The following is a 69823-nucleotide window of genomic DNA, read 5'->3' on the forward strand; positions in this document are numbered from 1 at the left end:
GCAAAGACAGAATTACTTGTTGTCTCAACCAACCCAGCACTTAATCAAAATTTCTCCATTCAGCTCGGTTCATCAACCATAACTCCATCCAGGTCAGCCAGGAACCTTGGAGTTGTGATAGATGACCATTTAAACTTCACTGACCACATTACTGCAACAGCCCGGTCCTGCAGATTTGCCTTATACAACATTAGAAAGATTAGACCCTTCCTATCAGAACAGGCTACACAACTCCTGGTCCAAGCTCTTGTTCTCTCCAGACTGGACTATTGTAATGCTCTTCTAGCTGGCCTTCCAGCATGCACTATCAAACCCTTGCAGCTGATCCAGAATGCAGTGGCGAGAGTGGTCTTTAACGAGCCGAAGAGAGCGCATGTCACGCCTCTCCTCATCAGACTGCACTGGTTGCCAATGGCCGCTCGCATCAAATTCAAGGCACTGGTTATTGCCTACAAAGCAACGACTGGCTCTGCACCAATATACCTAGACTCGCCTGCTCAGACTTACACACCCTCCAGAAGCTTGCGTTCTGCGAGTGAACGGCGCCTCATGGTTCCATCCCAAAGGGGCACGAAATCGCTCAGACATTTTCCTGGACCGTTCCCACCTGGTGGAATGACCTGCCGATCTCTATTCGTGCTGCAAAGTCATTTAAAAAAAAAAATCTTAAGACACATCTTTTCCAATTGCACCTGACCAATAAAGACTAGCACTTAACTATCCAATTAAATTGAATTAAATCTGAAGGACAGGGAATGTTTTCCCTCATTCCTAGCACTGATGACCACGTCCACTGTCTTATTTCCATTCATTGCCAATGAAAAATTCCTATACAGAGTCCCCATTAGTTCTAGCGCGTCACAGTCAAGCTGCCATCAACTGACTACACCTACCTATAAGAATACGATGCCTAGCAGAGCATTCATATACAACCTCCTTCAGCATTGTCTGCCACAATTACATTTCTCCAGAGCCAATTAGCCCAATGTGGTTGTCTGAGGAAGGGCATCAGATCATGCTGGTTGCTTAAGGCTTTGATATCAGCAGCACACTTATGGCTTTCATGACATGTGCTTGGAGAGCTCTTACCTACAATGCACAGGGAGTTCTTGCCTGGAACAGAACCATACCACCAAGCTAAACTATATGCTAAATATAGAGGATAACTGAGGGTAATCCCTGTCACTAATTTGAAGTGTTCCACAAGTGGACAGGGGAGGGTTATATGGACAGACCCTTGACTCATTATGACAGGATGAGACTACACATGTACTTAGGACTTTCTAAGTCAACCCATTTCAAATAAAATCTGGTTTAGATTAGTGACCCAATAAAGCAAACCCAATGGCATCAGAAAGCAAGACCAAAGAGACACTGCTGTTGAGTTTCATGTTTATTAAGACCATTAAAGTCACATGACCAGGGTAACTTCTCCACTAGACACCACAGCTTGTCCAATGGAGACGGTCTTGACATCAGCATCTCTTCCTGGAAAAGAAATTGCAGAATGGTGAGGGGCATTTAAAAACCAAATTCTCATGGTTCCTGAAGTCAGTTTACAGCAAGCACTCACTTTTCCTAGCACAGCTTTGCTCACAGGAGCCAGAAGAGGGATGGCACACTGCTGTACTACAGTGGATGAAGATCTAGCAGAGATGGAAAAGGGTCAAGCCACTATTTAAAAAAAAAAAAAAAAAAAAAAAAAAAAACCTAATATCAAGGGTTCAGGCAAGGCTGTGGAGCTTACGGTTTCCTGCAGAGGAGCCAGTGGTGCTGGATCCACAAATGTGAACATCTTCACAACAAAGCGCTTGTAGTGGGTTGGGAACTGAAGACCAGAATATCCAGCCACTGGAACCAGTGTGGTCAGGTAACGGTCATCCCGGTAAGGGCATCTGAAAGGCAAAGGGGCAGTCAGAAAGACCTTACAGCACACTATATGGATGAAGACCAGCCTTACTCACCCATCGACCAGAAGGTCCCACTGGGGTAGACTGAGTGGACTGGGGGTTGATGTTGCCCAGCAACGTCCCAGCATCAGGACAATGTTGGGGTCAGTCCTCTCCAACATGCGCACCTCAACAAACACAGGCTCCCGCAGGACTTTTGTGATCGGATAATCAGCATCACTGTAGTAGGACGTGTACGCCTCATCCCCTGAGGAAGAACACAGCGTTTAAACAGAAACTGGAGTTGTAGAAAATCATCCATACTTGGACAGACACTTGCCTTCTGCACAGCCTTTGGTGACACATTGACCATTTGCCAGTCTAAGCTCCACCCTGAGGGGTCCAGAAGCAGATACTGGTGGAGGTGCAGGAACAGTGTTGACCTCCACAACCAGAGCTTCCACAGAAGTACCAGAGTACCTACACTGGAAGAGAAGCCTGGACAACAAACAGAGCTTGTAGCATTTGTAAAGGATTAACATGCATGCTAGACAATAAGTCACCTACTCAAAATGGCTGTCCCTTGTGATGGAACCAAGTGGTCCGACACCCACTTCATACGAGGAGGTCATTCGGTTTTCATACACCACATATCCACTGTCCTCCTGCAAATAGTAACTGTTGGCATCCAGTCCATTCCAAGCAGAACAGAAGCACAAGCAGCTACTCACCATCATGCTCGTGCCACATGCAGTGACAGGGAACTGGTATATAGCAAAGGAAGGTGTGGATCCCACAGGACTGCAAGGTGGGTCGTTTCCACCCAGGAGACGGACTGAATCCAGGCTCAATCGAGGCAGTGTGACATCTCTAGCCACCACTACCACAAACTGACCATCTCTTATACACTGGACAGTCACTGGAACAAAGAGAGCAGGTTATTGCTGAAGAGAAGTTTAACATGAACCCCTTTAAATTGACTCAACACTCTTACCTGCCTTCCCATAGTAACACTGCTGTCCGTTAAAGCAGCAGTTGAGCGCTCCACAGTCAGCAGCACTGATACCATCTGGGCCACATTGGATCTGCTCATAATCAGCTACAGCACATTTGTCAAGGGGCTCTGCCTGCACCACTGGCTGCTTAGACTGAACCTGCTGAGGAACCTGCTGTTGAATCTGTTGACTAGCTTGTTGCTGAACCCACTGAGGAGACTGTTGACTAGCTTGTTTCTGAACCTGCTGATTAGCTTGTGTCTGAACCCACTGAGAAGACTGTTGACTAGCTTGTTTTTGAACCTGCTGATTAGCTTGTTGTTGAACCCACTGAGACGACTGTTGACTAGCTTGTTTCTGAACCTGCTGATTAGCTTGTTGTTGAACCCACTGAGGAAACTGTTGACCAACTTGCTTCTGAAGCCGCTGGTCAGTTTGCTGTAACATCAGAGCTTGAGGATTCTGGGGCAGATTACTCCACTGTGGAACAGCATGACAGAAAGCACAAAACCACACACAAAGTGCCAGAGACTGCACTGCACACCAACTTCCTGCCATTGTTCAACAGCTAGTCACACTGTTGAAATGCTGCCCTTTGGTCTTTTTGTATTCTACAGATTTTGGCTAATTAACGATAATCCCTTCCCTCTTCATTAACAGTCACGATTCTCCAGACTTGCCCAAATGGGAGCTTATGCTACCAGAAGATTCTCATTGGTTCTTAAAATTATACACGTGTGATATTTCTTGATTCCAATTGGCCAGATTTGTCATATTGAAGACAAGTAAAAAGGTTCATGCACAGGTTTGCTACTAGAGCTTGCCCAAAATACATTGGGTAGATGTTTGGTGCATTCTGCTTTGCTTGTAGACATGTTGAAATATTAACTAGCATTATATACCTATTTTAAAACAGAGAAATCTAAATATCTAAAGAGCAAGTAAAATCAAATATTTCTGATATAATATTATCATTAAATTATGTGAGGTAATACAGCCCAAATACTCAGGAAAAAAAATGGCAGAAATAGACTTCATACAATCAGACACCTAAAAGTTATTTGTAAAGCAATTTAAGAGTATGTGAGATAAAATAAAGTTAATGTCTTTTTGTTTTACTCCTGGGCACTGCAAATTTCCTCCGCTGCCGTACCGATGGAAAAGTTTTGCTAAAAACGTGTGATTCTTATATGTTCCAACAGAATACTATACGGATCATATATGCTGCAAAAACCACATATACAAATTGCACAATATTAATATATTTTCAATCATATATGTACTACACTGTAAAAAAATATATATGCTGGATTGTGTTAAATACAACCCCTGCAAAACAGTGAGATTTTACTTTAGTAAATTATTTAGCAAGAAAAACGAACAAAAATGGGTAACCCTAACGCAAAGAAAATATTTCCTTATATATGTGAATGATAAATATATTAAATTATTTAACTACATATTAAAAATATACAGGATAAATGGCTCGGTTTGACGTTAATAAGAGCGGAAGGTCCTTGTATGGGCCGTACGGGCTCTTCTCCCGGTAGGGTGCGCGTGCGCGCGCGTGACTAGAGCGAGAGAGGAAATGCACGGCCATAAACACTCGCTCAAATGCAGATCCAGTCGTCCGTGAACACTTATGACGCGCCGCGCTCCACTTTATTCCTATGGGTGACGTCAAGCGACTTCAACGCTTCAGCACAGCATTCTGGGAAGGCAGCGCTGCATTTGAACCGATTTGAACGCAGAAATGACGGGAAGCTTCACAACATTGCAGATTTCCACGGTCACTGCTGTTACAGGACATCCGCCAATCATACCAAAGAAGTGTGTTTTTGACGGAGCGGTCCCAGCGATAAAGGTTCGGTCCTGCTTTGGAAGCAGCCGGTGAGTAAAACTGCTTCAAATGTCTGTGCTGTCGGCTATCGTCACGTGAGTAAACATCAGTAAACGACACGATCGCGTGCTTCGTCATTCAAATGGGCTAACGGTTACTCCATTGTTGTTCTATGTATAACGTTACACTACTCTGACGTGCAAAACCGTTTTGCTTGCTACTGCTAAGGTTTAGTCGCATACAATAGTCCATAAACCTGTGACTGTGACGTATGTCAACAAAGTACCGCGAGAGCGATTCGAGAGTAGCCGGCTGATGCAGCCGCTGCAGATTCTCAAGGGGAACTGCAGGAGGCTGCTCGAGCGCTGATGCTGACACAGCTGATCCACGATTGGCCGATTCGCCATATGACAGTGATCACATGCGTTTCGTGTTTATTCTAAAAACTTATGTCACGCTAATGCTCACAAATCATTTATTTATAACAATAAAACCTCTTTTCATGTAGTCGCGATGTTATATTGTCATGTTTATCAAACTAAAACTGATAAAAACCGTTGACAACACTTCATTCATAGTGTAGGTTTATATGTTGAACTTTAATCTTGTCCAAATAGACGCTTTATTAAACAGTATATAAATTATTGGATGAAAATATCATTTGAAACATCTGTGTATTTGAGAAATATTGCATTTATTTAACTTCAGCTGTGATAAAGACGCAAACGCAGTGCAAGCGTCACCGTGGGAAGCAGAAAGTGTCCGACTTCACGTCTTCGTTTGCAGCTCCTCCCCGCCTGCACTCGGCTACTCTCGCCGATGTCGAACACACCTTATGTCATCCTTGGCACCTCGCAGAGCTGAGCAAGTTGAACAATTAAGGTTAAAAAAGTATATTCATTTTTTTAAATGATCATTTGACTAGATAAGACCATATTCCTCATCTGGGATCACGCAGAGGCTATGAAGCCCTTTGAAACTGCATTGATTTGGACCTTCAACATTTTGTTTGCAATTGAAAAGCATCATATGATGAACAATCCTGGAATGTTTTCTTCAAGAAACTTACTTTCTTTTCCACTGAAGAAAGAAAGACATGAACATCTTGGATGAGATGGGGGTGAGTAAATTATCAGTCAATTTTCATTTTGGGGTGAACTAATCCGTTAATTATCTTTGATTGATGGCCATGACACTGTGTTAAATGTATTTTGTTGTTGTTTTTTGGGTTTTGTTTTTTTCCTGAGCAAAGTTCAGTTTGCTATCAAGTTGGAATTGTAAATTACTCATGTGGAGTATAATTTGAGTGTTTTATTTTTTGTTGAAATAAAAGTGTTTCCATCACAAATGTGTGTATGTCATTGATTGAAATCATTTATGTTTAGTATATGCAGAGATGTTGTACTATTGACTGAAAACATGTATGATTATATGTAGTTTATATGTATATTATATAAACTTGAAGAGCTGACCCACCATTTCCCTATTAAAAAATATGAAATTTGTATGAAAAGGATATAAAAAAAATGACAAAATGTAAATAAATCCTATTTGACTTTAATTTGACTAGCATATGATTCAGTATAAGAACTTTGTATGATTTGTATATGAATATCAGGTATTTTCTACTAATACCATATACCATTGCATACTGTTTACATGTAAAACTCATATTTTTGCAGTATTCATACATAACCCAAAAATCCCCTACAAGTTTTCTGTGTGCTCTTTAGTATGAAATGGGCCATAAACGGTCTGATTTTGTGTATGACATATATGGGACTTACATTAAACATATAAGATAATTCTGACTGATTTAAGTAAGGAAGATATATGGTTGCCATATATGAACCATATAGTTTTTTTTCTTCATATGGTTGTAGTAGATAACTAAGTGTTGGATTGTCCTTAATTTAGTAAAAATACGTAAGGTGGCTTCGTCACGTCTCACTCCGCGATGGGAGTGTTGATGTCAGAATACATTTTATCCAGCTGTTTTTGATCCTTCTCTAACTCATCAAGCTTGGAACATACTCTGCAAGAATAAGACATTTGTTTGTTTTTTCGAGGTGGCAAGAACAGGAACAAAGTTCATTCTGGTCAGTACATTCTCTAACTCTACTGACCTTACCTTGTATCAGTCTCTTCTTTCTCTACAAATGTCTCCACGGCTAAAACGACATACTACCACAACAAAATCAACAATTGCTCTGCACTCTTTAAAACATTCTCCTCCCTCCATTGTCCTTCTCCTCCCCCTCCTTCATCAACTCTTACAGCTGATGACTTTGCATCATATTTCACAAACAAAACCTCTCTCATCAGCAACCAGCTCTCCTCACCACAAACTGACACGCACATCTCAACAACTAACGCGAACATGCTTCCATCCTTCTCTCCGCTCTCCGAGGCAGATATTTCTAAACTCATCCTTTCCAATCACCCTACTACCTGTCCACTTGATCCTATACCCACTCACCTCCTTCAGGCCATTTCTTCTTCAATCACTCCTGCGCTCACTCACATTGTCAACACTTCTATTCACACGGGAACCTTTCCCACAGCATTTAAGCAGGCTCGGGTAACCCCACTGCTTAAGAAACCCTCTCTGAATCCAGCACTTTTAGAAAACTACAGACCGGTATCCCTTCTGCCTTTCATTGCAAAGACACTTGAGCGAGTTGTGTTCAATCAACTCTCTATGTTTCTTGAACAGAACAACCTCCTGGACAACAAACAATCCGGCTTCAAAAGCGGCCACTCGACTGAGACTGCCTTGCTCTCGGCAATTGAGGCACTGAGACTGGCAAAAGCAGCTTCCAAATCGTCAGTGCTCATCCTGCTGGATCTGTCTGCGGCTTTTGACACAGTTAACCACCAGATCCTCCTGTCAACACTTAAGAAGACGGGGATCTCAGGAACTGCTCTCCAGTGGTTCAGGTCTTACCTCTCAGGTAGGTCCTACAGGGTGTCATGGAGAGGTGAAGTGTCTAAGTCACATCATCTAGCTACTGGGCTGGGGCTCCCCAGGGCTCAGTGCTTGGACCACTTCTCTTCTCCATCTACATGTCATCATTAGGCTCTGTCATTCAGAAACACGGCTTCTCCTATCACCACTATGCTAATGACACTCAACTCTACTTCAACCATATAATCCTACAGTCAGTGTTCGTATCGCTACCTGTCTGACAGACATTTCTGACTGGATGAAGGAGCATCACCTTCAAATCAATCTTGCAAAGACAGAATTACTTGTTGTCTCAACCAACCCAGCACTTCATCAAAATTTCTCCATTCAGCTCGGTTCATCAACCATAACTCCATCCAGGACAGCCAGGAACCTTGGAGTTGTGATAGATGACCATTTAAACTTCACTGACCACATTACTGCAACAGCCCGGTCCTGCAGATTTGCCTTATATAACATTAGAAAGATTAGACCCTTCCTATCAGAACAGGCTACACAACTCCTGGTCCATGCTCTTGTTCTCTCCAGACTGGACTATTGTAATGCTCTTCTAGCTGGCCTTCCAGCACGCACTATCAAACCCTTGCAGCTGATCCAGAATGCAGCGGCGAGAGTGGTCTTTAACGAGCCGAAGAGAGCGCATGTCACGCCTCTCCTCATCAGACTGCACTGGTTGCCAATGGCCGCTCGCATCAAATTCAAGGCACTGGTTATTGCCTACAAAGCAACGACTGGCTCTGCACCAATATACCTAGACTCGCTTGCTCAGACTTACACACCCTCCAGAAGCTTGCGTTCTGCGAGTGAACGGCGCCTCATGGTTCCATCCCAAAGGGGCACGAAATCGCTCAGACATTTTCCTGGACCGTTCCCACCTGGTGGAATGACCTGCCGATCTCTATTCATGCTGCAAAGTCATTTAAAAAAAAAAAAAATCTTAAGACACATCTTTTCCAATTGCACCTGACCAATAAAGACTAGCACTTAACTATCCAATTAAATTGAATTAAATCTGAAGGACAGGGAATGTTTTCCCTCATTCCTAGCACTGATGACCATGTCCACTGTCTTATTTCCATTCATTGCCAATGAAAAATTCCTATACAGAGTCCCCATTAGTTCTAGCGCGTCACAGTCAAGCTGCCATCAGCTGACTACACCTACCTATAAGAATACGATGCCTAGCAGAGCATTCATATACAACCTCCTTCAGCATTGCTCTTACCTACAATGCACAGGGAGTTCTTGCCTGGAACAGAACCATACCACCAAGCTAAACTATATGCTAAATATAGAGGATAACTGAGGGTAATCCCTGTCACCAATTTGAAGTGTTCCACAAGTGGACAGGGGAGGTTTATATGGACAGACCCTTGACTCATTATGACAGGATGAGACTACACATGTACTTGGGACTTTCTAAGTCAACAAATAAAATCTGGTTTAGATTAGTGACCCAATAAAGCAAACCCAACGGCATCAGAAAGCAAGACCAAAGAGACACTGCTGTTGAGTTTCATGTTTATTAAGACCATTAAAGTCACATGACCAGGGTAACTTCTCCACTAGACACCACAGTTTGTCCAATGGAGACGGTCTTGACATCAGCATCTCTTCCTGGAAAAAAAATTGCAGAATTGTGAGGGGCATTTAAAAACCAAATTCTCATGGTTCCTGAAGTCAGTTTACAGCAAGCACTCACTTTTCCTAGCACAGCTTTGCTCACAGGAGCCAGAAGAGGGATGGCACACCGCTGTACTACAGTGGATGAAGATCTAGCAGAGAGGGAAAAAGGGTCAAGCCACAGAAGCCACCATTTAAAAAAAAAAAAAAAACTAATATCAAGGGTTCAGGCAAGGCTGTGGAGCTTACGGTTTCCTGCAGAGGAGCCAGTGATGCTGGATCCACAAATGTGAACATCTTCACAACAAACCGCTTGTAGTGGGTTGGGAACTGAAGACCAGAAAATCCAGCCACCGGAACCAGTGTGGTCAGGTAACGGTCATCCCGGTAAGGGCATCTGAAAGGCAAAGGGGCAGTCAGAAAGGCCTTACAGCACACTAGATGGATGAAGACCAGCCTTACTCACCCATCGACCAGAAGGTCCCACTGGGGTAGACTGAGTGGACTGGGGGTTGATGTTGCCCAGCAACGTCCCAGCATCAGGACAATGTTGGGGTCAGTCCTCTCCAACATGCGCACCTCAACAAACACAGGCTCCCGCAGGACTTTTGTGATCGGATAATCAGCATCACTGTAGTAGGATGTGTACGCCTCATCCCCTGAGGAAGAACACAGCGTTTAAACAGAAACCGGAGTTGTAGAAAATCATCCATACTTGGACAGACACTTGCCTTCTGCACAGCCTTTGGTGACACATTGACCATTTGCCAGTCTAAGCTCCACCCTGAGGGGTCCAGAAGCAGCTACTGGTGGAGGTGCAGGAACAGTGTTGACCTCCACAACCAGAGCTTCCACAGAAGTACCAGAGTACCTACACTGGAAGAGAAGCCTGGACAACAAACAGAGAGCTTGTAGCATTTGTAAAGGATTAACATGCATGCTAGACAATAAGTCACCTACTCAAAATGGCTGTCCCTTGTGATGGAACCAAGTGGTCCGACACCCACTTCATACGAGGAGGTCATTCGGTTCTCATACACCACATATCCACTGTCCTCCTGCAAATAGTAACTGTTGGCATCCAGTCCATTCCAAGCAGAACAGAAGCACAAGCAGCTACTCACCATCATGCTCGTGCCACATGCAGTGACAGGGAACTGGTATATAGCAAAGGAAGGTGTGGATCCCACAGGACTGCAAGGTGGGTCGTTTCCACCCAGGAGACGGACTGAATCCAGGCTCAATCGAGGCAGTGTGACATCTCTAGCCACCACTACCACAAACTGACCATCTCTTATACACTGGACAGTCACTGGAACAAAGAGAGCAGGTTATTGCTGAAGAGAAGTTTAACATGAACCCCTTTAAATTGACTCAACACTCTTACCTGCCTTCCCATAGTAACACTGCTGTCCGTTAAAGCAGCAGTTGAGCGCTCCACAGTCAGCAGCACTGATACCATCTGGGCCACATTGGATCTGCTCATAATCAGCTACAGCACATTTGTCAAGGGGCTCTGCCTGCACCACTGGCTGCTTAGACTGAACCTGCTGTTGAATCTGTTGACTAGCTTGTTGTTGAACCCATTGAGGAGACTGTTGACTAGCTTGTTTCTGAACCTGCTGATTAGCTTGTGTCTGAACCCACTGAGGAGACTGTTGACTAGCTTGTTTCTGAACCTGCTGATTAGCTTGTGTCTGAACCCACTGAGAAGACTGTTGACTAGCTTGTTTCTGAACCTGCTGATTAGCTTGTTGTTGAACCCACTGAGGAAACTGTTGACCAACTTGCTTCTGAAGCCGCTGGTCAGTTTGCTGTAACATCAGAGCTTGAGGATTCTGGGGCAGATTACTCCACTGTGGAACAGCATGACAGAAAGCACAAAACCACACACAAAGTGCCAGAGACTGCACTGCACACCGACTTCCTGCCATTGTTCAACAGCTAGTCACACTGTTGAAATGCTGCCCTTTGGTCTTTTTGTATTCTACAGATTTTGGCTAATTAACGATAATCCCTTCCCTCTTCATTAACAGTCACGATTCTCCAGACTTGCCCAAATGGGAGCTTATGCTACCAGAAGATTCTCATTGGTTCTTAAAATTATACACGTGTGATATTTCTTGATTCCAATTGGCCAGATTTGTCATATTGAAGACAAGTAAAAAGGTTCATGCACAGGTTTGCTACTAGAGCTTGCCCAAAATACTTTGGGTAGATGTTTGGTGCATTCTGCTTTGCTTGTAGACATGTTGAAATATTAACTAGCATTATATACCTATTTTAAAACAGAGAAATCTAAATATCTAAAGAGCAAGTAAAATCAAATATTTCTGATATAATATTATCATTAAATTATGTGAGGTAATACAGCCCAAATACTCAGGAAAAAAAATGGCAGAAATAGACTTCATACAATCAGACACCTAAAAGTTATTTGTAAAGCAATTTAAGAGTATGTGAGATAAAATAAAGTTAATGTCTTTTTGTTTTACTCCTGGGCACTGCAAATTTCCTCCGCTGCCATCCCATATGGAAAAGTTTTGCTAAAAACATGTGTGATTCTTATATGTTCCAACAGAATACTATACGGATCATATATGCTGCAAAAACCACATATACAAATTGCACAATATTAATATATTTTCAATCATATATGTCCTACACTGTAAAAAAATATATATGCTGGATTGTGTTAAATACAACCCCTGCAAAACAGTGAGATTTTACTTTAGTAAATTATTTAGCAAGAAAAACGAACAAAAATGGGTAACCCTAACGCAAAGAAAATATTTCCTTATATATGTGAATGATAAATATATTAAATTATTTAACTACATATTAAAAATATACAGGATAAATGGCTCGGTTTGACGTTAATAAGAGCGGAAGGTCCTTGTATGGGCCGTACGGGCTCTTCTCCCGGTAAGGTGCGCGCGCGCGCGTGACTAGAGCGAGAGAGGAAATGCACGGCCATAAACAATCGCTCAGCTGCAGATCCAGTCGTCCGTGAACACTTATGACGCGCCGCGCTCCACTTTATTCCTATGGGTGACGTCAAGCGACTTCAACGCTTCAGCTCAGCATTCTGGGAAGGCAGCGCTGCATTTGAACCGATTTGAACGCAGAAATGACGGGAAGCTTCACAACATTGCAGATTTCCACGGTCACTGCTGTTACAGGACATCTGCCAATCATACCAAAGAAGTGTGTTTTTGACGGAGCGGTTCCAGCGATAAAGGTTCGGTCCTGCTTTGGAAGCAGCCGGTGAGTAAAACTGCTTCAAATGTCTGTGCTGTCGGCTATCGTCACGTGAGTAAACATCAGTAAACGACACGATCGCGTGCTTCGTCATTCAAATGCGCTAACGGTTACTCCATTGTTGTTCTATGTATAACGTTACACTACTCTGACGTGCAAAACCGTTTTGCTTGCTACTGATAAGGTTTAGTCGCATACAATAGTCCATAAACCTGTGACTGTGACGTATGTCAACAAAGTACCGCGAGAGCGATTCGAGAGTAGCCGGCTGATGCAGCCGCTGCAGATTCTCAAGGGGGACTGCAGGAGGCTGCTCGAGCGCTGATGCCGACACAGCTGATCCACGATTGGCCGATTCGCCATATGACAGTGATCACATGCGTTTCGTGTTTATTCTAAAAACTTATGTCACGCTAATGCTCACAAATCATTTATTTATAACAATAAAACCTCTTTTCATGTAGTCGCGATGTTATATTGTCATGTTTATCAAACTAAAACTGATAAAAACCGTTGACAACACTTCATTGATAGTGTAGGTTTATATGTTGAACTTTAATCTTGTCCAAATAGACGCTTTATTAAACAGTATATAAATTATTGGATGAAATTATCATTTGAAACATCTGTGTATTTGAGAAATATTGCATTTATTTAACTTCAGCTGTGATAAAGACGCAAACGCAGTGCAAGCGTCACCGTGGGAAGCAGAAAGTGTCCGACTTCACGTCTTCGTTTGCAGCTCCTCCCCGCCTGCACTCGGCTACTTTCGCCGATGTCGAACACACCTTATGTCATCCTTGGCATCTCGCAGAGCTGAGCAAGTTGAACAATTAAGGTTAAAAAAGTATATTCATTTTTTAAATGATCATTTGACTAGATAAGACCATATTCCTCATCTGGGATCACGCAGAGGCTATGAAGCCCTTAGAAACTGCATTGATTTGGACCTTCAACATTTTGTTTGCAATTGAAAAGCATCATATGATGAACAATCCTGGAATGTTTTCTTCAAGAAACGTACTTTCTTTTCCACTGAAGAAAGAAAGACATGAACATCTTGGATGAGATGGGGGTGAGTAAATTATCAGTCAATTTTCATTTTGGGGTGAACTAATCCGTTAATTATCTTTGATTGATGGCCATGACACTGTGTTCAATGTATTTTGTTGTTGTTTTTTGGGTTTTGTTTTTTTCCTGAGCAAAGTTCAGTTTGCTATCAAGTTGGAATTGTAAATTACTCATGTGGAGTATAATTTGAGTGTTTCATTTTGTGTTGAAATAAAAGTGTTTCCATCACAAATGTGTGTATGTCATTGATTGAAATCATATATGTTTAGTATATGCAGAGATGTTGTACTATTGACTGAAAACATGTATGATTATTATATGTAGTTTATATGTATATTATATAAACTTGAAGAGCTAACCCACCATTTCCCTATTAAAAAATATGAAATTTGTATGAAAAGGATATAAAAAAAATGACAAAATGTAAATAAATCCTATATGACTTTAATTTGACTAGCAAAAGATTCAGTATAAGAACTTTGTATGATTTGTATATGAATATCAGGTATTTTCTACTAATACCATATACCATTGCATACTGTTTACATGTAAAACTCATATTTTTGCAGTATTCATACATGACCCAAAAATCCCATACAAGTTTTCTGTGTGCTCTTTAGTATGAAATGGGCCATAAACGGTCTGATTTTGTGTATGACATATATGGCACTTACATTAAACATATAAGATAATTCTGACTGATTTAAGTAAGGAAGATATATGGTTGCCATATATGAACCACATAGTTTTTTTTTCTTCATATGGTTGTAGTAGATAACTAAGTGTTGGATTGTCCTTAATTTAGTAAAAATACGTAAGGTGGCTTCGTCACGTCTCACTCCGCGATGGGAGTGTTGATGTCAGAATACATTTTATCCAGCTGTTTTTGATCCTTCTCTAACTCATCAAGCTTGGAACATACTCTGCAAGAATAAGACATTTGTTTGTTTTTTCGAGGTGGCAAGAACAGGAACAAAGTTCATTCTGGTCAGTACATTCTCTAACTCTACTGACCTTACCTTGTATCAGTCTCTTCTTTCTCTACAAATGTCTCCACGGCTAAAACGACATACTACCACAACAAAATCAACAATTGCTCTGCACTCTTTAAAACATTCTCCTCCCTCCATTGTCCTTCTCCTCCCCCTCCTTCATCAACTCTTACAGCTGATGACTTTGCATCATATTTCACAAACAAAACCTCTCTCATCAGCAACCAGCTCTCCTCACCACAAACTGACACGCACATCTCAACAACTAACGCGAACATGCTTCCATCCTTCTCTCCGCTCTCCGAGGCAGATATTTCTAAACTCATCCATTCCAATCACCCTACTACCTGTCCACTTGATCCTATACCCACTCACCTCCTTCAGGCCATTTCTTCTTCAATCACTCCTGCGCTCACTCACATTGTCAACACTTCTATTCACACGGGAACCTTTCCCACAGCATTTAAGCAGGCTCGGGTAACCCCACTGCTTAAGAAACCCTCTCTGAATCCAGCACTTTTAGAAAACTACAGACCGGTATCCCTTCTGCCTTTCATTGCAAAGACACTTGAGCGAGTTGTGTTCAATCAACTCTCTATGTTTCTTGAACAGAACAACCTCCTGGACAACAAACAATCCGGCTTCAAAAGCGGCCACTCGACTGAGACTGCCTTGCTCTCGGCAATTGAGGCACTGAGACTGGCAAAAGCAGCTTCCAAATCGTCAGTGCTCATCCTGCTGGATCTGTCTGCGGCTTTTGACACAGTTAACCACCAGATCCTCCTGTCAACACTTAAGAAGACAGGGATCTCAGGAACTGCTCTCCAGTGGTTCAGGTCTTACCTCTCAGGTAGGTCCTACTGGGTGTCATGGAGAGGTGAAGTGTCTAAGTCACATCATCTAGCGACTGGGGTTCCCCAGGGCTCAGTGCTTGGACCACTTCTCTTCTCCATCTACATGTCATCATTAGGCTCTGTCATTCAGAAACATGGCTTCTCCTATCACTGCTATGCTAATGACACTCAACTCTACATCTCATTTCAACCATATGATCCTACAGTCAGTGTTCGTATCGCTGCCTGTCTGACAGACATTTCTGACTGGATGAAGGAGCATCACCTTCAACTCAATCTTGCAAAGACAGAATTACTTGTCGTCTCAACCAACCCAGCACTTCATCAAAATTTCTCCATTCAGCTCGGTTCATCAACCATAACTCCATCCAGGACAGCCAGGAACCTTGGAGTTGTGATAGATGACCATTTAAACTTCACTGACCACATTACTGCAACAGCCCGGTCCTGCAGATTTGCCTTATATAACATTAGAAAGATTAGACCCTTCCTATCAGAACAGGCTACACAACTCCTGGTCCAAGCTCTTGTTCTCTCCAGACTGGATTATTGTAATGCTCTTCTAGCTGGCCTTCCAGCACGCACTATCAAACCCTTGCAGCTGATCCAGAATGCAGCGGCGAGAGTGGTCTTTAACGAGCCGAAGAGAGCGCATGTCACGCCTCTCCTCATCAGACTGCACTGGTTGCCAATGGCCGCTCGCATCAAATTCAAGGCACTGGTTATTGCCTACAAAGCAACGACTGGCTCTGCACCAATATACCTAGACTCGCTTGCTCAGACTTACACACCCTCCAGAAGCTTGCGTTCTGCGAGTGAACGGCGCCTCATGGTTCCATCCCAAAGGGGCACGAAATCGCTCAGACATTTTCCTGGACCGTTCCCACCTGGTGGAATGACCTGCCGATCTCTATTCATGCTGCAAAGTCATTTAAAAAAAAAAAAAATCTTAAGACACATCTTTTCCAATTGCACCTGACCAATAAAGACTAGCACTTAACTATCCAATTAAATTGAATTAAATCTGAAGGACAGGGAATGTTTTCCCTCATTCCTAGCACTGATGACCATGTCCACTGTCTTATTTCCATTCATTGCCAATGAAAAATTCCTATACAGAGTCCCCATTAGTTCTAGCGCGTCACAGTCAAGCTGCCATCAGCTGACTACACCTACCTATAAGAATACGATGCCTAGCAGAGCATTCATATACAACCTCCTTCAGCATTGCTCTTACCTACAATGCACAGGGAGTTCTTGCCTGGAACAGAACCATACCACCAAGCTAAACTATATGCTAAATATAGAGGATAACTGAGGGTAATCCCTGTCACCAATTTGAAGTGTTCCACAAGTGGACAGGGGAGGTTTATATGGACAGACCCTTGACTCATTATGACAGGATGAGACTACACATGTACTTGGGACTTTCTAAGTCAACAAATAAAATCTGGTTTAGATTAGTGACCCAATAAAGCAAACCCAACGGCATCAGAAAGCAAGACCAAAGAGACACTGCTGTTGAGTTTCATGTTTATTAAGACCATTAAAGTCACATGACCAGGGTAACTTCTCCACTAGACACCACAGTTTGTCCAATGGAGACGGTCTTGACATCAGCATCTCTTCCTGGAAAAAAAAATTGCAGAATTGTGAGGGGCATTTAAAAACCAAATTCTCATGGTTCCTGAAGTCAGTTTACAGCAAGCACTCACTTTTCCTAGCACAGCTTTGCTCACAGGAGCCAGAAGAGGGATGGCACACCGCTGTACTACAGTGGATGAAGATCTAGCAGAGAGGGAAAAAGGGTCAAGCCACAGAAGCCACCATTTAAAAAAAAAAAAAAAAACTAATATCAAGGGTTCAGGCAAGGCTGTGGAGCTTACGGTTTCCTGCAGAGGAGCCAGTGATGCTGGATCCACAAATGTGAACATCTTCACAACAAACCGCTTGTAGTGGGTTGGGAACTGAAGACCAGAAAATCCAGCCACCGGAACCAGTGTGGTCAGGTAACGGTCATCCCGGTAAGGGCATCTGAAAGGCAAAGGGGCAGTCAGAAAGGCCTTACAGCACACTAGATGGATGAAGACCAGCCTTACTCACCCATCGACCAGAAGGTCCCACTGGGGTAGACTGAGTGGACTGGGGGTTGATGTTGCCCAGCAACGTCCCAGCATCAGGACAATGTTGGGGTCAGTCCTCTCCAACATGCGCACCTCAACAAACACAGGCTCCCGCAGGACTTTTGTGATCGGATAATCAGCATCACTGTAGTAGGATGTGTACGCCTCATCCCCTGAGGAAGAACACAGCGTTTAAACAGAAACCGGAGTTGTAGAAAATCATCCATACTTGGACAGACACTTGCCTTCTGCACAGCCTTTGGTGACACATTGACCATTTGCCAGTCTAAGCTCCACCCTGAGGGGTCCAGAAGCAGCTACTGGTGGAGGTGCAGGAACAGTGTTGACCTCCACAACCAGAGCTTCCACAGAAGTACCAGAGTACCTACACTGGAAGAGAAGCCTGGACAACAAACAGAGAGCTTGTAGCATTTGTAAAGGATTAACATGCATGCTAGACAATAAGTCACCTACTCAAAATGGCTGTCCCTTGTGATGGAACCAAGTGGTCCGACACCCACTTCATACGAGGAGGTCATTCGGTTCTCATACACCACATATCCACTGTCCTCCTGCAAATAGTAACTGTTGGCATCCAGTCCATTCCAAGCAGAACAGAAGCACAAGCAGCTACTCACCATCATGCTCGTGCCACATGCAGTGACAGGGAACTGGTATATAGCAAAGGAAGGTGTGGATCCCACAGGACTGCAAGGTGGGTCGTTTCCACCCAGGAGACGGACTGAATCCAGGCTCAATCGAGGCAGTGTGACATCTCTAGCCACCACTACCACAAACTGACCATCTCTTATACACTGGACAGTCACTGGAACAAAGAGAGCAGGTTATTGCTGAAGAGAAGTTTAACATGAACCCCTTTAAATTGACTCAACACTCTTACCTGCCTTCCCATAGTAACACTGCTGTCCGTTAAAGCAGCAGTTGAGCGCTCCACAGTCAGCAGCACTGATACCATCTGGGCCACATTGGATCTGCTCATAATCAGCTACAGCACATTTGTCAAGGGGCTCTGCCTGCACCACTGGCTGCTTAGACTGAACCTGCTGTTGAATCTGTTGACTAGCTTGTTGTTGAACCCATTGAGGAGACTGTTGACTAGCTTGTTTCTGAACCTGCTGATTAGCTTGTGTCTGAACCCACTGAGGAGACTGTTGACTAGCTTGTTTCTGAACCTGCTGATTAGCTTGTGTCTGAACCCACTGAGAAGACTGTTGACTAGCTTGTTTCTGAACCTGCTGATTAGCTTGTTGTTGAACCCACTGAGGAAACTGTTGACCAACTTGCTTCTGAAGCCGCTGGTCAGTTTGCTGTAACATCAGAGCTTGAGGATTCTGGGGCAGATTACTCCACTGTGGAACAGCATGACAGAAAGCACAAAACCACACACAAAGTGCCAGAGACTGCACTGCACACCGACTTCCTGCCATTGTTCAACAGCTAGTCACACTGTTGAAATGCTGCCCTTTGGTCTTTTTGTATTCTACAGATTTTGGCTAATTAACGATAATCCCTTCCCTCTTCATTAACAGTCACGATTCTCCAGACTTGCCCAAATGGGAGCTTATGCTACCAGAAGATTCTCATTGGTTCTTAAAATTATACACGTGTGATATTTCTTGATTCCAATTGGCCAGATTTGTCATATTGAAGACAAGTAAAAAGGTTCATGCACAGGTTTGCTACTAGAGCTTGCCCAAAATACTTTGGGTAGATGTTTGGTGCATTCTGCTTTGCTTGTAGACATGTTGAAATATTAACTAGCATTATATACCTATTTTAAAACAGAGAAATCTAAATATCTAAAGAGCAAGTAAAATCAAATATTTCTGATATAATATTATCATTAAATTATGTGAGGTAATACAGCCCAAATACTCAGGAAAAAAAATGGCAGAAATAGACTTCATACAATCAGACACCTAAAAGTTATTTGTAAAGCAATTTAAGAGTATGTGAGATAAAATAAAGTTAATGTCTTTTTGTTTTACTCCTGGGCACTGCAAATTTCCTCCGCTGCCGTCCCATATGGAAAAGTTTTGCTAAAAACATGTGTGATTCTTATATGTTCCAACAGAATACTATACGGATCATATATGCTGCAAAAACCACATATACAAATTGCACAATATTAATATATTTTCAATCATATATGTCCTACACTGTAAAAAAATATATATGCTGGATTGTGTTAAATACAACCCCTGCAAAACAGTGAGATTTTACTTTAGTAAATTATTTAGCAAGAAAAACGAACAAAAATGGGTAACCCTAACGCAAAGAAAATATTTCCTTATATATGTGAATGATAAATATATTAAATTATTTAACTACATATTAAAAATATACAGGATAAATGGCTCGGTTTGACGTTAATAAGAGCGGAAGGTCCTTGTATGGGCCGTACGGGCTCTTCTCCCGGTAAGGTGCGCGCGCGCGCGTGACTAGAGCGAGAGAGGAAATGCACGGCCATAAACAATCGCTCAGCTGCAGATCCAGTCGTCCGTGAACACTTATGACGCGCCGCGCTCCACTTTATTCCTATGGGTGACGTCAAGCGACTTCAACGCTTCAGCTCAGCATTCTGGGAAGGCAGCGCTGCATTTGAACCGATTTGAACGCAGAAATGACGGGAAGCTTCACAACATTGCAGATTTCCACGGTCACTGCTGTTACAGGACATCTGCCAATCATACCAAAGAAGTGTGTTTTTGACGGAGCGGTTCCAGCGATAAAGGTTCGGTCCTGCTTTGGAAGCAGCCGGTGAGTAAAACTGCTTCAAATGTCTGTGCTGTCGGCTATCGTCACGTGAGTAAACATCAGTAAACGACACGATCGCGTGCTTCGTCATTCAAATGCGCTAACGGTTACTCCATTGTTGTTCTATGTATAACGTTACACTACTCTGACGTGCAAAACCGTTTTGCTTGCTACTGATAAGGTTTAGTCGCATACAATAGTCCATAAACCTGTGACTGTGACGTATGTCAACAAAGTACCGCGAGAGCGATTCGAGAGTAGCCGGCTGATGCAGCCGCTGCAGATTCTCAAGGGGGACTGCAGGAGGCTGCTCGAGCGCTGATGCCGACACAGCTGATCCACGATTGGCCGATTCGCCATATGACAGTGATCACATGCGTTTCGTGTTTATTCTAAAAACTTATGTCACGCTAATGCTCACAAATCATTTATTTATAACAATAAAACCTCTTTTCATGTAGTCGCGATGTTATATTGTCATGTTTATCAAACTAAAACTGATAAAAACCGTTGACAACACTTCATTGATAGTGTAGGTTTATATGTTGAACTTTAATCTTGTCCAAATAGACGCTTTATTAAACAGTATATAAATTATTGGATGAAATTATCATTTGAAACATCTGTGTATTTGAGAAATATTGCATTTATTTAACTTCAGCTGTGATAAAGACGCAAACGCAGTGCAAGCGTCACCGTGGGAAGCAGAAAGTGTCCGACTTCACGTCTTCGTTTGCAGCTCCTCCCCGCCTGCACTCGGCTACTTTCGCCGATGTCGAACACACCTTATGTCATCCTTGGCATCTCGCAGAGCTGAGCAAGTTGAACAATTAAGGTTAAAAAAGTATATTCATTTTTTAAATGATCATTTGACTAGATAAGACCATATTCCTCATCTGGGATCACGCAGAGGCTATGAAGCCCTTAGAAACTGCATTGATTTGGACCTTCAACATTTTGTTTGCAATTGAAAAGCATCATATGATGAACAATCCTGGAATGTTTTCTTCAAGAAACGTACTTTCTTTTCCACTGAAGAAAGAAAGACATGAACATCTTGGATGAGATGGGGGTGAGTAAATTATCAGTCAATTTTCATTTTGGGGTGAACTAATCCGTTAATTATCTTTGATTGATGGCCATGACACTGTGTTCAATGTATTTTGTTGTTGTTTTTTGGGTTTTGTTTTTTTCCTGAGCAAAGTTCAGTTTGCTATCAAGTTGGAATTGTAAATTACTCATGTGGAGTATAATTTGAGTGTTTCATTTTGTGTTGAAATAAAAGTGTTTCCATCACAAATGTGTGTATGTCATTGATTGAAATCATATATGTTTAGTATATGCAGAGATGTTGTACTATTGACTGAAAACATGTATGATTATTATATGTAGTTTATATGTATATTATATAAACTTGAAGAGCTAACCCACCATTTCCCTATTAAAAAATATGAAATTTGTATGAAAAGGATATAAAAAAAATGACAAAATGTAAATAAATCCTATATGACTTTAATTTGACTAGCAAAAGATTCAGTATAAGAACTTTGTATGATTTGTATATGAATATCAGGTATTTTCTACTAATACCATATACCATTGCATACTGTTTACATGTAAAACTCATATTTTTGCAGTATTCATACATGACCCAAAAATCCCATACAAGTTTTCTGTGTGCTCTTTAGTATGAAATGGGCCATAAACGGTCTGATTTTGTGTATGACATATATGGCACTTACATTAAACATATAAGATAATTCTGACTGATTTAAGTAAGGAAGATATATGGTTGCCATAAATGAACCACATAGTTTTTTTTTCTTCATATGGTTGTAGTAGATAACTAAGTGTTGGATTGTCCTTAATTTAGTAAAAATACGTAAGGTGGCTTCGTCACGTCTCACTCCGCGATGGGAGTGTTGATGTCAGAATACATTTTATCCAGCTGTTTTTGATCCTTCTCTAACTCATCAAGCTTGGAACATACTCTGCAAGAATAAGACATTTGTTTGTTTTTTCGAGGTGGCAAGAACAGGAACAAAGTTCATTCTGGTCAGTACATTCTCTAACTCTACTGACCTTACCTTGTATCAGTCTCTTCTTTCTCTACAAATGTCTCCACGGCTAAAACGACATACTACCACAACAAAATCAACAATTGCTCTGCACTCTTTAAAACATTCTCCTCCCTCCATTGTCCTTCTCCTCCCCCTCCTTCATCAACTCTTACAGCTGATGACTTTGCATCATATTTCACAAACAAAACCTCTCTCATCAGCAACCAGCTCTCCTCACCACAAACTGACACGCACATCTCAACAACTAACGCGAACATGCTTCCATCCTTCTCTCCGCTCTCCGAGGCAGATATTTCTAAACTCATCCATTCCAATCACCCTACTACCTGTCCACTTGATCCTATACCCACTCACCTCCTTCAGGCCATTTCTTCTTCAATCACTCCTGCGCTCACTCACATTGTCAACACTTCTATTCACACGGGAACCTTTCCCACAGCATTTAAGCAGGCTCGGGTAACCCCACTGCTTAAGAAACCCTCTCTGAATCCAGCACTTTTAGAAAACTACAGACCGGTATCCCTTCTGCCTTTCATTGCAAAGACACTTGAGCGAGTTGTGTTCAATCAACTCTCTATGTTTCTTGAACAGAACAACCTCCTGGACAACAAACAATCCGGCTTCAAAAGCGGCCACTCGACTGAGACTGCCTTGCTCTCGGCAATTGAGGCACTGAGACTGGCAAAAGCAGCTTCCAAATCGTCAGTGCTCATCCTGCTGGATCTGTCTGCGGCTTTTGACACAGTTAACCACCAGATCCTCCTGTCAACACTTAAGAAGACAGGGATCTCAGGAACTGCTCTCCAGTGGTTCAGGTCTTACCTCTCAGGTAGGTCCTACTGGGTGTCATGGAGAGGTGAAGTGTCTAAGTCACATCATCTAGCGACTGGGGTTCCCCAGGGCTCAGTGCTTGGACCACTTCTCTTCTCCATCTACATGTCATCATTAGGCTCTGTCATTCAGAAACATGGCTTCTCCTATCACTGCTATGCTAATGACACTCAACTCTACATCTCATTTCAACCATATGATCCTACAGTCAGTGTTCGTATCGCTGCCTGTCTGACAGACATTTCTGACTGGATGAAGGAGCATCACCTTCAACTCAATCTTGCAAAGACAGAATTACTTGTCGTCTCAACCAACCCAGCACTTCATCAAAATTTCTCCATTCAGCTCGGTTCATCAACCATAACTCCATCCAGGACAGCCAGGAACCTTGGAGTTGTGATAGATGACCATTTAAACTTCACTGACCACATTACTGCAACAGCCCGGTCCTGCAGATTTGCCTTATACAACATTAGAAAGATTAGACCCTTCCTATCAGAACAGGCTACAAAACTCCTGATCCAAGCTCTTGTTCTCTCCAGACTGGACTATTGTAATGCTCTTCTAGCTGGCCTTCCAGCATGCACTATCAAACCCTTGCAGCTGATCCAGAATGCAGCGGCGAGAGTGGTCTTTAACGAGCCGAAGAAAGCGCATGTCACGCCTCTCCTCATCAGACTGCACTGGTTGCCAATGGCCGCTCGCATCAAATTCAAGGCACTGGTTATTGCCTACAAAGCAACGACTGGCTCGGCACCAATATACCTAGACTCGCCTGTTCAGACTTGCACACCCTCCAGAAGCTTGCGTTCTGCGAGTGAACGGCGCCTCATGGTTCCATCCCAAAGGGACACGAAATCGCTCAGACATTTTCCTGGACCGTTCCCACCTGGTGGAATGACCTGCCGATCTCTATTAGTGCAGCAAAGGCATTTAAAAAAAAAATCTTAAGACACATCTTTTCCAATTGCACCTGACCAATAAAGGCTAGCACTTAACTAACCAATTAAATTGAATTAATTCTGAAGGACAGGGAATGTTTTCCTCATTCCTAGCACTGATGACCATGTCCACTGTCTTATTTCCATTCATTGCCAATGAAAAATTCCTATACAGAGTCCCCATTAGTTCTAGCGGGTCACATTAGTCAAGCTGGCATGAGCTGACTACACCTACCTATAAGAATACGATGCCTAGCAGAGCATTCATATACAACCTCCTTCAGCATTGTCTGCCACAATCACATTTCTCCAGAGCCAATTAGTCCAATGTGGTTGTCTGAGGAAGGGCATCAGATCATGCTGGTTGCTTAAGGCTTTGATATCAGCAGCACACTTATGGCTTTCATGACATGTGCTTGGAGAGCTCTTACCTACAATGCACAGGGAGTTCTTGCCTGGAACAGAACCATACCACCAAGCTAAACTATATGCTAAATATAGAGGATAATCCCTGCCACCAATTTGAAGTGTTCCACAAATGGACAGGGGAGGGTTATAAGGACAGACCCTTGACTCATTATGACAGGATGAGACTACACATGTACTTAGGACTTTCTAAGTCAACCCATTTCAAATAAAATCCGGTTTAGATTAGTGACCCAATAAAGCAAACCCAACGGCATCAGAAAGCAAGACCAAAGAGACACTGCTGTTGAGTTTCATGTTTATTAAGACCATTAAAGTCACATGACCAGGGTAACTTCTCCACTAGACACCACAGTTTGTCCAATGGAGACGGTCTTGACATCAGCATCTCTTCCTGGAAGAGAAATTGCAGAATTGTGAGGGGCATTTAAAAACCAAATTCTCATGGTTCCTGAAGTCAGTACACAGCAAGAACTCACTTTTCCTAGCGCAGCTTTGCTCACAGGAGCCAGAAGAGGGATGGCACACCGCTGTACTACAGTGGATGAAGATCTAGCAAAGAGGGAAAAGGGTCAAGCCACAGAAGCCACCGTTTAAAAAAAAAAAAAAGACTAATATCAAGGGTTCAGGCAAGGCTGTGGAGCTTACGGTTTCCTGCAGAGGAGCCAGTGATGCTGGATCCACAAATGTGAACATTTTCACAACAAAGCGCTTGTAGTGGGTTGGGAACTGAAGACCAGAAAATCCAGCCACAGGAACCAGTGTGGTCAGGTAACGGTCATCCCGGTAAGGGCATCTGAAAGGCAAAGGGGCAGTCAGAAAGGCCTTTCGGCACACTAGATGGATGAAGACCAGCCTCACTCACCCATCGACCAGAAGGTCCCACTGGGGTAGACTGAGTGGACTGGGGGTTGATGTTGCCCAGCAACGTCCCAGCATCAGGACAATGTTGGGGTCAGTCCTCTCCAACATGCGCACCTCAACAAACACAGGCTCCCGCAGGACTTTTGTGATCGGATAATCAGCATCACTGTAGTAGGACGTGTACGCCTCATCCCCTGAGGAAGAACACAGCGTTTAAACAGAAACTGGAGTTGTAGAAAATCATCCATACTTGGACAGACACTTGCCTTCTGCACAGCCTTTGGTGACACATTGACCATTTGCCAGTCTAAGCTCCACCCTGAGGGGTCCAGAAGCAGCTACTGGTGGAGGTGCAGGAACAGTGTTGACCTCCACAACCAGAGCTTCCACAGAAGTACCAGAGTACCTACACTGGAAGAGAAGCCTGGACAACAAACAGAGAGCTTGTAGCATTTGTAAAGGATTAACATGCATGCTAGACAATAAGTCACCTACTCAAAATGGCTGTCCCTTGTGATGGAACCAAGTGGTCCGACACCCACTTCATACGAGGAGGTCATTCTGTTTTCATACACCACATATCCACTGTCCTCCTGCAAATAGTAACTGTTGGCATCCAGTCCATTCCAAGCAGAACAGAAGCACAAGCAGCTACTCACCATCATGCTCGTGCCACATGCAGTGACAGGGAACTGGTATATAGCAAAGGAAGGTGTGGATCCCACAGGACTGCAAGGTGGGTCGCTTCCACCCAGGAGACGGACTGAATCCAGGCTCAATCGAGGCAGTGTGACATCTCTAGCCACCACTACCACAAACTGACCATCTCTTATACACTGGACAGTCACTGGAACAAAGAGAGCAGGTTATTGCTGAAGAGAAGTTTAACATGAACCCCTTTAAATTGACTCAACACTCTTACCTGCCTTCCCATAGTAACACTGCTGTCCGTTAAAGCAGCAGTTGAGCGCTCCACAGTCAGCAGCACTGATACCATCTGGGCCACATTGGATCTGCTCATAATCAGCTACAGCACATTTGTCAAGGGGCTCTGCCTGCACCACTGGCTGCTTAGACTGAACCTGCTGTTGAATCTGTTGACTAGCTTGTTGTTGAACCCACTGAGGAGACTGTTGACTAGCTTGTTTCTGAACCTGCTGATTAGCTTGTGTCTGAACCCACTGAGAAGACTGTTGACTAGCTTGTTTTTGAACCTGCTGATTAGCTTGTTGTTGAACCCACTGAGAAGACTGTTGACTAGCTTGTTTCTGAACCTGCTGATTAGCTTGTTGTTGAACCCACTGAGGAAACTGTTGACCAACTTGCTTCTGAAGCCGCTGGTCAGTTTGCTGTAACATCAGAGCTTGAGGATTCTGGGGCAGATTACTCCACTGTGGAACAGCATGACAGAAAGCACAAAACCACACACAAAGTGCCAGAGACTGCACTGCACACCGACTTCCTGCCATTGTTCAACAGCTAGTCACACTGTTGAAATGCTGCCCTTTGGTCTTTTTGTATTCTACAGATTTTGGCTAATTAACGATAATCCCTTCCCTCTTCATTAACAGTCACGATTCTCCAGACTTGCCCAAATGGGAGCTTATGCTACCAGAAGATTCTCATTGGTTCTTAAAATTATACACGTGTGATATTTCTTGATTCCAATTGGCCAGATTTGTCATATTGAAGACAAGTAAAAAGGTTCATGCACAGGTTTGCTACTAGAGCTTGCCCAAAATACTTTGGGTAGATGTTTGGTGCATTCTGCTTTGCTTGTAGACATGTTGAAATATTAACTAGCATTATATACCTATTTTAAAACAGAGAAATCTAAATATCTAAAGAGCAAGTAAAATCAAATATTTCTGATATAATATTATCATTAAATTATGTGAGGTAATACAGCCCAAATACGCAGGAAAAAAAAATGGCAGAAATAGACTTCATACAATCAGACACCTAAAAGTTATTTGTAAAGCAATTTAAGAGTATGTGAGATAAAATAAAGTTAATGTCTTTTTGTTTTACTCCTGGGCACTGCAAATTTCCTCCGCTGCCGTACCGATGGAAAAGTTTTGCTAAAAACATGTGTGATTCTTATATGTTCCAACAGAATACTATACGGATCATATATGCTGCAAAAACCACATATACAAATTGCACAATATTAATATATTTTCAATCATATATGTCCTACACTGTTAAAAAATATATATGCTGGATTGTGTTAAATACAACCCCTGCAAAACAGTGAGATTTTACTTTAGTAAATTATTTAGCAAGAAAAACGAACAAAAATGGGTAACCCTAACGCAAAGAAAATATTTCCTTATATATGTGAATGATAAATATATTAAATTATTTAACTACATATTAAAAATATACAGGATAAATGGCTCGGTTTGACGTTAATAAGAGCGGAAGGTCCTTGTATGGGCCGTACGGGCTCTTCTCCCGGTAAGGTGCGCGCGCGCGCGTGACTAGAGCGAGAGAGGAAATGCACGGCCATAAACACTCGCTCAGCTGCAGATCCAGTCGTCCGTGAACACTTATGACGCGCCGCGCTCCACTTTATTCCTATGGGTGACGTCAAACGACTTCAACGCTTCAGCTCAGCATTCTGGGAAGGCAGCGCTGCATTTGAACCGATTTGAACGCAGAAATGACGGGAAGCTTCACAACATTGCAGATTTCCACGGTCACTGCTGTTACAGGACATCCGCCAATCATACCAAAGAAGTGTGTTTTTGACGGAGCGGTCCCAGCGATAAAGGTTCGGTCCTGCTTTGGAAGCAGCCGGTGAGTAAAACTGCTTCAAATGTCTGTGCTGTCGGCTATCGTCACGTGAGTAAACATCAGTAAACGACACGATCGCGTGCTTCGTCATTCAAATGCGCTAACGGTTACTCCATTGTTGTTCTATGTATAACGTTACACTACTCTGACGTGCAAAACCGTTTTGCTTGCTACTGATAAGGTTTAGTCGCATACAATAGTCCATAAACCTGTGACTGTGACGTATGTCAACAAAGTACCGCGAGAGCGATTCGAGAGTAGCCGGCTGATGCAGCCGCTGCAGATTCTCAAGGGGAACTGCAGGAGGCTGCTCGAGCGCTGATGCCGACACAGCTGATCCACGATTGGCCGATTCGCCGTATGACAGTGATCACATGCGTTTCGTGTTTATTCTAAAAACTTATGTCACGCTAATGCTCACAAATCATTTATTTATAACAATAAAACCTCTTTTCATGTAGTCGCAATGTTATATTGTCATGTTTATCAAACTAAAACTGATCAAAACCGTTGACAACACTTCATTGATAGTGTAGGTTTATATGTTGAACTTTAATCTTGTCCAAATAGACGCTTTATTAAACAGTATATAAATTATTGGATGAAAATATCATTTGAAACATCTGTGTATTTGAGAAATATTGCATTTATTTAACTTCAGCTGTGATAAAGACGCAAACGCAGTGCAAGCGTCACCGTGGGAAGCAGAAAGTGTCCGACTTCACGTCTTCGTTTGCAGCTCCTCCCCGCCTGCACTCGGCTACTCTCGCCGATGTCGAACACACCTTATGTCATCCTTGGCACCTCGCAGAGCTGAGCAAGTTGAACAATTAAGGTTAAAAAAGTATATTCATTTTTTTAAATGATCATTTGACTAGATAAGACCATATTCCTCATCTGGGATCACGCAGAGGCTATGAAGCCCTTAGAAACTGCATTGATTTGGACCTTCAACATTTTGTTTGCAATTGAAAAGCATCATATGATGAACAATCCTGGAATGTTTTCTTCAAGAAACTTACTTTCTTTTCCACTGAAGAAAGAAAGACATGAACATCTTGGATGAGATGGGGGTGAGTAAATTATCAGTCAATTTTCATTTTGGGGTGAACTAATCCGTTAATTATCTTTGATTGATGGCCATGACACTGTGTTCAATGTATTTTGTTGTTGTTTTTTGGGTTTTGTTTTTTTCCTGAGCAAAGTTCAGTTTGCTATCAAGTTGGAATTGTAAATTACTCATGTGGAGTATAATTTGAGTGTTTCATTTTGTGTTGAAATAAAAGTGTTTCCATCACAAATGTGTGTATGTCATTGATTGAAATCATATATGTTTAGTATATGCAGAGATGTTGTACTATTGACTGAAAACATGTATGATTATATGTAGTTTATATGTATATTATATAAACTTGAAGAGCTAACCCACCATTTCCCTATTAAAAAATATGAAATTTGTATGAAAAGGATATAAAAAAAATGACAAAATGTAAATAAATCCTATATGACTTTAATTTGACTAGCATATGATTCAGTATAAGAACTTTGTATGATTTGTATATGAATATCAGGTATTTTCTACTAATACCATATACCATTGCATACTGTTTACATGTAAAACATTCTCCTCCCTCCATTGTCCTTCTCCTCCCCCTCCTTCATCAACTCTTACAGCTGATGACTTTGCATCATATTTCACAAACAAAACCTCTCTCATCAGCAACCAGCTCTCCTCACCACAAACTGACACGCACATCTCAACAACTTACGCGAACATGCTTCCATCCTTCTCTCCGCTCTCCGAGGCAGATATTTCTAAACTCATCCTTTCCAATCACCCTACTACCTGTCCACTTGATCCTATACCCACTCACCTCCTTCAGGCCATTTCTTCTTCAATCACTCCTGCGCTCACTCACATTGTCAACACTTCTATTCACACGGGAACCTTTCCCACAGCATTTAAGCAGGCTCGGGTAACCCCACTGCTTAAGAAACCCTCTCTGAATCCAGCACTTTTAGAAAACTACAGACCGGTATCCCTTCTGCCTTTCATTGCAAAGACACTTGAGCGAGTTGTGTTCAATCAACTCTCTATGTTTCTTGAACAGAACAACCTCCTGGACAACAAACAATCCGGCTTCAAAAGCGGCCACTCGACTGAGACTGCCTTGCTCTCGGCAATTGAGGCACTGAGACTGGCAAAAGCAGCTTCCAAATCGTCAGTGCTCATCCTGCTGGATCTGTCTGCGGCTTTTGACACAGTTAACCACCAGATTCTCCAGTCAACACTTAAGAAGACGGGGATCTCAGGAACTGCTCTCCAGTGGTTCAGGTCTTACCTCTCAGGTAGGTCCTACAGGGTGTCATGGAGAGGTGAAGTGTCTAAGTCACATCATCTAGCTACTGGGCTGGGGTTCCCCAGGGCTCAGTGCTTGGACCACTTGTCTTCTCCATCTACATGTCATCATTAGGCTCTGTCATTCAGAAACACGGCTTCTCCTATCACTACTATGCTAATGACACTCAACTCTACTTCTCTACTTCAACCATATAATCCTACAGTCAGTGTTCGTATCGCTACCTGTCTGACAGACATTTCTGACTGGATGAAGGAGCATCACCTTCAACTCAATCTTGCAAAGACAGAATTACTTGTTGTCTCAACCAACCCAGCACTTCATCAAAATTTCTCCATTCAGCTCGGTTCATCAACCATAACTCCATCCAGGACAGCCAGGAACCTTGGAGTTGTGATAGATGACCATTTAAACTTCACTGACCACATTACTGCAACTGCCCGGTCCTGCAGATTTGCCTTATACAACATTAGAAAGATTAGACCCTTCCTATCAGAACAGGCTACACAACTCCTGGTCCAAGCTCTTGTTCTCTCCAGACTGGATTATTGTAATGCTCTTCTAGCTGGCCTTCCAGCACGCACTATCAAACCCTTGCAGCTGATCCAGAATGCAGTGGCGAGAGTGGTCTTTAACGAGCCGAAGAGAGCGCATGTCACGCCTCTCCTCATCAGACTGCACTGGTTGCCAATGGCCGCTCGCATCAAATTCAAGGCACTGGTTATTGCCTACAAAGCAACGACTGGCTCTGCACCAATATACCTAGACTCGCCTGCTCAGACTTACACACCCTCCAGAAGCTTGCGTTCTGCGAGTGAACGGCACCTCATGGTTCCATCCCAAAGCGGCACGAAATCGCTCAGACATTTTCCTGGACCGTTCCCACCTGGTGGAATGACCTGCCGATCTCTATTCGTGCTGCAAAGTCATTTAAAAAAAAAAAATCTTAAGACACATCTTTTCCAATTGCACCTGACCAATAAAGACTAGCACTTAACTATCCAATTAAATTAAATCTGAAGGACAGGGAATGTTTTCCCTCATTCCTAGCACTGATGACCATGTCCACTGTCTTATTTCCATTCATTGCCAATGAAAAATTCCTATACAGAGTCCCCATTAGTTCTAGCGCGTCACAGTCAAGCTGCCATCAGCTGACTACACCTACCTATAAGAATACGATGCCTAGCAGATAATTCATATACAACCTCCTTCAGCATTGCTCTTACCTACAATGCACAGGGAGTTCTTGCCTGGAACAGAACCATACCACCAAGCTAAACAGAGGATAACTGAGGGTAATCCCTGTCACCAATTTGAAGTGTTCCACAAGTGGACAGGGGAGGTTTATATGGACGGACCCTTGACTCATTATGACAGGATGAGACTACACATGTACTTAGGACTTTCTACGTCAACCCATTTCAAATAAAATCTGGTTTAGATTAGTGACCCAATAAAGCAAACCCAACGGCATCAGAAAGCAAGACCAAAGAGACACTGCTGTTGAGTTTCATGTTTATTAAGACCATTAAAGTCACATGACCAGGGTAACTTCTCCACTAGACACCACAGTTTGTCCAATGGAGACGGTCTTGACATCAGCATCTCTTCCTGGAAAAGAAATTGCAGAATTGTGAGGGGCATTTAAAAACCAAATTCTCATGGTTCCTGAAGTCAGTTTACAGCAAGCACTCACTTTTCCTAGCGCAGCTTTGCTCACAGGAGCCAGAAGAGGGATGGCACACCGCTGTACTACAGTGGATGAAGATCTAGCAGAGAGGGAAAAGGGTCAAGCCACAGAAGCCACCATTTAAAAAAAAAAAGACTAATATCAAGGGTTCAGGCAAGGCTGTGGAGCTTACGGTTTCCTGCAGAGGAGCCAGTGATGCTGGATCCACAAATGTGAACATCTTCACAACAAAGCGCTTGTAGTGGGTTGGGAACTGAAGACCAGAAAATCCAGCCACCGGAACCAGTGTGGTCAGGTAACGGTCATCCCGGTAAGGGCATCTGAAAGGCAAAGGGGCAGTCAGAAAGGCCTTACAGCACACTAGATGGATGAAGACCAGCCTTACTCACCCATCGACCAGAAGGTCCCACTGGGGTAGACTGAGTGGACTGGGGGTTGATGTTGCCCAGCAACGTCCCAGCATCAGGACAATGTTGGGGTCAGTCCTCTCCAACATGCGCACCTCAACAAACACAGGCTCCCGCAGGACTTTTGTGATCGGATAATCAGCATCACTGTAGTAGGACGTGTATGCCTCATCCCCTGAGGAAGAACACAGCGTTTAAACAGAAACCGGAGTTGTAGAAAATCATCCATACTTGGACAGACACTTGCCTTCTGCACAGCCTTTGGTGACACATTGACCATTTGCCAGTCTAAGCTCCACCCTGAGGGGTCCAGAAGCAGCTACTGGTGGAGGTGCAGGAACAGTGTTGACCTCCACAACCAGAGCTTCCACAGAAGTACCAGAGTACCTACACTGGAAGAGAAGCCTGGACAACAAACAGAGAGCTTGTAGCATTTGTAAAGGATTAACATGCATGCTAGACAATAAGTCACCTACTCAAAATGGCTGTCCCTTGTGATGGAACCAAGTGGTCCGACACCCACTTCATACGAGGAGGTCATTCTGTTTTCATACACCACATATCCACTGTCCTCCTGCAAATAGTAACTGTTGGCATCCAGTCCATTCCAAGCAGAACAGAAGCACAAGCAGCTACTCACCATCATGCTCGTGCCACATGCAGTGACAGGGAACTGGTATATAGCAAAGGAAGGTGTGGATCCCACAGGACTGCAAGGTGGGTCGTTTCCACCCAGGAGACGGACTGAATCCAGGCTCAATCGAGGCAGTGTGACATCTCTAGCCACCACTACCACAAACTGACCATCTCTTATACACTGGACAGTCACTGGAACAAAGAGAGCAGGTTATTGCTGAAGAGAAGTTTAACATGAACCCCTTTAAATTGACTCAACACTCTTACCTGCCTTCCCATAGTAACACTGCTGTCCGTTAAAGCAGCAGTTGAGCGCTCCACAGTCAGCAGCACTGATACCATCTGGGCCACATTGGATCTGCTCATAATCAGCTACAGCACATTTGTCAAGGGGCTCTGCCTGCACCACTGGCTGCTTAGACTGAACCTGCTGAGGAACCTGCTGTTGAATCTGTTGACTAGCTTGTTGTTGAACCCACTGAGGAGACTGCTGACTAGCTTGTTTCTGAACCTGCTGATTAGCTTGTGTCTGAACCCACTGAGAAGACTGTTGACTAGCTTGTTTTTGAACCTGCTGATTAGCTTGTTGTTGAACCCACTGAGAAGACTGTTGACTAGCTTGTTTCTGAACCTGCTGATTAGCTTGTTGTTGAACCCACTGAGGAAACTGTTGACCAACTTGCTTCTGAAGCCGCTGGTCAGTTTGCTGTAACATCAGAGCTTGAGGATTCTGGGGCAGATTACTCCACTGTGGAACAGCATGACAGAAAGCACAAAACCACACACAAAGTGCCAGAGACTGCACTGCACACCAACTTCCTGCCATTGTTCAACAGCTAGTCACACTGTTGAAATGCTGCCCTTTGGTCTTTTTGTATTCTACAGATTTTGGCTAATTAACGATAATCCCTTCCCTCTTCATTAACAGTCACGATTCTCCAGACTTGCCCAAATGGGAGCTTATGCTACCAGAAGATTCTCATTGGTTCTTAAAATTATACACGTGTGATATTTCTTGATTCCAATTGGCCAGATTTGTCATATTGAAGACAAGTAAAAAGGTTCATGCACAGGTTTGCTACTAGAGCTTGCCCAAAAAACATTGGGTAGATGTTTGGTGCATTCTGCTTTGCTTGTAGACATGTTGAAATATTAACTAGCATTATATGCCTATTTTAAAACAGAGAAATCTAAATATCTAAAGAGCAAGTAAAATCAAATATTTCTGATATAATTTTATCATTAAATTATGTGAGGTAATACAGCCCAAATACTCAGGAAAAAAAATGGCAGAAATAGACTTCATACAATCAGACACCTAAAAGTTATTTGTAAAGCAATTTAAGAGTATGTGAGATAAAATAAAGTTAATGTCTTTTTGTTTTACTCCTGGGCACTGCAAATTTCCTCCACTGCCATCCCATATGGAAAAGCATTCATTTATCATATATTCGACCCTCCCTATGAGAATAAATAAACAAACCTCGAGTCGTTTTTTCCCCTCATATTTTTATTTTTGTTTTAATCACACTCTGTTCTAATCCGCCAAATGGGAAAAAAATAAATAAATGGATAAACAGCTTGAATATTCGATCTCAACATGGGCGGGAACAAAACGCCCCTTTCCGCTGATTGGTCAACCAAAGATCAAGCCGCGCCTTCAGTTCTTCGCGCATTGTGCAACAGAATATATATATATCCTTGTACAGATTATTAACAGAGTTTAGTGCAACTACATTTAATTTTGTTCTCATCAAACAGCCAGACTAATAAAAGAGAGAATGTTGTAGTGAAGTGATCAGCAGTCCAATAAAAACAATGCTTTATTTTTTCTGCCAGCTTAATTTCTAAAGCAAACCAGATCATTGTGCGACTAAGGCGCACAGAGTAACCTAGTTAATTCGTGAATGAATCCGAGTCTTTGAACAAATCGGTTGAGTGACTCGCCAGCCATACAGCCTTTGTATTATTGAATGAATCAGCGGTTCGAGCGAATCAACTGAACAAAATGACTCATTCATTAACGCAGTGACTTGCTGCCACCTACTGGCAATATTTAATATTCGTTTCATCTTGTAATTCTATTTCATATTTCTGTATTCAAAGCATTTTGTGTAAAACATATAACTAATGTCATTGCATTAGGTTATATATTTGCTCTGCTGTGTGAATGTACAGAACTCTCTCAGCATTAAATTGTGTAAATACATCTATAAGCAACTTCAGATGCTACATTGCCACCTCTGCAGCGCAGGATATTGGGCTGAAACAATATCGTTTCAAACTCCAATTTGTATTGAATAAATGTAAGATTTTAAATTAAAAGATGGCATGCCTATATTTAATAAGATATAGCTATTTTAAAAAGGTAGCCTTGTTTGACTAATTAATATATGACGCTAATTGGTGGCAATAAATATAGAAATATATATTCATCTCTGGCTTTATTTTTCAATGTGTTAATTCATAGCTTCTAAAACATGTAAATGAACGGCAAGAGCGGATTAAACATTTCTGTTTCTGTTCTGTTTTCAGTTAAAAAGATGTAATTTAAGCGTCTTGAGTTAATAATTTTTACAACGAAAGTGATTCAATCAAGAACTTTAATAGCTCGATAAACTTTATCTTAGAGCTGTTGGTAAAGCCAAAAAAACTATGTCTATTAATTTGTATATTTTCTGTAAAGCTGCTTTGAAATAATCTGTATTGCAAGCGCTAGGCCTATAAATGAAGATTGCGCGGAGCGGAGTTCTGGAGATAAGAATGGCGCGGCTTGATCTTTGGTTGACCAATCAGAGGAAAGGGGCGTTTTGTGCCCACATTTTATTTTGCATGTATGCGCAAGTGTTTTATGGATGTGTACGCGCGCATTGAGTTTATATGTATGTGCGAGTGTTTTATGGATGTGTGCGCGCGCATCGAGTTTATATGTATGCGCGAGTGTTTTATGGATGTGTACGCGCGCATCGAGTTTATATGTATGCGCGAGTGTTTTATGGATGTGTACACGCGCATCGAGTTTATATGTATGTGCGAGTGAGTATAGGTGTGTCTGCGTGCAGTGAGTGTATATGTATGTGAGTGTTTATAGGTGTATATGCATGGAAGTTTATATGTATATGCGAGTATTTATAGGTGTATATGCATGGAAGTTTATGTGTATATGCGAGTATTTATAGGTCTATATGCATGGAAGTTTATGTGTATATGCGAGTATTTATAGGTGTATATGCATGGAAGTTTATGTGTATATGCGAGTATTTATAGGTCTATGCGTGCGTCAAGTTTATATGTATATGCAAGTTATTCACAAGTGTGTATGCATTCATTACTAACATTATATGTATTGGTATGGATTTCATATTAGTGTGCACGTGTATTTCATATATGTATTTTGAACATCCAATAGTATACATGTATATGCGAGTAATGTATAGGTGTATATGCACGTGTGTTATGTATGTATTGATAAGCGAAGTTTGATTTAAATCCTATGTGGCGCCTCATAAAGTACTGCGAGAGCGATTCGAGAGTAGCCGGCTGATGCAGCCGCTGCAGATTCTCAAGGGGAACTGCAGGAGGCTGCTCGAGCACTGATGCCGACACACAACCATGCTCTTGACGACGCTTCCATTCTTTCGTTTTTAAAACAAAATTTCCCATCCACGGGGCCAAGCAAAGCAGTCTCATCAGCTTCTTCGTTCCATAGCTTCGTTCATGTTCACATGGTTTGTTGTTGTCGTGACTCCTGAGCGCTAGTTGGTGTTCCAGTATAATTGGTCCGTCGAAACTCATTCATTGAAAAACGTTCCGCGGTGCAAAAATAAGTGTGGTAAAAAAAATTTTTTTTTTGCGTAATTAATTAACGCGTTAAAGTCACATAATTAATGCGTTAAAGTCACGTAATTAAATAATCTTAAATAACGCGTTAAAGTCCCTGCCCTAATAGAAATATTTTCTAAATATAGAAAATATATTGAATGTCATGCACCATCTGATTTGGGCTATTGTTAATCAACCTCTGTAAACATATGCAGGAGCTTGCTTAACTCACAAAAAATACTTTGTTTCAATAAACATACATTAAATAATTCAGTTTTGTTTGTATATCAATGTATTTTAATATATGAATCAATATATAGCAATAGGTTGTCCATCCATATATTGCTATATATTTTCAAATATATGAGGAAGTTTCTGATACATTGAAATATATTTTCTAATGTATTGCAATATAAATTCTAGTATATTGCAATATATTTTTGTTTCGTAAGGGACAGCTGATCCACGATTGGCCGATTCGCCGTATGACAGTGATCACATGCGTTTCGTGTTTATTCTTAAAACTTATGTCACGCTAATGCTCACAAATCATTTATTTATAACAATAAAACCTCTTTTCATGTAGTCGCGATGTTATATTGTCATGTTTATCAAACTAAAACTGATCAAAACCGTTGACAACACTTCATTGATAGTGTAGGTTTATATGTTGAACTTTAATCTTGTCCAAATAGACGCTTTATTAAACAGTATATAAATTATTGGATGAAAATATCATTTGAAACATCTGTGTATTTGAGAAATATTGCATTTATTTAACTTCAGCTGTGATAAAGACGCAAACGCAGTGCAAGCGTCACCGTGGGAAGCAGAAAGTGTCCGACTTCACGTCTTCGTTTGCAGCTCCTCCCCGCCTGCACTCGGCTACTCTCGCCGATGTCGAACACACCTTATGTCATCCTTGGCACCTTGCAGAGCTGAGCAAGTTGAACAATTAAGGTTAAAAAAGTATATTCATTTTTTTAAATGATCATTTGACTAGATAAGACCATATTCCTCATCTGGGATCACGCAGAGGCTATGAAGCCCTTAGAAACTGCATTGATTTGGACCTTCAACATTTTGTTTGCAATTGAAAAGCATCATATGATGAACAATCCTGGAATGTTTTCTTCAAGAAACTTACTTTCTTTTCCACTGAAGAAAGAAAGACATGAACATCTTGGATGAGATGGGGGTGAGTAAATTATCAGTCAATTTTCATTTTGGGGTGAACTAATCCGTTAATTATCTTTGATTGATGGCCATGACACTGTGTTCAATGTATTTTGTTGTTGTTTTTTGGGTTTTGTTTTTTTCCTGAGCAAAGTTCAGTTTGCTATCAAGTTGGAATTGTAAATTACTCATGTGGAGTATAATTTGAGTGTTTTATTTTTTGTTGAAATAAAAGTGTTTCCATCACAAATGTGTGTATGTCATTGATTGAAATCATTTATGTTTAGTATATGCAGAGATGTTGTACTATTGACTGAAAACATGTATGATTATTATATGTAGTTTATATGTATATTATATAAACTTGAAGAGCTAACCCACCATTTCCCTATTAAAAAAATATGAAATTTGTATGAAAAGGATATTAAAAAAATGACAAAATGTAAATAAATCCTATATGACTTTAATTTGACTAGCATATGATTCAGTATAAGAACTTTGTATGATTTGTATATGAATATCAGGTATTTTCTACTAATACCATATACCATTGCATACTGTTTACATGTAAAACTCATATTTTTGCAGTATTCATACATGACCCAAAAATCCCCTACAAGTTTTCTGTGTGCTCTTTAGTATGAAATGGGCCATAAACGGTCTGATTTTGTGTATGACATATATGGGACTTACATTAAACATATAAGATAATTCTGACTGATTTAAGTAAGGAAGATATATGGTTGCCATATATGAACCACATAGTTTTTTTTTCTTCATATGGGGTAGTAGATAACTAAGTGTTGGATTGTCCTTAATTTAGTAAAAATACGTAAGGTGGCTTCGTCACGTCTCACTCCGCGATGGGAGTGTTGATGTCAGAATACATTTTATCCAGCTGTTTTTGATCCTTCTCTAATTCATCAAGCTTGGAACATACTCTGCAAGAATAAGACATTTGTTTGTTTTTTCGAGGTGGCAAGAACAGAAACAAAGTTCATTCTGGTCAGTACATTCTCTAACTCTACTGACCTTACCTTGTATCAGTCTCTTCTTTCTCTACAAATGTCTCCACGGCTAAAACGACATACTACCACAACAAAATCAACAATTGCTCTGCACTCTTTAAAACATTCTCCTCCCTTCATTGTCCTTCTCCTCCCCCTCCTTCATCAACTCTTACAGCTGATGACTTTGCATCATATTTCACAAACAAAACCTCTCTCATCAGCAACCAGCTCTCCTCACCACAAACTGACACGCACATCTCAACAACTAACGCGAACATGCTTCCATCCTTCTCTCCGCTCTCCGAGGCAGATATTTCTAAACTCATCCTTTCCAATCACCCTACTACCTGTCCACTTGATCCTATACCCACTCACCTCCTTCAGGCCATTTCTTCTTCAATCACTCCTGCGCTCACTCACATTGTCAACACTTCTATTCACACGGGAACCTTTCCCACAGCATTTAAGCAGGCTCGGGTAATCCCACTGCTTAAGAAACCCTCTCTGAATCCAGCACTTTTAGAAAACTACAGACCGGTATCCCTTCTGCCTTTCATTGCAAAGACACTTGAGCGAGTGGTGTTCAATCAACTCTCTATGTTTCTTGAACAGAACAACCTCCTGGACAACAAACAATCCGGCTTCAAAAGCGGTCACTCGACTGAGACTGCCTTGCTCTCGGCAATTGAGGCACTGAGACTGGCAAAAGCAGCTTCCAAATCGTCAGTGCTCATCCTGCTGGATCTGTCTGCGGCTTTTGACACAGTTAACCACCAGATCCTCCTGTCAACACTTAAGAAGACGGGGATCTCAGGAACTGCTCTCCAGTGGTTCAGGTCTTACCTCTCAGGTAGGTCCTACAGGGTGTCATGGAGAGGTGAAGTGTCTAAGTCACATCATCTAGCTACTGGGGTTCCCCAGGGCTCAGTGCTTGGACCACTTCTCTTCTCCATCTACATGTCATCATTAGGCTCTGTCATTCAGAAACACGGCTTCTCCTATCACTACTATGCTAATGACACTCAACTCTACTTCTCATTTCAACCATATAATCCTACAGTCAGTGTTCGTATCGCTACCTGTCTGACAGACATTTCTGACTGGATGAAGGAGCATCACCTTCAACTCAATCTTGCAAAGACAGAATTACTTGTTGTCTCAACCAACCCAGCACTTCATCAAAATTTCTCCATTCAGCTCAGTTCATCAACCATAACTCCATCCAGGACAGCCAGGAACCTTGGAGTTGTGATAGATGACCATTTAAACTTCACTGACCACATTACTGCAACAGCCCGGTCCTGCAGATTTGCCTTATACAACATTAGAAAGATTAGACCCTTCCTATCAGAACAGGCTACACAACTCCTGGTCCAAGCTCTTGTTCTCTCCAGACTGGACTATTGTAATGCTCTTCTAGCTGGCCTTCCAGCACGCACTATCAAACCCTTGCAGCTGATCCAGAATGCAGTGGCGAGAGTGGTCTTTAACGAGCCGAAGAGAGCGCATGTCACGCCTCTCCTCATCAGACTGCACTGGTTGCCAATGGCCGCTCGCATCAAATTCAAGGCACTGGTTATTGCCTACAAAGCAACGACTGGCTCTGCACCAATATACCTAGACTCGCTTGCTCAGACTTACACACCCTCCAGAAGCTTGCGTTCGGCGAGTGAACGGCGCCTCATGGTTCCATCCCAAAGGGGCACGAAATCGCTCAGACATTTTCCTGGACCGTTCCCACCTGGTGGAATGACCTGCCGATCTCTATTCGTGCTGCAAAGTCATTTAAAAAAAAAAAAATCTTAAGACACATCTTTTCCAATTGCACCTGACCAATAAAGACTAGCACTTAACTATCCAATTAAATTGAATTAAATCTGAAGGACAGGGAATGTTTTCCCTCATTCCTAGCACTGATGACCATGTCCACTGTCTTATTTCCATTCATTGCCAATGAAAAATTCCTATACAGAGTCCCCATTAGTTCTAGCGCGTCACAGTCAAGCTGCCATCAGCTGACTACACCTACCTATAAGAATACGATGCCTAGCAGAGCATTCATATACAACCTCCTTCAGCATTGCTCTTACCTACAATGCACAGGGAGTTCTTGCCTGGAACAGAACCATACCACCAAGCTAAACTATATGCTAAATATAGAGGATAACTGAGGGTAATCCCGGTCACCAACTTGAAGTGTTCCACAAGTGGACAGGGGAGGTTTATATGGACGGACCCTTGACTCATTATGACAGGATGAGACTACACATGTACTTAGGACTTTCTAAGTCAACCCATTTCAAATAAAATCTGGTTTAGATTAGTGACCCAATAAAGCAAACCCAACGGCATCAGAAACCAAGACCAAAGAGACTACTGTTGAGTTTCATGTTTATTAAGACCATTAAAGTCACATGACCAGGGTAACTTCTCCACTAGACACCACAGTTTGTCCAATGGAGACGGTCTTGACATCAGCATCTCTTCCTGGAAAAGAAATTGCAGAATTGTGAGGGGCATTTAAAAACCAAAGTCTCATGGTTCCTGAAGTCAGTTTACAGCAAGCACTCACTTTTCCTAGCGCAGCTTTGCTCACAGGAGCCAGAAGAGGGATGGCACACCGCTGTACTACAGTGGATGAAGATCTAGCAGAGAGGGAAAAGGGTCAAGCAACAGAGGCCACCATTTAAAAAAAAAAAAAAGACTAATAGCAAGGGTTCAGGCAAGGCTGTGGAGCTTACGGTTTCCTGCAGAGGAGCCAGTGATGCTGGATCCACAAATGTGAACATCTTCACAACAAAGCGCTTGTAGTGGGTTGGGAACTGAAGACCAGAAAATCCAGCCACCGGAACCAGTGTGGTCAGGTAACGGTCATCCCGGTAAGGGCATCTGAAAGGCAAAGGGGCAGTCAGAAAGGCCTTACAGCACACTAGATGGATGAAGACCAGCCTTACTCACCCATCGACCAGAAGGTCCCACTGGGGTAGACTGAGTGGACTGGGGGTTGATGTTGCCCAGCAACGTCCCAGCATCAGGACAATGTTGGGGTCAGTCCTCTCCAACATGCGCACCTCAACAAACACAGGCTCCCGCAGGACTTTTGTGATCGGATAATCAGCATCACTGTAGTAGGACGTGTACGCCTCATCCCCTGAGGAAGAACACAGCGTTTAAACAGAAACTGGAGTTGTAGAAAATCATCCATACTTGGACAGACACTTGCCTTCTGCACAGCCTTTGGTGACACATTGACCATTTGCCAGTCTAAGCTCCACCCTGAGGGGTCCAGAAGCAGCTACTGGTGGAGGTGCAGGAACAGTGTTGACCTCCACAACCAGAGCTTCCACAGAAGTACCAGAGTACCTACACTGGAAGAGAAGCCTGGACAACAAACAGAGCTTGTAGCATTTGTAAAGGATTAACATGCATGCTAGACAATAAGTCACCTACTCAAAATGGCTGTCCCTTGTGATGGAACCAAGTGGTCCGACACCCACTTCATACGAGGAGGTCATTCTGTTTTCATACACCACATATCCACTGTCCTCCTGCAAATAGTAACTGTTGGCATCCAGTCCATTCCAAGCAGAACAGAAGCACAAGCAGCTACTCACCATCATGCTCGTGCCACATGCAGTGACAGGGAACTGGTATATAGCAAAGGAAGGTGTGGATCCCACAGGACTGCAAGGTGGGTCGTTTCCACCCAGGAGACGGACTGAATCCAGGCTCAATCGAGGCAGTGTGACATCTCTAGCCACCACTACCACAAACTGACCATCTCTTATACACTGGACAGTCACTGGAACAAAGAGAGCAGGTTATTGCTGAAGAGAAGTTTAACATGAACCCCTTTAAATTGACTCAACACTCTTACCTGCCTTCCCATAGTAACACTGCTGTCCGTTAAAGCAGCAGTTGAGCGCTCCACAGTCAGCAGCACTGATACCATCTGGGCCACATTGGATCTGCTCATAATCAGCTACAGCACATTTGTCAAGGGGCTCTGCCTGCACCACTGGCTGCTTAGACTGAACCTGCTGAGGAACCTGCTGTTGAATCTGTTGACTAGCTTGTTGTTGAACCCACTGAGGAGACTGTTGACTAGTTTGTTTCTGAACCTGCTGATTAGCTTGTGTCTGAACCCACTGAGAAGACTGTTGACTAGCTTGTTTTTGAACCTGCTGATTAGCTTGTTGTTGAACCCACTGAGAAGACTGTTGACTAGCTTGTTTCTGAACCTGCTGATTAGCTTGTTGTTGAACCCACTGAGGAAACTGTTGACCAACTTGCTTCTGAAGCCGCTGGTCAGTTTGCTGTAACATCAGAGCTTGAGGATTCTGGGGCAGATTACTCCACTGTGGAACAGCATGACAGAAAGCACAAAACCACACACAAAGTGCCAGAGACTGCACTGCACACCAACTTCCTGCCATTGTTCGACAGCTAGTCACACTGTTGAAATGCTGCCCTTTGGTCTTTTTGTATTCTACATATTTTGGCTAATTAATGATAATCCCTTCCCTCTTCATTAACAGTCACGATTCTCCAGACTTGCCCAAATGGGAGCTTATGCTACCAGAAGATTCTCATTGGTTCTCAAAATTATACACATGTGATATTTCTTGATTCCAATTGGCCAGATTTGTCATATTGAAGACAAGTAAAAAGGTTCATGCACAGGTTTGCTACTAGAGCTTGCCCAAAATACTTTGGGTAGATGTTTGGTGCATTCTGCTTTGCTTGTAGACATGTTGAAATATTAACTAGCATTATATACCTATTTTAAAACAGAGAAATCTAAATATCTAAAGAGCAAGTAAAATCAAATATTTCTGATATAAAATTATCATTAAATTATGTGAGGTAATACAGCCCAAATACTCAGAACAAAAAAAGGCAGAAATAGACTTCATACAATCAGACACCTAAAAGTTATTTGCAAAGCAATTTAAGAGTATGTGAGATAAAATAAAATTAATGTCTTTTTGTTTTACTCCTGGGCACTGCAAATTTCCTCCGCTCCCGTACCGATGGAAAGGGAGCTCGGAGCGCAGACGGAGAGCAAAGGGACCAGAACGACACCACAGGCTTCTGAGGCCATGACCATTGACTGTAAAAAAATATGGCTGTAGTGTCCGTGATGTCACAAATAGGATTCCGATGAGCCGCTCTTAAGCTTAAAGTAGAGACGAGCTGGCCGTTGCCATCTTGCGAGCGTGTCATCGCGTTTCACTCCCGGATAACAGAAAATGGGCAAAGAGGCGGGATGTGGGCTGGGCTTAGGTGATGCAATGACTTATAGAGAGCCGATAAATGGCTATCCACCTGTCAATCAAAGTAACCACGCCCTTAATTATGCAGAACTTTAAGGCTTTATATACCATGAACGAATGAGTTATACAAAAATTCACCCCCTCACAGTTGTCATGAAGAGCAAAATTAGCAAAACACATAGACAAAAACCACAATTTTTCCCAGGCTTTTTTTCTGCTGTAAAGTTGGGCATTTTAACATGGGGCTCAATAAGATTCTGCTCCCTTCTGGAGCCTGCCTCTAGTGGCCAGTCGATGAATTGCAGTTCAAGTCACTTCCGTATTGGCTTCAACAGAAACTGGCGGAGCCATAGCTACTACTTCCCCCTCCAAGTTTCCTGAGGACTGAGGTGGAGCCGGAGGGAGGCCTGAATGAACACCATTACAAATAAATTAATCTGAATGGCTGTTTAAAACATCTAAATATTGTTCAGAAACAGAAAGTAGCATAGCTGCTTTGTTTACGGGGTTACCGGGGTAGCGGCTACACCTCTGCTGTTCCATCAGGGCCATCTGCTGTCAGATATTGTATGTGTTTTCATTCAGCGTCTCCTTATCATGCGTTCGTGCTTTGCATATCGCACCCCGCCCCGCTGCGCGGGTATAAAGCAGAAGCGATCGCCACACACTGTTGTCATTCACTTAGGAGCCGAACAGCGTCGATGAAGCATCTGACTGCCTTCTATCTAGCGAGAGAGAGAGAGAAAGCGTGTGCAAATTGCACTACACTCATTCACACACACACGACACAGTTGGTTTGGTGGACGTGTTCCTTTTCTGGTAAGAGCAGAAACAGGCTGCACACAAAACCTGTTATTCTGCCGTGGTCGATCCCAGGGTGCTTCAGCACTAAAAGAGCAAAAGTGACTATTTCCTCACAAAAAGAGCTACATGGGTGACGTGCCGTCCTTTTCAGGATGTCTTTCCACCCGTGCGTTTCTGGATGCGGTCTTTCCCTGTCGCCCGCCGACGGTCACAAGCGCTGTATCACGTGCCTGGGCTTAGAGCACACTAAGGCGGCGTTTGGGGATAACTTGTGTTCTCACTGCGGGAACATGACTATCTCGCCGCTTAGGTCGAGACTCACCTACCTTCGGGAGGGTGGAGTCCCCCTACCCATAGCTCTGAGTTTGAGGGCCAGTCCTACTGGCGAAGGACATGATCGAGCCGTTCCCTCCAGCCGATATGAAGACCGACTTTTACAGCCTATACTTCATTGTACCCAAGAAAAGCGGCGGGTTACGGCCGATCTTGGATCTGCGGTTCTTGAACCGGTCCCTTCACAGGCTACCGTTCAGAATGCTTACGCAGAAATGCATCTCCAGGTACATTCGTCCCCAAGATTGGTTTGCAGCGATCAACCTGGAGGACGTGTACTTTCATGTCTCGATTCTCCCGCGACACAGACCGTTTCTACACTTTGCGTTCGACGGACGAGCATATCAGTACAAGGTCCTACCCTTCGGGCTCTCCCTATCGCCCCGTGTATTTTGCTCCCATGAGAGAGCGTGGTGTTCGCATCCTCAACTACCTCGACGACTCAAGCACCTCAGCCAGTTGGGGCTTCGGGTCAACTGGGAGAAGAGCAAACTCTGCCCGACGCAGAGGATCTCTTTTCTCGGCATGGAGCTGGATTTGGTCGCCCTGACAGCACGCCTCACTGAGGAGCATGTCTAGTCGGTGTTGAACTGCTTGAATTCGTTCAACGCAGGACAGCGGTCCCACTGAAACAATTTCAGAGGCTCCTGGGGCATATGGCATCCGTAGCGGCGGTTACGCCCCTCGGGTTGCTCCATATGAGACCGCTTCAACGCTGGCTACACGACCGAGTCCCGAGGTGGGCATGGCACAGCGGGTCCCTCCGTGTCTTAGTTACACCGAGATGACGCCAAACCTTCAGCCCGTGGTCGGACCCTGTATTTCTACGGGCGGGGGTGCCCCTAGAACAGGTATCCAGGCATGCGATTGTCTCCACGGATGCCTTATCCACCGGCTGGGGTGCCACGTACAACGGGCTTGCAGTTTCAGGTCTGTGGATGGGGCCTCAACTGCAATGGTACATCAACTGCCTAGAGTTGTTAGCAGTTCGTCTTGCCCTGAGCCGCTTCAAGACGCCGCTCCAGGGCAAGCACGTTCTGGTCCGTACGGACAGCACTGCGGCCGTAGAAGTACATCAACAAACAGGGTGGTCTACGCTCCCGTCACATGTCACAACTCGCCCGCCACCTCCTGTTATGGAGTCAGAAGTCTCTGAGGTAACTTCGTGCCACTCATATTCCGGGCCTGCTCAATCGTGCAGCCAACAAGCTCTCACGATAGCCAGTGCTTCCGGGAGAGTGGAGACTCCATCCCCAGGTGGTCCAGCTGATCTGGGATCACTTCGGGGCCACACAGGTAGACCTGTTTGCCGCCCATTGCCAGTTGTTTTATTCCCTGACCGAGAGGACCCTCGGCACGGATGCTCTGGCGCACAGCTGGCCCCAGGGCCTACGCAAATATGCTTTTCCCCCAGTGAGCTTTCTTGCACAGACACTGTGCAAGGTCAGGGAGGACGAGGAGCAGGTCCTGTTGGTGGCGCCGTACTGGCCCAACAGGATGTGGTTCCCGGAACTAGTGCTCCTTGCGACAGCACCTCCTTGGCCCATTCCTCTGAGGAAGGACCTCCTGACTCTGAGACGGGGCACCGTCTGGCACCCGCATCCAGACCTCTGGAAACTCCATGTCTGGTCCCTGGACGGGACTCGGAGGTTCTAGGTGGCCTGCCACAGGCTGTGGTAGAACCCATCACTTCCACTAGAGCTCCCTCTACAAGGCACCTCTATGCGTTGAAGTGGAACCTGTTCGTCGACTGGTGCTCTTCTCATCGAGAAGACCCCCGAAGATGTTCGGTTGGGGCTGTGCTTTCCTTTCTACAAGATGGGTTGGAGAGAAGGCTGTCTCCCTCCACCCTCAAGGTGTATGTGGCCGCAATCACTGCCAATCGTGAACTAGTAGAAGGTAAGTCTTTGGGGAAGCACAACCTGATAGTCAGGTTCCTGAGGGGCGCGAGGAGATTAAATCTGCCTCGACCCCCCTCTATACCCTCTTGGGACCTGTCTCTGGTGCTGAGTGCACTCCAGAGACCTCCCTTTGAGCCTTTGCATTCAGTGGAGTTAAAAATTTCGTCTCTAAAGACAGTACTCCTGACTGCATTGGCCTCTATCAAGAGGGTAGGGGACCTGCAGGCATTTTTCGGTCGACAAATCGTGCCTGGAATTCGGGCCGGACTACTCTCACGTAATCCTGAGACCCCAGCCTGGATACGTGCCCAAGGTTCCCACCACTTCCTTCCGGGACCAGGTGGTGAGCCTGCAGGCGCTGCCTTCGGAGGAGACAGACCCATCCCTGGCTTTTCTCTGTCCTGTCCGAGCCCTTCGGACTTCTGTGGACAGAACGCAAAGCTTTAGGACCTCAGAGCAGCTCTTCTTCTGTTACGGAGGACAGCAGAAGGGAAAGGCTGTCTCCAAGCAGAGGATGACCCACTGGATAGTGGATGCCATTGTCTTGGCGTATGAATCCCAAGACGTGCCCTGCCCGCTCGGGATTAGAGCCCACTCCACCAGGGGAGTAGCCTCGTCCTGGGCGCTGGCTTGTGGCGCCTCGCTGACAGATATTTGTAGAGCTGCGGGCTGGGCGACACCCAACATGTTCGCTAGATTCTATAGCCTACATGTAGAGCCGTTATCTCCCGTGTACTCACTTCCCATAGTCGGTAGCACCGGAGTGCCCGTTCTAGTGTCGGCTTCCTGCGCCACTCCCTTCCTCATGGAACGGATACGTGCGCTTATATGCTCCAGTCAAGTTCCCCAGTATGGCGAACCCTGTCGAGTCCTCCACAACCCGCGGCAGTCAGACGTGGCTGAGCATCTGATGCCAGGTCTAACACTCATATACATTGGTGGAACTTGTGTTAGGCTGGGTTCCATATGTAGTGACCCCCACGGCGGTCCCATATGTATATTCTCCACGGTACAGCTCCCTACGGTGAGCCCGTGTCTTTCCCTCGGCAGAGCCCGCTCTGCCATCTCAGTACGATGACTGTTCCCCACCACAGAGGGCCGGGGCCACCCCTGGGACTTCCGTATGTTGTACTGCCCATGGCCAGTCCATACGTGTAATCTCCACATTTCATCCCCCTTCGCCCCCCAGGGGCACGCTTTCCCAGCGTTATCCAATAGTCCACTGATTGGGTCTTGTGGGATGGCAGTGTGACTCTCCCTGCAGGAAATTCCCCGCCCGTTTAGACGGGGTCTGAGGGACTCCCGCAGGGCGCTGGAAGTGGTAGTAACTGTGGCGTTTTCCATAGGGATCCCAATTTGTTGGTCACGACATACGTCGTAGTGACCGACTGAAAGGGAACGTCTCGGTTACGTATGTAACCCTCGTTCCCTGAAGGAGGGAACGGAGACGTACGTCCTTTGCCACAGTTGCTGTACAATCACTGCAGCTCGAGCCACTAGTTTGGCTCCTCAATGAAAAACAACAGTGCGTGGCGATCGCTTCCACTTTATACCCGCGCAGTGGGGTGGGGTGCGATATTCAAAGCACGCACGCCAATGTTCATTGGCCCATTTTCTATATCTCAAAGCTGATAGGGGCTCCCAGAAGTGATCCCAATTCGTCGGTCACGACGTACGTCTCAGTTCCCTCCATCAGGGAACGAGGGTTACATACGTAACCGAGACGTTTCGTGGAAAAGTTTTCCTTAATTTAATTAAGTTTGTTCAACAGTTAATTTTTTTGAGTGTGCACCTGCTTACTGTAGGTTGAACTCTTGGCATGCTGCTGTTATGTTTGTGTGCATGGCTACAATCAATCCAGAGCCAAAGCACTGAAGCACTGGGCTTTTGGCTGCAGTCCATCAAAGGGCGGCTTAATATAGCTGTTGCACCACTTCAGTGTACAGAAATTCAGCTCAAAACCCATGCAGTCCTGGGCTGAAAATGTTACCACTCGTTGTCAGACATTGTCCGGGCGCATTTCCATTTGTCCCCATTTGGTCCCACTTTATATTAGGTGGCCTTAACTACTATGTACTTACATCAGAAAGTAAGTACAATGTACTTACTGTGTTCATATTATATTGCAAAACACTTTTGCTGATATTGAGGTGGGAAACAGGTGTGGGTCAGTTTAAGGGTAAAGTTAGGGACAGGTGTGGTGTGTGGGTCAGTTTAAGGGTAAAGTTAGGGACAGGTGTGGTGTGTGGGTCAGTTTAAGGGTAGAGTTAGGGACAGGTGTGGTGGTGTGGGTCAGTTTAAGGGTAGAGTTAGGGACAGGTGTGGTGGTGTGGGTCAGTTTAAGGGTAAAGTTAGGGACAGGTGTGGTGGTGTGGGTCAGTTTAAGGGTAGAGTTAGGGTCAGGTGTGGTGGTGTGGGTCAGTTTAAGGGTAAAGTTAGAGACAGGTGTGGCGGTGTGGGTCAGTTTAAGGGTAAAGTTAGGGTCAGGTGTGGTGGTGTGGGTCAGTTTAAGGGTAAAGTTAGGGTCAGGTGTGGTGGTGTGGGTCAGTTTAAGGGTAAAGTTAGGGACAGGTGCGGTGGTGTGGGTCAGTTTAAGGGTAAAGTTAGGGTCAGGTGTGGTGGTGTGGGTCAGTTTAAGTGTAAAGTTAGGGTCAGGTGTGGTGGTGTGGGTCAATTTAAGGGTAAAGTTAGGGGACAGGTGCGGTGGTGTGGGTAAGTTTAAGGGTACAGTTAGGGACAGGTGTGGTGGTGTGGGTCAGTTTAAGGGTAAAGTTAGGGACAGGTGTGGTGGTGTGGGTCAGTTTAAGGGTAAAGTTAGAGACAGGTGCGGTGGTGTGGGTAAGTTTAAGGGTACAGTTAGGGACAGGTGCGGTGGTGTGGGTCAGTTTAAGGGTACAGTTAGGGACAGGTGTGGTGGTGTGGGTCAGTTTAAGGGTAGAGTTAGGGTAAGGTGTGGCGGTGTGGGTCAGTTTAAGGGTAAAGTTAGAGACAGGTGTGGTGGTGTGGGTCAGTTTAAGGGTAGAGTTAGGGACAGGTGTGGTGGTGTGGGTCAGTTTAAGGGTAAAGTTAGGGACAGGTGTGGTGTGTGGGTCAGTTTAAGGGTAAAGTTAGGGACAGGTGTGGTGTGTGGGTCAGTTTAAGGGTAAAGGTAGGGACAGGTGTGGTGTGTGGGTCAGTTTAAGGGTAAAGTTAGGGTCAGGTGTGGTGGTGTGGGTCAGTTTAAGGATAAAGTTAGGGTCAGGTGTGGTGGTGTGGGTCAATTTAAGGGTAGAGTTAGGGACAGGTGTGGTGGTGTGGGTCAGTTTAAGGGTAAAGTTAGGGTCAGGTGTGGTGGTGTGGGTCAGTTTAAGGATAAAGTTAGGGTCAGGTGTGGTGGTGTGGGTCAGTTTAAGGGTAGAGTTAGGGACAGGTGTGGTGGTGTGGGTCAGTTTAAGGGTAGAAAATATCTGAAAAAGCTGTGAAGTTCAGACGCTCAGTAGTTTGAGTTCTGAAAGTTACAATGTTTTCAAAAGCTCTTTTTCCTCAAAATATGAAGAAAATTTTATGATCACGATTCATGTTCACACACGGATCCTTTAATCGCACATAACAAGATTTAATAGCAAATATTATTTGTAATTTGAAGTTAATTGGTTTTCAGTCTGTCTAAATCTATTTTCCCATCCTGTCTGTTTGTTTGTTTTCACAGAAGATGCATTAGCTTTGATCATTAATATGTTTTATTAAAGCATCAGGGGAAGATGTCGTTATGCAAATGATCTTTCTCTTCCTGTTTTCTTTATCAGATCATCCCGAAGTTGAGCACAGAACATGGACTCAGTGCTAATATAATACATATACTCAAAAATATTCACTATCAATGTTTCCTCTGTGTTATATATAGCCTACAATGTGGTTCGAAAGTCTAAATAACAAAATACTTCTGTTGTGCATTATTTTCTAATTTCATATACAGAATTATATAAATGGCATGATCATATAAGAGTTTGGAGACATTATTTTATTATCAATTTTTCTATGTGAATATATGTTAAAGTGTGATGTGTTCCTGTGACCAAAGCTGAATTTATCATCATTACTCCAGTCTTCAGAGTCTCATGATCCTTCACTAATCATTCTCAGATGAGGATCTGATGCTGATGCTGATCCTGATTTGAGTCACATCATCAATGTCACACATTTACTTTTACATGATCATTGAGAAATGTGCAAAATCTTTAAACTTTTAAAAATTAATTTTCCTTGCATTTTCTCCTAAATCCTAAAATGGTATATTTCCTGGTTAAAATGAGGGGGAAAGCAAACAACATTTTCAGTTTGGTCTCAGACTTTTAGACCTCACCCATTTATTTCAATAAAAAGTTCAATTAAAAAGAAAAGCCCAAATAACAGATAAATAAGAATATTTATTACTGTACATTTAAAAAATCAACCTTTTTGAAAAATATTGTTAGGTAATTCTTCAAATCTTTTTTTCAAGAAGATTGGATCCATTTCATGGATGTTTGGTATCACACCAACAGCGCCACCTCCTGGACACACCGAAGTGAAGTGAGGTGACATGTGGCCAAGTATGGTGACCCATATTTGGAGTTTGTGCTCTGCATTTAACCCATCCAAGTGCACACACACACACATGTATGTTTCCATGTTTTATGGGGACTTTGTAATGGTTTTTATACTGTACAAACCGTATTTTCTATCCCCCTACACAGCCCCTGCCCCTAAACCTACTCATCACACACACACACACACACACACACACACACACACACACACACACACACACACACACACACACACACACACATGTATGTTTCCATGTTTTATGGGGACTTTGTAATGGTTTTTATACCGTACAAACCGTATTTTCTATCCCCCTACACAGCCCCTGCCCCTAAACCTACTCATCACACACACACACACACACACACACACACACACACACACACACACACACACACACACACACACACACACACACGTAGTGTTTCCATTTTTTATGGGGACTTTCCATTGCCGTAATGGTTTTTATACTGTACAAACCGTATTTTCTATCCCCCTACACAGCCCCTGCCCCTAAACCTACTCATCACACACACACACACACACACACACACACGTAGTGTTTCCATTTTTTATGGGGACTTTCCATTGCCGTAATGGTTTTTATACTGTACAAACCGTATTTTCTATCCCCCTACACTGCCCCTGCCCCTAATCCTACCCATCACACACACACACACACACACACACACACACACACACACACACACACACACACACACACACACACACACATGTATGTTTCCATGTTTTATGGGGACTTTGTAATGGTTTTTATACTGTACAAACCGTATTTTCTATCCCCCTACACAGCCCCTGCCCCTAAACCTACTCATCACACACACACACACACACACACACACACACACACACACACACACACACACACACACACACACACACACACACACACACACACGTAGTGTTTCCATGTTTTATGGGGACTTTCCATTGCCGTAATGGTTTTTATACTGTACAAACCGTATTTTCTATCCCCCTACACTGCCCCTGCCCCTAAACCTACTCATCACACACACACACACACACACACGTAGTGTTTCCATGTTTTATGGGGAGTTTCCATTGCCGTAATGGTTTTTATACTGTACAAACCGTATTTTCAATCCCCCTACACTGCCCCTGCCCCTAAACCTACCCATCACACACACACACGCGCACACACGCCCAGGAAGCAGTTCACTCAAAAACATTACTTGTTGAATTTACCTAAAAAAGCATGGTCAAGTGGCTCCACGAATCTATTGAGTCATTTTTACAAATAACAATTTAGTTATATGAAGAACAAAAGAAATTCAAGCAAACACACAATTTCAAACCATTTGAATTTGTCACTGTCACATAATATTTATATGTGCAGTTTACTTAATAATGTTAGTTTACATTCATAAAAGCTTATTATGTTAGGATAATTTATCTTATTAAATTAACTATTTGCTCTACAAGTGTTAGTGGCAATATATTAAATAACAAGCATATTTTTAATAATAATAATAATGTGTTCGATTTATATAGCCTTTTTCAAGGCACTCAAAGCACTTAACATAGAAACGGGGAATCTCCTAAACCACCACCTGATGATGTGACGGCAGCCATATTGCGCCAGAACTCCCACCACACACCAGCTGATTGGTGGAGAGGAGAACGAGTGATTAGGCCAATCATTATATGGGGATTATTAGGGGGCCATGATGGACAGAGGCCAATGGGCAAATTTGGCCAGGATGCCGGGGTTACACTAGCCTGACAAGCCAGACCCATATCAAGATGTTTGGTCTGGAAACTCTCCATTGACGGCTCAATCCGAGGGGCGGATAAACGGTTGTCTGTCAAACTCCCTCTGCACGCGATAGGATAGCGCTACACCAACCAGAGCAACGAAGGTGAAGCGGAGATCGCTGACAGATTAAACATTCGCCGTATCCGGTCGGCTAAACTCTGAACACATCTTCCCTTTTTAAGAATGACTTCAGTGCCGTTCTTTGTTCTTTTCTCAGAGAAAAGCTTAACTCCAAGTCTTCCAGAGTCGAGTTCAGAGCTGACAAACTCAATTTAATTGAGGGCATGAGACCCATCCAATAAATGTGTGTATAAGTGCCCACAGCCTAAACAAAGCCACTCTTCTGCATGAAGGTAACCATAAAATTACAGAAACTCCTCAATGTCCAACATAACTGAACATTAAACACTAACATAAACTAATAACATCTTTCCCTTTACTGAAAAACACATAAAATAAAATTTTAATCCCTAAATTTACTCTTATAATGCAGTCCTTGCAAAGCATGGGAACTACAGATGCACAGCCCAGTTTGTTCATTTCACTCAGTAATGTTAAGTTGATTTAACAAATTCTCAATAAGTGAAGCTGTCAACACTCATTATTAGGTTTAAGTTTTAAGATTTAAGTTAGTACATTTAAGTTTGGCTAGATACATGAGCTTGTTCAAGTAATGTGAACAAGGATGATTTGAATGCAACTAACAACAGTGAAAGTAAATATTTTTGAGTGTTGGTTTGGTGCCTTGCTCAAGGGTCTCACCTCAGTCAAGTCTTCGGGTTACAAGTCTGACTCTCTGACCATTAGGCCACTATATTCCTTTAAAGGGTTGGTTCTGTGTTTTTTTTTCTAGGCTTGGTTGTGTTTATGGGGCGCAGTATAACATATCTTAATACTTCTTCTTTTTTTAAATGCCGTATTTTTCTTCTGTTCTCCTTTTATTCCACACCGCTGTCTCCACTGTTTGCTTCCTGCTTCTATGAAGCCCATCCCTCTGAAAAACGCAATGGTCTTAGATTGGTTAGATGGCCAAATGTAGTTTCCTGTATTTTTATTGGCCAAGTACATTTATAGTGCCAAGCACAGGTTGCCGGAGCTTCAATATAAGCTTCCAAACTGCTCATCAGAAACCTACGGGTGGCGTCACAGACATTACGTCCATGTTTTTTTGTTTTTTTACAGTCAACAGTTTACATAGAAACACATGGAAAAGTAGTGCATTGGAATGGAAAAACACATTCTGTGTGAACGGCCCCTACGATCACAGGTGTTTGCTCTGCCAGTTTGAATATCATGTTAGTTTTATTTTCTAGGATGTATAGTGACTCGAAAAAAAGAAAAGAAATGATTCACAATGCTGCACAAAATGTAGACCGCTACTGATTACAAATTACTTGAGGAAAATTATTTGTAGCTACAGAGCACAAACAATTCACAGGAAAATAAGAATTAGGGCAATTCAACGAATCACGACTAATTAACTGCAATTGTGTGAATAATATGTAAGTATGTTATTAATAAAAAGTAACTGTAATCTGATTATGAGCATTTTAAAATGTAATAAAATCTAATTACAAGTACTTAATTTTTTTATCTGTTTACATAATCGAGCAGATCACAGAAGCCTTATCATTTACTACCCAGCCACTGTCAGTAAAACATGTTTTGTGTGTGTGTGTGTGTGTGTGTGTGTAGTATAACCTACTAATTAACTCTAAACACCTGCAAAAGATTCCCGAGGCTTTTAAAAACTCCCAGCCTGGTTCATTACTCAAAACCGCAATCATGGGTAAGACTGCCAACCTGACTGCTGTCCAGAAGGCCATCATTGACACCCTCAAGAGAGAGGGGAAGACACAGAAAGACATTTCTGAACCAATAGGCTGTTCCCAGAGCGCTGTATCAAGGCACCTCAGTGGGAAGTCTGTGGGAAGGAAAGAGTGTGGCAAAAAACGCTGCACAACGAGAAGAGGTGAGCGGACCCTGAGGAAGATTGTGGAGAAGGACCGATTCCAGACCTTGGGGGACCTGCGGAAGCAGTGGACTGAGTCTGGAGGAGAAACATCCAGAGCCACCGTGCACAGGCGTGAGCAGCAAATGGGCTACAGGTGCCGCATTCCCCAGGTCAAGACACTTTAGGCTACAGAGAAGCAGCACTGGACTGTTGCTCAGTGGTCCAAAGTACTTTTTTTCCAGATGAAAGCAAATTTTGCATGTCATTCGGAAATCAAGGTGCCAGAGTCTGGAGGAAGACTGGGGAGAAGGAAATGCCAAAATGCCTGAAGTCCAGTGTCAAGTCCCCACAGTCAGTGATGGTCTGGGGTGCCATGTCAGCTGCTGGTGTTGGTCCACTGTGTTTTATCAAGGGCAGGGTCAATGCAGCTCGCTATCAGGAGATTTTGGAGCACTTCATGCTTCCATCTGCTGAAAAGCTTTATGGAGATGAAGATTTGGTTTTTCAGCACGACCTGGCACCTGCTCACAGTGCCAAAACCACTGGTAAATGGTTTACTGACCATGGTATTACTGTGCTCAGTTGGCCTGCCAACTCTCCTGACCTGAACCCCATAGAGAATCTGTGGGATATTGTGAAGAGAAAGTTGAGAGACGCGAGACCCAACACTCTGGATGAGCTTAAGGCCTCTCTCGAAGCATCCTGGGCCTCCAGAACACCTCAGCAGTGCCACAGGCTGATCGCCTCCATGCCACGCCGCACTGAAGCAGTCATTTCTGCTAAAGGATTCCCCACCAAGTACTGAGTGCATAACTGAACATAATTATTTGAAGGTTTACTTTTTTGTATTAAAAACACTTTTCTTTTATTGGTCGGATGAAATATGCTAATTTTTGGAGATAGGAATTTTGGGTTTTCATGAGCTGTATGCCAAAATCATCAGTATTAAAACAATAAAAGACCTGAAATATTTCAGTTAGTGTGCAATGAATCTAAAATATATGAAAGTTTATTTTTTTATCATTACATTATAGAAAATAATGAACTTTATCACAATATGCTAATTTTTGGAGAAGGACCTGTAAAGAGAGAGAGAGAGAGAGAGAGAGAGAGAGAGAGAGAGAGAGAGAGAGAGAGAGAGAGAGAGAGAGAGAGAGAAGCCACCTCTACATTGTATTATGCGAGTTTCCATAGCAACAACTCTTTCCCGACTCTTGACAGAGTGCGCGCGCAGCCGGCACTTTTTTGGGGGTCTCCTTAGCCCAGTATTTCAGTGACAACCGGCTAGTTTTGACTCAAGCGGAAACTCAGCGTTGGTCTGTGCGGTGTTGTGGGCGCGGTTTCAGGCAGCTGAGCGGCTATTGGGCACCTCGCGGATCCGTTAACCGACGAGAGCGCCTGTCTTCGCCGTCTGTACGGAAGCCGAGCTGGAAGAGGCGTTAAAATGCCTGGTTCGTGAGCGAATCGTCTTATTGAGTCGGATCCTTTAAATGAATCATTTAAACCGATTCACATCACAACCGGTCTGAAGATTCCTTCCTTGTGTGTGTGTGTGTGTGTGTGTGTGTGTGTGTGTGTGTGTGTGTGTGTGTGTGTGTGTGTGTGTGTGTGTGTGTGTGTGTGTGTGTGTGTGTGTGAGAGAGAGAGAGAGAGAGAGAGAGAGAGAGAGAGAGAGAGAGAGGATCATAGTTCTTAAGAAATGTGCTATTCTTATTTATTAGTTTAAGAGATTTACTGTATGGGAAGTTTCAGCAAGAAATAAATCAAATCTAGTCAAAGTGTTCAGTAATTGTGAAAAATGGCGACGCAAAACAAAGACGCTTTACAATAAGTTCAACAGCACTACTGTCAGAAAGATAAACAGCCAACATTTTCAGAGAAAACTCTAAAATGCATTTTATGTAAGGATATAGATTACAACTCAAATTCTTCCAAAATTAATGAATATGATTGCATGGATATACGTTTGCACTGAGTACCAAAATCAGCAGATTGTTGGATACATATCTTAAGCAGTGTGTGAATTTTAGCGGCATCTATATATCTATATATATATATATATATATGCTTTTAAAATGCAAAGAAAAGAACAAAGAGGTAAACAAAAAAAAACTCATTCTGTGAGAATGATAATTCATAGATCTTAAGAAAGGTAATTCTTACAATTTATGTAATTATAATAACTAATATGAGTTATGTGTTAATATTTATTTCTTATGTACGAGATTTTACAGTGTAAGACATGAAATCTAGGCAAAAAAAATGAGAAATGTATTGTGAATTAAAAATGCGCATTTTTTTGTGTAAAGAATCAGTGAGTCGTTCTTTGGCCGGTTCGTTCGAACAGTTCGTTCGAAATAACCGGTTCGCCGATACGAGTCGGATTAGTTTAACAAGAGCGGAGGATCCCCACCCGTGAGCATGGCGGTGTGTTAGAGCATTAATGAAGACCGGAGAGAGCAGACACAGACGGGAAATACGAATATGCGCCTCACATGATCTGATTTTAACGGACTGTGTTTCTATCCGCCGATACCGGAGGCCGTCTGCTGGGTTTCTCCATGCAGTCTTCGTTTACTTCTATAGGATGGTGAGCTGAGCAGATGAAAAGCTCAAGTTATTGCTGTTGATCGCCTATATATTCAACCGTCTCCCGTTGTGAATTATAGGCGCGTGCGGGCCGCCGGTGCTCCGTGATCATGAAGCGCTGCTGCGGGAAGCTTGTCTTTGTGCGAGGCGCGCTCGTGTCCGCGGACAGCCTCGTTTAAACGCCCTAAACATGAACACCAGAGCCGCCGTGTGAGTTTATTTTGATTGTTCGATCCGTTCAGACCGGAGAGATGCGTGAGTATAAAGTGGTGGTCCTCGGGAGCGGCGGGGTCGGTAAATCCGCCCTCACCGTGCAGTTCGTCACCGGGACGTTTATTGAGAAGTACGACCCGACCATCGAGGATTTCTACCGTAAGGAGATCGAGGTGGACTCGTCGCCGTCGGTGCTGGAGATCCTCGACACGGCGGGCACGGAGCAGTTCGCGTCCATGCGGGACCTGTACATCAAAAACGGACAGGGCTTCATTCTGGTCTACAGTCTGGTCAACCAGCAGAGCTTTCAGGACATCAAACCCATGAGAGACCAGATCATCCGAGTCAAGAGGTCAGACATATACCAGACCTATTCATCACATGCCATTTCTCTCTCAAAGTGCATGCAATATTAAAATAGTTGCATGCATGTGTAATGGTATTTATGGTGTTGTTGGGCCTTTAGGCCTGTTGCTCAAGCCTTCCGCATCCAAATGTTGAATCTGACTGCATGAAAGATTCCCTTCACAGAAGAGCAAATCATAATCTATATGTGTGTAGCAGATTAAAGGGATAGTTCACCCAAAAATGAAAATTCGCCTATGATTTACTCGCCCTCAAGTCATCCTAGGTGTGTATTGCATTCTTCTCCCAGACGAATAAAAGTTGAGCTATATTAAAAAAGTCCTGGCTAATCCCAGCTTTATAATGGCAGGGATTGTTGCTCTGTTTTTGAAGTCCATAAAAATGCATATATCCGTCATATAACCGCTCCACACGGCTCCAGAGGGTTAATAAAGGCCTTCTGAAGTAAATCATTGTGTTTGTGTAAGAAAAATATCCACATTTAAACCTTTTTTTAGTTAAAGTTCTGGCCGGTCGCCGTCTGTGGAAAAGTGTTGAAAGTGCCTCTCGTAGTTGAAGATGCATACACGACGTCTGACAAGCATAACTGGCCTTTGAACTGCAGAGGCACTTTCAACACTTTTTCCATAAACTGAATACGGAAAGTGATCGGCCGAAACTTTACAAAGTTTTAAATATGGTTAATTTTCTTACACAAACACATCAATTCACTTCTAAAAGCATTTATTAACCTCCTGGAGCCGTGTGCAGCAGTTATTTCACGGAAAAATGCATTTATATGGACTTCAAAAACAGAGCAACAGTTACTGCCATTATAAAGCTTGGATTAGCCAGGACTTCTTTAAATATAACTCAAACTTTTATTCGTCTGAAAGAAGAATGTCATACACACCTAGGATGACTTGAGAGGGAGTAAATCATAGGCGAATTTTCATTTTTGGGTGAACTATCCCTTTAAGTGACGATTATGCAAACAAATCAGAGTTTATGGTGCTATAGAAGGTGTTTTAAATTAAAATAGCATGTATGTGTGCTTCGAGAAATGCACGTGTACTCAAACTTGACAATATTAGGTCTTTCACTGGTGGGAAAAGAGTCTAAAATACTGATGATTCATCGTGCACTAAGGGGTGCATCGTGTTAGTTTGTCCAATCAGATGCCTTCTAGAGTGAGAACCCCTCCTCTAATCACACCAAACTTTAATGATCCAGAAAAGCCTTTTCTTTTTGTGTGGGTTTTTGGCAAAAAAAATGCCAAATGTTTCATTTCTGAAATGTTACCTAATAACTTCATTTTGCTTTTACAAATGCATTTTACAAAGATAAAAGATCAAATGCATTCATCTTTTGTCATTGGTCATTTTTGGCCTGTTTTTAGATTGATAGAATACAATAGAGTGTGATTTAAACCCCATTTTTTGCACAATATATTGCATAGTCTACATTTATTAAAATAACTATATTTGTTTTCATAACCTTCAATATCAATATTAGTTGTAGGACAACATTGGATATAAAATGTGGATGTGAAATAATAATTTAAAATATATTTTAATTTATATATATATATATATATATATATATATATATATATATATATATATATTTATTTTTTAATCCAAATAGAAAAACATAGAAAATACAGAGATACATATGGTATCACCATTTAACAAAAACATACAGATATGATTTCTTTTGGCCATATTGCCCAGCCCTAGTTGGGATCAGGGCTTGATCTAACTTTTTTGGCTAGGGGTTTTCTAAAGTTACTTTGCCACTCAGCATTTTCACTGATCACAGTTTTGACATCGATACCGTAGAGAATGTAGATATTTGTAATATTAGCGCATAATTTGGCCGCCGGTTTATTAGGTTACTGTCTCTTTAAGACCTGATGCACAGATCCATTATACTGATACACATGCGTTTTCTTTCTCAACTGTTCACGTTCTCATGAAACAGAACAGACTGTGTGTTACATACCATTATTTTGTGTTTGTTTAAGCACAGCAAGCAGCAAAAACAACTCAATTTAATAATGTTTTATTTATATAGCGCCTTTTCAGAGCTCAAGGACACTTTACAATAAACAAACAACAATAAAAGCATTTGACAAAAAGAGCAGACAGAACAACAGTAGGCAATTGACAGTGCAAGTACAATAAGTGAGAAATTGGGTAGATGGGGCAAAAAAACAACAACATTTAGTTCTGATAGGTGTCTTTATGTTCCGCACTTTGGGTTTGAGCACAAAATCTGCAGAAATTAGTCAAATTATGCAGAAAACCTGCAGTCCCACGCCACAAGTCCAGCCCTGTAACAGCAACAATATATAATGTATATACTTGAGTGACTGTTACACACACCTCTGCTGAAATACACACACATTTTTGGCGGGTGTTAATGCCAAGCCCTGGTTGCAGCAGTTCTGAAAAACAATTGTTATTCAAAATGTCTTGAGTAAATTCAGAATATGTGAAATACAGTTCTTGACGGGTGACATTCGGTGCCAGTGAGAGGCAGTAAAATGTGAGAAACAAGAAGTTGGCGGTCTATTGAGTGGCAGCAGGGATGCATAAATGCAATTTAGTGTGAATCTGTGGAGGAAGACATAAAAGAGAGTTTGGTTTCGTATTCGCGCGCTGTCTGAGACGCGGCGCGGGTAACAAACGGAGCGTTATTTTGCGTCTTCTTGCACTTAAATGGTCATGGTTTAAACTTTCGTGACAATGCAGCGCAGGTCCGTCCCGAGCATTGTGCACGTTTGTTCATGTTTATGTTCATACATTGTTAGAATTCATAAAAATGTTACCAGCCAACTGGCGAGTTTTTTACTCGCATTTGGCGCTTGCGAGTGTTAATTTTATGCCCTGCGTATAGACGTAAGAGCAAACTGCACACGGTTACAAACACACACGTGAGCCCTGACGTGCTAAAGGATTGATAATGGTATTTTGTCTTCATTTGAAACTGATTGTAATGGACTCATATAAGAATTCCATAAGGATCCATTAAGATCCCACTGAAGAAATAGGAATTTTTCGGCCCCACTTTATATTAGGTGGCCTTAAGTACTATGTACTTACATCAAAAAATAAGTACAATGTACTTACTTTGTTTAAATTGTATTGCAAAACACCTTTGCTGATATTGAGGTGGGATACGGGTAGAGTTAGGGACAGGTGTGGTGGTGTGGGTCAGTTTAAAGGGGGGGTGAAACACTCAGTTTCAGTCAGTGTCATGTCAATCTTGAGTACCTATAGAGTAGCATTGCATCCTGCATATCTCCGAAAAGTCTTTATTTTTTTTATAATTATATAAGAAAGATGCGCTGTTCCGAGTCTTTCCGAAAAAAGCCGAGCGGGTGGGGGCGTGTCATGTGAGCGGAGCTAAATAATGACGTGTGAAGCAGCGCGCTGCAGTGAGGAAAGTGATTCGCTCTGTGAGGAAAGTGATTCGCTCTGTGAGGAAAGTGATTCGCTCTGTGAGGAAAGTGATTCGCTCAGTGAGGAAAGTGATTCGCCCGCCGCGTGAGGAAAGTGATTCGCTCTGTGAGGAAAGTGATTCGCTCAGTGAGGAAAGTGATTCGCTCAGTGAGGAAAGTGATTCGCTCTGTGAGGAAAGTGATTCGCTCTGTGAGGAAAGTGATTCGCTCTGTGAGGAAAGTGATTCGCTCTGTGAGGAAAGTGATTCGCTCTGTGAGGAAAGTGATTCGCTCTGTGAGGAAAGTGATTCGCCCGCCGCGTGAGGAAAGTGATTCGCTCAGTGAGGAAAGTGATTCGCTCTGTGAGGAAAGTGATTCGCTCTGTGAGGAAAGTGATTCGCTCTGTGAGGAAAGTGATTCGCTCTGTGAGGAAAGTGATTCGCTCTGTGAGGAAAGTGATTCGCTCTGTGAGGAAAGTGATTCGCTCTGTGAGGAAAGTGATTCGCTCTGTGAGGAAAGTGATTCGCCCGTCGCGTGAGGAAAGTGAGTCGCTCTGTGAGGAAAGTGATTCGCCCGTCGCGTGAGGAAAGTGCTAATACAGATCGACCGCCGGCCTATCAGTGGGTAAGTCAGTAGCTACTGGTTATATCACCTGTTTAGCATCCTACAAGCCAGCGCTTTGATGGGCGTAGCCTGTTGCTTTCACTCTCTCCCTCGCTCTCTCTCACGTGCTTCCGGTAGAATTGTCCGTAAGGCCCATACAAGGAAATTCCGCCCCCGTTAACGTCAAAGGGGACGCATGATCTCAAAAAACTTGCCGAAACTTATGACTAACCGGAAGTAGTATTTTTGACAAAGAAATACTCCCATCAAACGTCCACCTTAACTTTTGAAACTTTGTCTATGTTTAGTATGGGATTCCAAGTCTTTAACAGTGTAAAAAGATCAGTATGCATGAAACAGCATTTCACCGCCCCTTTAAGGGTAGGGTTAGGTGTAAGGGAAGTGCCAACTGTGTAATTACAAATGTAACTACAGAAATGAATTACAGATGTAATTACATGCAGGTATTTTTTAAAATGTAAGTACAATGTAAAAACATGTATGTACACAATAAGCGCATTGTATCAAATGATTAATTAAAATGTTAGTACATAATAGTTAAGGCCACCTAATATAAAGTGGGTCCAATTTTTCTATTACATCCTGTTCTATTAGTATTCTTTAGGGTTGGTTTCCGATTTAAAAAAAAAAAGTCCAGAAGCAATCTGTTAACGACAGCAGCATTACTTATCAGGGACAGTCAGTGCAGAAGAGAATTGGTGGGAAACGCTCATGTAACTCTCACTCCCACAGTCTCACAGTCGCCCTGATCCAGAAATATATTTATACAGACCTGCAAACAACATCATCTCTAGCACACATTCCCACGCAAATAATAGAGATCTGCACTCTCACGCAGACGCCTCTCAGAAAATAGTGAATAATTGAGTGGCATAAATGTTTCACACAGTAAAAGCGATGCATAATGAGGGAGAGATGGTGGGAGTAAGAGACGTCTGTCACAGCGCTGTTTGTTCTTCTTGAAGGATGAGAGAGAACTGAAGGGTTTGCTGCCGTTTCAATCCAGAAATGAATGACCAAAGCAAGTCTAAATGTTATTGTTCATACGTGGAATTGAACACCTCAAGCACAAGTAAAATTGGCTGCATGTAGCTCATCTCGCAGACTTATAATAATAATAATAATAATAACAGATTTTATTTATAATGCACTTTTCATTCAGAAGAATCTCAAAGTGCTACATGGAAAATTACTAAAAACAAGTAAAACAACAGAAAATAATAAAAACAATCAACACAAAAAAAGCCTTTCTGAACAGAGGTCTTGTTAAAACTGTGTAAGACTTGCACAAACTTCAGCGAAGCTTCAGATAATGCAGCTTGTTGTTAAGAAGTGTGCTTGAGATTGCTTGCTAGATGAAAAAAAACAGCATGATATTTAGGCTACAGACCAGAATATCGTGGCGATTAGTCCTTGTATATACCGCCCACAATACCTCAGCATTGCGGTTGCCAGATTTGCTCAGTCACGCAGTCAGAACATGTAAAAATGAACTCAACATGTTTAGCCCATCCGTACAGACTTGTCGAGACACCCCTGTTTTTTTATTTTGGTCAAGACCCACAAATGGTGAGAATAAGGCCGGTATAGGCTATCATTCTGGAAGTACTTTTAAAGTGTGACGTGACTCGTGGTTTGCTAATAACAGGGAGTGTTTGTAAGGGGTGTGGCTTCAGTAACCCCACCCTCCTCAAGCTCTGGTTAGTGGTTTTGGGTAAAGACCTTTTTTGCCTTGAGGGCAATGCTGAACAATGCACTGCAAGAGTTCAGACGCGAGTCTCAACATGAGTTCAATTATAATGTCTTCCCTGAGCAAAAATCCTTAAAAAAGACTAATCATAATGATAGATTGTGTTAGAGTTGAAAACCAAGCAAAAGTAATATAAAGTTGGGCCTTGCACGTATATTAAACGGTTGCTATCTTGTTGTAATAATATTAGACACAGATTTTCATTAAAAATGGCAAATTCATTGAGTGTCATTAGCTGTGTTTACATGGACCCTAGTAATGTGTATTGTATATAGTCTGAAGAAAATAGTCACATATAACCACGCCAGTGGGAATGAATTGGCCACATCTGATTGAAATCTCATTTGGATTGTAAGGCGTGGTATAAACCTTTTCTAATTCGTTTGATATGACGTGAAAACACTTGATTGGATTGCAAACCAAAACTGGAAAGTACTGTTCATGTGCAATTAACGGAAAATGGCGCTGAAGTTCTCCTTCCACTCACCGTCTGTGAAGTGGAGCAGGACTACGTCCCACCAGTCCATGTTTCGGACTCTCATCCACCACACACACTTTGTTTTGGATGTGGAAAGGGTCGTTTTACGCCTAAACATGTCATGTGTTCGTCGTCTCCTAATCAGGAGCCGAAATAGATCAATTCTGCTTATTAAAACAAATAAAAGAAGCGATGTCTAGATGATGATTAACAGGTAACAGCGGGAAACGGTGGATGTCAAAAATCTCTATTCGGATTTTCCCATCACTTTATACCGCTCATGTAAACACCATGTTTGAATTCATCTTAATTTATTCCGATTGAAACCAAATGTGTCCTCGATGGCCTCAGCTACAGTTCCAAGGGGGACGAAGGCGGATTCAAATTAGGAGTGTGTATGAATAGTCGAATATTCGATCTGTAATGGTTATTCTGTAAATAAAAATACTATTTGAATGTTGCTTTGCTGGCCATAAATGCAGTGAATCCATGATAAAGCATGCAAATTAAAACTCGGTTATAACTAAATGCATAGAGTGTGATTGTATTTACTTAATGGTAAACAAATGTATTTCTCATTAAACTTCATATAAATAAATAACAAATTATGAGGCCAAATATTTAAATAGAATATTTTTGGTAAATGCCCATCCCTACATAAAATGATTTAAATGTAAAACATGGTTTAAAATAGGCTAAGACCCTGTGTACACCTGGTATTAAGATGCATTTTGGTCGACCGGATCACAAGTGGGCGATGCTAAATACAGGTGTAAACGGGTGTAAAACGGTTTGAGTTTGTCCACTCGTGTCCACTTCCAGAGGTAGTCAAAACACATTTGACCGGATTGCTTTCAGACTAAACACTCATGTGGTCGAATGTGTTCAAACAGCCATAAAAAGAAAAATGCTGGGTTGTTTCAACCCAAGTATGGGTCAAAACCGAACAATCCCAGCTGTTGTTACATTTTTTTAAATTGAATTTTTTACCCAACAGTTGGGTCTGTCCATATCTGACCCAAAAACGCAGTATTTATTTTTTAGTACTCTCCATCTGTTGACCTATTGCATGAACATTATGGGAAGAGCGCTAGCCAGACGGGATTTAAACGGCTGGAGACCAAAGTTTGGTTTGAAGATGAAAAGCTCATGTTCTCTCAGCATTCCTGATTTCTAACACACACACACAGCGTTCGGCTGGTCTTGTGTCTGTCAGAGCAGAAACTAAAGCTGATGCTCGCCGTGTTTTTCCATCGTCTCCAGTCGCATTAATATGTAAATTGTGAGTTTCATTCATCCGTTAGATGGAAAGATCTGAAAAAGCCCGTAGAGTTACCCGCCCATAGACCCTCCCCTCGAAGAAATCAGGACAGAAGTGTCTGAAAGTGGCCAAAAGAGACGGATTAAAACACCAGGTTTTTTATTTCTATTTAAGAGCCAGGGTTCCTGAATGACCTGGATAATCTGTATGAGGGACTTTCAAAAGTGGGATTTATACGTCTGGAAAAGTCATGGAAAAGAATAAAATCGTAATGGCATCTATTTTTTTGGCCTTGTCCATTGTTTCACAGTCAGAAAGAAGCAAAATTTAGATTTTTGTCATCCTCTATAATATTTTACCAGGTTGAAATCGTTATTTGTGAGTAAAACATTATAATAATGTTTATCTGTAGCTCAACCAGTAGAGCGTGCCGCTAGCAACGCCAAGATCATGGGTTCGATTCCCAGGGAAAGCAAGAACTGATAATAATGTTTAAAAAAAAAAAAAAAAGTACCTTGAATGCAATGTAAGTTGCTTTGGATAAAAGCGTCTGCCAAATGCATAAATGTAAAATAATAAAAATATCCTGTGACTGTGAGCGACACTCTTAAAAGATAAGATTCCTTTATTGGTTCCCATCATGGGATCATTTTATGCATTTCATTTTAATGAATTTTGTTAGCAGCTTGTAAACATACTTCATCTCTAGGAGAAAAAAAAATGAAATATCCAGTTTAGCATGGAAAATGTTATGCTATGTGTGCATGCTCCATTTCCATGTTGGGGAAAAAAGATGACACAAATTAAAGCTTTACACCCCAAAATATGCTTTTCTTACTTATTTTTGTCTTCTTTCTAGTCCAAACATCTAAAAATTCTTAAAACAAGAAGTATTTACTAGACAAGCAAAAGTAATTGTCTTGTTTTGGGGGAAAATAACTCAAAATGAAGAGAGTTTTTGCTTAAAATAAGATAAATAATCTGCCAATGGGGTGAGAAAAATAATCTTGTTTTCTGTTTGAATTAAGATTATTTTTCTCACCCCATTGGCAGATTATTTATCTTATTTTAAGCAAAAACTCTCTTCATTTTGAGTTATTTTCCCAAAACAAGACAATTACTTTTGCTTGTCTAGTAAATACTTCTTGTTTTAAGACTTTTTATATGTTTGGACTAGAAACAAGACAATTACTTTTGCTTGTCTAGTAAATACTTCTTGTTTTAAGAATTTATAGATGTTTGGACTAAGACAAGACAAAAATACTAAGTAAGAGGGGCATTTTTTGCAGTGTACAACAAACTCTAACAATCAGCTTAAGGCGGCTACAAGTATTTTGCGATTTTAAATGTCAAAACTTCAATATCATATAGAGGTGCATTATGGTCTATGCCTGAAGCATACATGGTGAGTAGACTCACACCCTCGGTCAAAATCGAGGGGTCAATGGTCTGTGCAAATAAACTTCCCTCGCCCACATGACGGAGTGAACGAGCTTTAAAATAGCGGCCAGGATTCCCTTGAGGGGAAGTGCCTAGGGAAGTTCACAAGTGTATGTCTAAAAGTGGAGTTAAACGCAGCCCAAGGGTTTTGTGTCATAGCTGGTAATACATTATCTACTTCAGCATGGCCGAGTTAACTCAAGTGTGCTTTTAAAAGGAGCATTATGCAATATTGTCAAATTAAAAGTTTTATAATTAAAGGGGTGGCTGCATGCGATTTGACTTGTTTAACTCTAGTTAGTGTGTAATGTCACTGCTTGAGCATAAACAGTATCTGTAAAGTTACAGCGCTGAAAGTTCAATGCAAACGGAGATATTGGCCCTCATTTACACCAAATTTCCAGCGTACACCCAAACCCACGGTGACTTTGAGATTTATCAATATGGACGTTGGCGTACGGCACGCTCAAATCCTACGCCAGCTCAGGAGGTGGTGTACGCACGTTTGAGTTAGTGCGAAAATGCGCAGAAAAACAATTCCTAACTCCACAAAACGCACTGACAAGATAAGCTATATGACCCACTGTTAAAAACCACAACAACAACATTCAGTGTTTATTTTTGTGCAACATGAACGTCAATGTTTAATTTTTGTGACTTTACCAAAGCGTTTGATCTGTAGGCATATGTATTCCTCCAGTCGCGAGCCTGTCCGCTTTATCTGACGTTTCAGGCCCGTCTGGCCCGGCAGCTGCGCACGGACTGGGATTAAAATAATTCAGACTGACAAAATAATAAAAATGACCTTCTTCTTTTAAATAATAATAAAATCAATAAAAACGACACTCTTCTTCTAAATAACAAGCGTCATTAAGAATAATAATCATAATAATAATAAGAACCTTACAAATTGTCATGTAATTATTAATGTGAATGAATCTTACTCCACATCACATCATAACTATTGTACACCCCAATACATGTGCCGTGATACGAAATTAAATGCTAATTGTTTCAAAACGTGCTGTAAAATAATGCAGTGATGGTAATTTATCATCCAAACAGCTTTAAACTGCTGGAGTGCGCTTCTCAACCCCCACATTATTAAGAGTACTCGTAATTTGGGTCCATATTTTGTTTTTGTAGGTGCCTATAATCCCACTCTTTAAACTCCCAAATAAAACAATTTCAGGGTTTTTTTTCCACTTCCCTGGTGAAGGTCTCGATGGGCGCGTCTCAATCATCTCACTAGTCCACTAGTCAGGGCACTGATCAGGGAGTCAGCCCATTGACTTATGTCCTAATCAGTGCCCTGACTAGTGGACTAGTGAGATGATTGAGCGCGCCCGATCTCCACGTCGGAGAAGTTTCGCTTCTTTGCCGTCTTCCGTGTGTCCATGGCGTAAAATGAGGGCGTGGGGGAGGCGGAGACTTGAATATATAGGGGCGTGTTATTCTAATGACGATCGTTTTCAGCCGCCACATTAATTAAGGGCAAATATTGCGTACACCTGGATTGCAGAGGTGCGCACAGCTTCATAAATCAGGCGGTGAGAGGAGTGTAAGCATAATCATACGCCAACATATACGCCCGTTTCTACGCAAG

At 42.6% G+C, this 69823-nt stretch overlaps 7 protein-coding genes across 7 annotated transcripts in view; 1 reads left to right on the forward strand and 6 right to left on the reverse strand.

Annotated features, from left to right (window-relative positions):
• Positions 1-1380: 1380 nt before the first annotated feature.
• Positions 1381-3483, reverse strand: LOC137074991 (zona pellucida sperm-binding protein 4-like). The gene is made up of 8 exons (XM_067443112.1): positions 2884-3483; positions 2621-2808; positions 2457-2554; positions 2230-2387; positions 1965-2157; positions 1748-1895; positions 1574-1646; positions 1381-1488 (listed from the first exon to the last, which is right to left on the reverse strand). Exons 1-8 carry the CDS (start codon positions 3440-3442, stop codon positions 1412-1414), a joined length of 1494 nt encoding a protein of 497 aa, XP_067299213.1. The 5' UTR covers positions 3443-3483; the 3' UTR covers positions 1381-1411.
• Positions 3484-9201: 5718 nt separating this feature from the next.
• Positions 9202-11278, reverse strand: LOC137075927 (zona pellucida sperm-binding protein 4-like). Its single transcript, XM_067444875.1, has 8 exons — positions 10703-11278; positions 10440-10627; positions 10276-10373; positions 10047-10204; positions 9782-9974; positions 9565-9712; positions 9395-9467; positions 9202-9309 (listed from the first exon to the last, which is right to left on the reverse strand). Exons 1-8 carry the CDS (start codon positions 11247-11249, stop codon positions 9233-9235), a joined length of 1482 nt encoding a protein of 493 aa, XP_067300976.1. The 5' UTR covers positions 11250-11278; the 3' UTR covers positions 9202-9232.
• Positions 11279-17014: 5736 nt separating this feature from the next.
• On the reverse strand, positions 17015-19093 carry LOC137075928 (zona pellucida sperm-binding protein 4-like). Its single transcript, XM_067444876.1, has 8 exons — positions 18518-19093; positions 18255-18442; positions 18091-18188; positions 17862-18019; positions 17597-17789; positions 17380-17527; positions 17209-17281; positions 17015-17122 (listed from the first exon to the last, which is right to left on the reverse strand). Exons 1-8 carry the CDS (start codon positions 19062-19064, stop codon positions 17046-17048), a joined length of 1482 nt encoding a protein of 493 aa, XP_067300977.1. The 5' UTR covers positions 19065-19093; the 3' UTR covers positions 17015-17045.
• Positions 19094-24959: 5866 nt separating this feature from the next.
• Positions 24960-27034, reverse strand: LOC137075929 (zona pellucida sperm-binding protein 4-like). The gene is made up of 8 exons (XM_067444877.1): positions 26460-27034; positions 26197-26384; positions 26033-26130; positions 25804-25961; positions 25539-25731; positions 25322-25469; positions 25153-25225; positions 24960-25067 (listed from the first exon to the last, which is right to left on the reverse strand). The coding sequence occupies exons 1-8, from the start codon at positions 27004-27006 to the stop codon at positions 24991-24993; spliced, it is 1482 nt and encodes a 493-aa protein (XP_067300978.1). The 5' UTR covers positions 27007-27034; the 3' UTR covers positions 24960-24990.
• A 5168-nt stretch (positions 27035-32202) lies between these two features.
• Positions 32203-34297, reverse strand: LOC137075930 (zona pellucida sperm-binding protein 4-like). The gene is made up of 8 exons (XM_067444878.1): positions 33700-34297; positions 33437-33624; positions 33273-33370; positions 33044-33201; positions 32779-32971; positions 32562-32709; positions 32396-32468; positions 32203-32310 (listed from the first exon to the last, which is right to left on the reverse strand). The coding sequence occupies exons 1-8, from the start codon at positions 34256-34258 to the stop codon at positions 32234-32236; spliced, it is 1494 nt and encodes a 497-aa protein (XP_067300979.1). The 5' UTR covers positions 34259-34297; the 3' UTR covers positions 32203-32233.
• A 7522-nt stretch (positions 34298-41819) lies between these two features.
• On the reverse strand, positions 41820-43908 carry LOC137075932 (zona pellucida sperm-binding protein 4-like). Its single transcript, XM_067444879.1, has 8 exons — positions 43318-43908; positions 43055-43242; positions 42891-42988; positions 42664-42821; positions 42399-42591; positions 42182-42329; positions 42013-42085; positions 41820-41927 (listed from the first exon to the last, which is right to left on the reverse strand). Exons 1-8 carry the CDS (start codon positions 43874-43876, stop codon positions 41851-41853), a joined length of 1494 nt encoding a protein of 497 aa, XP_067300980.1. The 5' UTR covers positions 43877-43908; the 3' UTR covers positions 41820-41850.
• A 14517-nt stretch (positions 43909-58425) lies between these two features.
• LOC137074992 (ras-related protein Rap-2a) overlaps positions 58426-69823 on the forward strand; it is a 16436-nt gene continuing 5038 nt past the window's right edge. Inside the window, exon 1 of the mRNA XM_067443113.1 lies at positions 58426-59226. Within this exon, the coding sequence (XP_067299214.1) occupies positions 58913-59226 (314 nt within the window). The 5' untranslated portion in view covers positions 58426-58912. The remainder of the gene's footprint in view (positions 59227-69823) is intronic.

Source organism: Pseudorasbora parva, chromosome 5 (assembly GCF_024679245.1).
Source record: "Pseudorasbora parva isolate DD20220531a chromosome 5, ASM2467924v1, whole genome shotgun sequence".
Lineage (NCBI taxonomy): Eukaryota > Metazoa > Chordata > Actinopteri > Cypriniformes > Gobionidae > Pseudorasbora > Pseudorasbora parva.

What these genes read in the sequence shown, in the direction of transcription:
- LOC137074991 (XM_067443112.1), bottom strand. Translation starts at nt 3,442, where the DNA reads ATGGCAGGAAGTTGGTGTGCAGTGCAGTCTCTGGCACTTTGTGTGTGG. An exon ending in GTGTTACTATGGGAAGGCAG is followed by an intron (nt 2,809 to 2,883) that starts GTAAGAGTGTTG and finishes TCTTTGTTCCAG; the next exon opens with TGACTGTCCAGTGTATAAGA. An exon ending in TGGGACCTTCTGGTCGATGG is followed by an intron (nt 1,896 to 1,964) that starts GTGAGTAAGGCT and finishes TTTGCCTTTCAG; the next exon opens with ATGCCCTTACCGGGATGACC.
- LOC137075927 (XM_067444875.1), bottom strand. Translation starts at nt 11,249, where the DNA reads ATGGCAGGAAGTCGGTGTGCAGTGCAGTCTCTGGCACTTTGTGTGTGG. An exon ending in TGGGACCTTCTGGTCGATGG is followed by an intron (nt 9,713 to 9,781) that starts GTGAGTAAGGCT and finishes TTTGCCTTTCAG; the next exon opens with ATGCCCTTACCGGGATGACC. An exon ending in GCAAAGCTGTGCTAGGAAAA is followed by an intron (nt 9,310 to 9,394) that starts GTGAGTGCTTGC and finishes TTTTTTTTCCAG; the next exon opens with GAAGAGATGCTGATGTCAAG.
- LOC137075928 (XM_067444876.1), bottom strand. Translation starts at nt 19,064, where the DNA reads ATGGCAGGAAGTCGGTGTGCAGTGCAGTCTCTGGCACTTTGTGTGTGG. An exon ending in CATGTGGCACGAGCATGATG is followed by an intron (nt 18,189 to 18,254) that starts GTGAGTAGCTGC and finishes TACTATTTGCAG; the next exon opens with GAGGACAGTGGATATGTGGT. An exon ending in ACAAGGGACAGCCATTTTGA is followed by an intron (nt 18,020 to 18,090) that starts GTAGGTGACTTA and finishes TTTGTTGTCCAG; the next exon opens with GCTTCTCTTCCAGTGTAGGT.
- LOC137075932 (XM_067444879.1), bottom strand. Translation starts at nt 43,876, where the DNA reads ATGGCAGGAAGTTGGTGTGCAGTGCAGTCTCTGGCACTTTGTGTGTGG. An exon ending in GTGTTACTATGGGAAGGCAG is followed by an intron (nt 43,243 to 43,317) that starts GTAAGAGTGTTG and finishes TCTTTGTTCCAG; the next exon opens with TGACTGTCCAGTGTATAAGA. An exon ending in TGGCTCCTCTGCAGGAAACC is followed by an intron (nt 42,086 to 42,181) that starts GTAAGCTCCACA and finishes CCTCTCTGCTAG; the next exon opens with ATCTTCATCCACTGTAGTAC.
- LOC137075929 (XM_067444877.1), bottom strand. Translation starts at nt 27,006, where the DNA reads ATGGCAGGAAGTCGGTGTGCAGTGCAGTCTCTGGCACTTTGTGTGTGG. An exon ending in ACAAGGGACAGCCATTTTGA is followed by an intron (nt 25,962 to 26,032) that starts GTAGGTGACTTA and finishes TTTGTTGTCCAG; the next exon opens with GCTTCTCTTCCAGTGTAGGT. An exon ending in TGGCTCCTCTGCAGGAAACC is followed by an intron (nt 25,226 to 25,321) that starts GTAAGCTCCACA and finishes CCTCTTTGCTAG; the next exon opens with ATCTTCATCCACTGTAGTAC.
- LOC137075930 (XM_067444878.1), bottom strand. Translation starts at nt 34,258, where the DNA reads ATGGCAGGAAGTTGGTGTGCAGTGCAGTCTCTGGCACTTTGTGTGTGG. An exon ending in TGGCTCCTCTGCAGGAAACC is followed by an intron (nt 32,469 to 32,561) that starts GTAAGCTCCACA and finishes CCTCTCTGCTAG; the next exon opens with ATCTTCATCCACTGTAGTAC. An exon ending in GCAAAGCTGCGCTAGGAAAA is followed by an intron (nt 32,311 to 32,395) that starts GTGAGTGCTTGC and finishes TTTCTTTTCCAG; the next exon opens with GAAGAGATGCTGATGTCAAG.